A 72,089-nucleotide genomic window follows, 5' to 3' on the forward strand; every position below is an offset into this window, starting at 1 on the left:
GTACAGGAAATAAGAAGCATAAATGGTAGGTACAAAATAGACAGGGGGAGGTTAAGAATAGTATAGGAAGTGGAGAAGCCAAAGAACTTATATGTATAACCCATGGACACAAACAGGGAGGCAGAATGCTGGTGGGAGGGGGGATGCAGGGGCTAGGAGAATAAAAGGGAGAAAAAAAATGGGACAACTGTAATGGCATAATCAATACAATATACTTTAAAAATAATCAAATTAACAGAGACAGATTAACAAGGGAAAATCAAATTTTAATACATGCACATGGGGAATTCAGATAGGCTAAAGATTCCAAAGACAGTGATGCAAAATTGGGTATATAAGACATTTTTGGGCAAGGGAGAAAAGGGAGGCTACAGCGTATTCAATTTCAGAAGTGAGAATGGGCGATTTATAGGCACTTGAGGAAGAGCGGAACATACATAACAGGAAAATTCTTGCTAGACAACTGAGAAATGATGGGACCATGGCAGTATCTAGCTAACAGGCATGTGCCTGAAGCCCTCTTATTTACCATATCTCATTCAAATTAGGCTAAGGTGAACATCCTAAAATCTTTTTTCTGTAGCAGTTTTCTCTGTCTGAATCTCTTGGACAGGAAAGGGGTGAGGGTCAAAGTCTCCCTCTAAATCTCATTTCTTAATAAACACCTTGAAATCAGTATCCCCTAAAGGAAGCTATATAGTGGCAAAACTTTGGTTCCCTTCACTAGAAACACAGATAAGCAGCTTTCTGTCATATCATGCTGCCATGACAAGAGCTCTGGCTCTTAATGTTGAAGTCCTCTGGGGTGACTTCAATGTAGGCTGATCACCATTGGCAACAAAGCAGTGGGTCTCATTTTAGTACAGCAGAGGGCGCGGGGTAGTATCAATGACCTCTAGATAGACCATGAGCATCACAGACAGGTAAGGACTATCTAAAACCTTTATTATGGCATGCCTGTTTTCAAACTCTTGATGGTAGAACAAAGAAAAAACATAGCATATCTCTTTTCTCTTTCTTTCTTCCTCTTTCTCTCTCCTCTCTTTTTCTGTTGCTTACAATGAATATTCATATTTACATTTAAAATTTAAAAATTGGTTTAAATTCTTTTCAGCTTTTTTCCTCAATGGTTATATATTACATAACTTTAGTAAAATATCAATGATAGAAAATTGGGTTCAGTACTTGTGTGTAACCCTCTCTGGTATTTTATCACAGGTTCGTGTAAATCGCCACCATGATTTAAATACAGAACCATTCCATCACCCCAAAGATCTCCCTCATGCTACCCCTCCCTTTTCCCCACCATCCCTAACTCCTGAAAACCACTAACTTGTTTTCCATCACTGTAATTTTGTCATATCAAGAATTTTATATAAATGGACTCATACAATATGTGGTCTTCAGAGACTGGCTCTTTACACTCAGCAGTACATTTTCAAGATCCATCCAAGTTGTTGCATGTATCAAAAGTTTGTTTGTGGCTGAGTAGTATCCCATTGTATGCATATCCCACAGTTTGTTTAACCACCAACCTATTGAAAGACATTTTGGTCCTTTCCAGTTTCAGGAAAATGCAAATAAACTTATAATATATACATTTTTGTATGAATATAACTTCATTTCTCTAGGATAAATGCCCATGAGTGCAAGTACTGAGTCATATGATAAATGTACATTTTGTCTGGTAAGAAACCGTGAACACAAATTTTTAGAGTGGTTATATCATTTCACGCTCCCACCAGCAATGTATGAGAGACCCAGATTCTTTGCATCACCACCATTATTTGTGTTGTCATTATTACTGATTTTAGCTGTTCTTGTAGGTGTGTAGTGATATCTCACTGTGGTCTTAATTTGCATTTTCCTAATAGCTACTGATATGAAACCTCTTTTAATGTGTTCATTTATTTGCCTCCCATATATCTTCCTCGGAGAAATGTATATTCATGTCCATTGTCCATTTTCTAATTGGATTATTTCTTTTTTTACTGTTGAGTTTTGAATTTCCCTTTGTTAAATATGTAATTTGCAAATATATTTCCTAGTTGAGACCTTATACTTTCATCCTCTTTATTTCCCCCCTTTATTCCCCTTTACCTTGCACCACCCCTCCCACCCACATCCTGCCCCTTAGTTCATGTCCACAGGTCTTATATGTAAGTTCTTTGGCTTCTCCATTTCCTATACTATTCTTAACCTCCCCCTGTCTATTTTGTACCTACCATTTATGCTTCTTATTTCCTGTACCTTTTCCCCCATTCTCACCCCACCCCCTCCCTGCTGATAACCCTCCATATGATCTCCATTTCTGTGGTTCTGTTACTGTTCTACTTGTTTGCTTAGTTAGTTAGTTTTTAGGTTCAGTTGTTGATAGTTGTGAGTTTGTTGTCATTTTGCTGTTCATGGTTTTGATCTTCTTTTCCTTAGATAAGTCCCTTTAATATTTCATACAATAAGGGCTTGGTGATGATGAACTCCTTGAACTTGACCTTGTCTGGGAGCACTTTATCTGCCCTTCCATTCTAAATGATAGTTTTGCTGGATAGAGTAATCTTGGGTGTAGGTCCTTGCCTTTCATGACTTGAATACTTCTTTCCAGCCCCTCCTTGCCTGTAAGGTTTCCTTTGAGAAATCAGCTGATCGTCTTGTGGGAACTCCTTTGTAGGTAACTGTCTCCTTTTCTCTTGCTACTCTTAAGATTCTCTCCTTATCTTTAATCTTGGGTAATGTAATTATGACGTTTCTTGGTGTGCTTCTCTTTGGGTCCAACCTTTTTTGGGACTTTCAGAGCTTCCTGGGCTTTCTGGAAGTCTATTTCCTTTGCCAAATTGGGGAAGTTCTCCTTCATTATGTTTTTAGATAAGTTTTCCATTTCTTGCTCTTCCTCTTCTCTTTCTGGCACCCCCATGATTCAGATGTTGGAACATTTAAAGTGGTCCCAGAGGTTTCTACTCCTCTCCTCACTTTTTTGAACTCTTGTTTTTTCATTCTGTTCTGGTTGAATGTTTATTTCTTCTTTCTTCTGCAAATCATTTATTTGAGTCCCGATTTCCTTCCCTTCACTGTTGAGTCCTGATTTCCTTCCCTTCACTGTTGGTTCCCCATACATTTTCCTTTATTTCATCTTGCATAGCCTTTATTTCTTCCTTCATTTTGCAACCAAATTCAATCAATTCTGTGAGCATCCTGATTACCAGTGTTTTGAACTGTGCATCTGGTAGGTTGGCTTTCTCTTCATTGCTTCATTCTAGTTTTGGAGCTTTTATCTGTTCTTTCATTTGAGCCATACTTCTTTGTCTCAGAGCACCTGTTACACTGTAAGGGGCCGAGCCTTAGGTATTCACCAGGGTTGGGTGACCCACATCGCTGCCTTGTGGCTCTATATGTTGTTGAGGGGTCAGAGAGGGAACAATGCTGCTTGCTTGGCTCTTGGCCAGCTTTCAGTCACTTTCCCCACTACCCACAAGCAAATTGGGCCCTTCTGGTGCTGATTCCCATATAGGTGGGCTTGTGTGCATTCTAGGACCCTGTTGGTCTCTCTAATGAACTCTCCTGTGAGGCTGTGAGGCTGTGAGGCTGTGAGGCTGTGAGGCCTTGAGTCTGTGAGGCTGTGAGTTTCTCCTGCTGCCACAACCCCCACAGATTTTTACATCTAGAGGTTTTGAGGCTTCATTTCCCTGCACTGGAACCTTGGGTTGCGCCATCTGTCTCCATCCCCAGTTGTCCCTTCTGGTTTATCCACATGCAAGTGTGGGACCACCAGCTGCCACCTCATCCTCCCAGTCCTCCAGCCGCTGCCTTGCCACAGGTCCTCTCTGTATTGGCTGCCCATCTCCACCCTGCCTACCAGTCTAGATGAATGTTTCTTCTTTAACTCCTTGGTTGTCAAACTTCTATACTGTAGGGTATTTGAGGCAAACTGGCTTCCTCACCCACGTGTCTGGGCAACTTAAGGAAGCAGTTTCCCATAACCTTGAGAATGGGCCTGAGAAGTAGTGTTCTCATATCCTTGAGACTGGATCTGAGAAATTGCTTCTATAGCCTTGAGTGGGCTGGCATGCATAGTATGAAGCTCTGTTGCATAATATCTGTTGGCTTTCTTCGGACTTTGTTTGTCTTTGGTATTTAAGTGTGTAAGAAAGAGCTGCCTGCTGGATGACATGCAGGGGGACATGCAGCTTGCAGTGTGCGTGGATTGCCCACCCTTGAATAAAGGCATGTTAGACATCCCCATGGCTCCATGAATATACTTCTGTCTGCCCAAATCTCACAAAACCATCAGAACTTGAATGGTTGCAATACACATACAGTTTAAGTTTCTGGCAGTTCTGTTTTTTTTATTTTTATTTTTAATTTGTTTTCCTTTTTTGGTTGTGCAAGGAGGCAAATTGTATCTACCTACACCTCCATCTTGGCCAGAAGTTGTGTTAATTTGATTATTAACCCAGCTAGAAGACTTAGAAGGTGGGAGGAAAGCATTAATTCTTTTATTTATTTATTTATTTTAAATGATTTTATTTATTTATTTTCAGAGAGAGGAGAAGGGAGGGAGAAAGAGAGGGAGAGAAACAGATTGGTTGCCTCTTGTTTGCCCCTAAATAGGGAGGGACTAGACTGGAAACCCAGGCATGTGGCCTGACAGGGGATTGAACCAGTGACCTTTCAGTTCACAGGCCAGCACTTAATCTACTGAGCCATACCATCCTGGGCTAGTGTTTATTCTTTTAGACCCTACACTACAAAACTGAGAAAAGGACTTCCAAAACAAAGCAAAACATTGCAAGAAGATAATGTCTGAACATAAGGTAGTATTCCCCAGCTGTTGTGCAAGTATGTTATTGAATAGCACACAGATTTCACAAACATGAATGTTAAATGTTTCATCTAGACTTAATAGTAGGTATCAATAACAAAAATGTCAGAAATCTGTGAATAAGACGCTACAGCCGAGCTGCTGTTAATGGATACTTCCCAAGAAAGTTTAGACTAAGAAGTGAAAAAGTTAAAATGGATACCTGAGAATAAGTAATAAACAATGTTATTTTGTAAGTAGACCTCTCTCACAATAACCAAACTGTATTCTAGAAACTATCCTGAACCAGAATATAGTCATCACTTTTATAATAGTGCATTGTAATTAGGGTGCTTGCACATCGAGTTTTGATGAGGCAATCCTGGTTCATGTGTTCTATCCTGTTATATTTATTAGCAATGGCCCATTTCAATCTCTTAAGTGTGCTTCTCTAAATTTTTAAAAATTTATTGATGAAAGAGGGGGGGAGAGAGAGAGAGAGAGAGAGAGAGAGAGAGAGAGAGAGAGATTGATTTGTTGTTCCACTTATTTTTGCATTCATTGGTTGATTCTTATATGTGCCCTGACAAGGGATCAAAACTGCAACCTTGGCATATCAGGATGATGCTCTAACCAACTGAACTACCTGCCAGGGGTAAAGTGTGTTGCTTTTATCACAATTATATCATTACTGTACTAGTTATCAATTTATTACCACTCAGCTCCAAATCTACCTGTACATTATCTACTTTGTGATAATGGACTGGATTCTTTAAGCTAGAATGATGCTGAGTTTGTCAGTAGAGGGACATTGCTGTAGGGAGACTACAAATAGAAGAAATTTCTCCTCCTGGTGTTGGTAGTTTCATTTTGTTTTCTTCTTGATTCTATTGCATGACTTCCAGAGGTTCTTTCCCAGTTGTGCCAGAGTACAGAGTCCTTTGGCAAGCTTTCCGATTCTGCTGCAGCACAGTGACCACATCACTGTGGCCCACTTAGACTTTACCTGATGAGTGGGCTACTGATGCAACAACTTTCTCTGTGTGCCCACCCACCATTCTCAGAATGCCAGATGGGTATTTTCTGCTTGTCTGGCAACTATAGATGAGCTCTGACCCAAGACATCTTGTGGCATGTATCTTATAGCATTATCTAACCATTAATATAGTTGGAAAACTTTTCCCTATGTCTTTTATGCAAAACTATATCTTTATTTCTTAACATTAGCAAAGAAAACTCAATATAATTTCATCTAACAGGAATTTATGCCTACTGTTTTCCATACAACAGTGAACAAGAACATTTCCTACTTTCATGCTAGCCAGATCTCCTTCTTTCCACCTAGCAACATTTGTCTCAAGTTCCCCTACACCCCAAACTTTTTTTTACTTATCTTGATTATGCAAACTTGATCCCAAGTGTGTTTCTTAAAGTACAGGTATAACTTAATCTATGTAAAACATACATTTTTGCATGCCTGGAAGAGAAGTCAGGTAGCTAGTTTGAGTGATCTGGCCTTTATTCTTACATCTTCAGAAAAATTATTTCTCAACACATTATGACAGATTTCATCTTTCAGGAGTGAACTTATATTGACAAAGCTCATGAGACTGACACATTTACCAGAATGCCATCTTAGGTGATATATAAAATGGGAGTGAATGCTCCAAGTGTTGGGACACCTACTCCTGTCACTGTGCAGACGCAAGTTACACAGGCAGGACCTTTTCAAAAGACTCATGCATTTGCTTGCTCTTGTGCTCAAACTCTGTCTTCCCTTCTGTTAGACTATATGTGTTGTGTGTATATGAAAGACACTGTGTTGTAAAGCAATAATAGCAGAACTTGTTTGTTTCTTCATTAGAGTTTTCTATCAATTCAAAATGTCACCCTGTCCCTTTTCCATTTAAAATTATTCTGAAGATTAAGGAAGGCCATCATCTGTAGATGTTAATTAGATACTTTGTATACAAGTGCAAACCATTTCATTGTACAAATGAAAGCAGTGGTTATTGTCAAGTGATGGTCATTGGCGCCAATTCAACACCAACAAGAATCCCCAATTTGGGATGGTGAAGATAAAAACTTCATTCAGTGCAAAACAGCTCAGTTATGGTACAGCACAGCTGTAGAACAGTTCTGGGGCAGCCCCCTCTCCAGCTAGACAGCTTGCTCTGCTCTAGTGAGACATCTTCCAGCCAGGGAGTCCAAGTCTCCATTCTTCTATGGAAAGGGAAAGCGTGGTCTCCAGTCAGAGGGGAGCTGGTTTGTATGGACAGATGTCCTCACCTGTGGTTCGCTGAGGCAGATAAGCACCCCGAATCCTCTTAGTTTGATTGGCCCAAAGGAACTGTCTAATTGGTCAGAGATGGAAAGCTCTGATTGAGTGGGGAAAGCCTCAATCCTACTGGTTGACATAAAGTTCAGAAAACCTTTACAAAGGCTGGCTTAAGTGGCAGAAATACAGCAGTCCGGCAGTTTAGTGCAGAGGCAGGCGGTTCAGCACAGTCTTCTCTGTGAAGTGCAGTTTGCGCGAGAGGACCCTGTGCAGAAATGGCTACTAGGCTCTGTTTTTAAACAAATTTGAGCCCAGTTAGCCACCATAAACCCCTCTTTTAAAAAGACACCAAAAGTGGAGAACCAAGATGGTGGTGTAGGTAGACACACTGCACCTCCTCGCACAACCAGAACTGACAGAGAATCGAACAGCATGGGGGTCCGACACCAAGGAAATAAAAAATAAACATTCATCCAGACCGGTAGGAGGGGCGGAGACGGGCACGGGGTGGAGAGGACTCGGGTGGCTGTGGCGGGACCTAGACTGGTGGAGTGTGGGACAAACGGCGCAGGCAGTCCGAGCGCTAGCAGCCCCTGCGGCCCCACATTCGCGCAGATAAACCAAGAGGGCGGGACTCAGAGTGGCGGAGAGCAGAGCAGGCAGAGTGGAGGGTAGCATCCCACAGCCCCACATTCGCGCATAGATAAACCGGACGAACAGCAGGTAGCGAAGCAGACCACACAACCCAGGGTTCCAGCTCCGGGAAATAAAGCCTCAAACCTCTGATTGAGGATGCCCGTGGGGGTTGGGGCAGCAGCAGGAGAGACTCCCAGCCTCACAGGAGAGGTCTTTGTAGAGACTCACAGGGGCCTAGAGTGTGCACAGGCCCACCCACTCGGGAACCAGCACCAGAGGGGCCCAGTTTGATTGTGGGTAGTGGAGTGAAATATTGAAATCTGGTGGAGAGTGGTGTGGTCCCTGTTGCTCCCTCTCAGCCCCTCCCCCACGTACTGCATCACAGGCAGTGACCAGCGTTACCCCGCCCCAGGGAACAGCTAAGGCTCCGCCCCTTAAAGTAACAGATGCACCAAGACAAAAAAAAAAAAAAATGGCCCAAATGACAGAACACTTCAAAGCTCCAGAAAAAAATACAACTAAGCGAGGAAGAGATAGCCAATCTATCGGATGCACAGTTCAAAACACTGGTTATCAAGATGCTCACAGAATTGGTTGAATCTGTTCGAAAACCAGATGAAAAAATGAAGCCTATGCTAAGAGAAACAAAGAAAAATGTATGGGGAACCAATAGTGATGAGAAGGAAACTGGGACTCAAATCAATGGTGTGCACCAGAAGGAAGAAAGAAACATCCAACCAGAAAAGAATGAAGAAACAAGAACTCGGAAAAATGAGGAGAGGCTTAGGGACCTCCAGGACATCTTTAAACGTTCCAACATCCGAATTATAGGGGTGCCAGAAGGACAAGAGGAAGAACAAAAAATTGAAAACTTATTTGAACAAATAATGAAGGAGAACTTCCCTAATCTGGCAAAGGAAATAGAACTCCGGGAAGTCCAGGAAGCTCAGAGAGTCCCAAAGAAGCTGGACCCAAGGAGGAACACAACAAGGCACATCATAATTACATTACTCAAGATTAAACGCAAGGACCTACATCCAAGATTACTGTATCCAGCAAAGCTATCATTTAGAATGGAAGGGAAGATAAAGTGCTTCTCAGATAAGGTCAAGTTAAAGAAGTTCATCATCACCAAGCCCTTATTATATGAAATGTTAAAGGGAATTACCTAAGAAAAAGAAGATCAAAAGTAGGAACAGTAAAAATGACAGCAAACTCACAGTTATTAACGACCACATCTAAAACAAAAACAAGAGCAAACTAGGCAAACAACTAGAACAGGAACATAACCATAGAGATGGAGATCACATGGAGGGTTGTCAATAGGGGAGTGGGAGGGGGAGGGGGGGAAAGGTACAGAGAATAAGTAGCATAGATGATAGGTGGAAAATAGACAGGGGGAGGGTAAAAATAGTGTAGGAAATGTAGAAGCCAAAGAACTTATAAGTATGACCCATGGACATGAACTATAGGGGGGCAATGTGGGAGGGAGGGGGTGGGCAGGATGGAGTTGAGTGAAGGGGCGGAAATGGGACAACTGTAATAGCATAATCAATAAATATATTAAAAATAAATAAATAATAAAATAATTTTAAAAAATGACACCAAAAGTGGTGTCTTTTTAATCTTTTTCCTCACAGTTCACAGTATGAATCAGAACAAATTAAAATGATATAAGAACATAATTTTTATAAATATTTATTTTCTTGCTTTGAATTTATTTTTTATTCTTATTTGCAGAGCATTTAAGGGTTTAAAAATTCAACTTTAAAATTTTCTTACTTAAGAATAGTTGTTGGTTTATTAAATCACTCATTGTTTTGAATGTGCTTTTATGTTAATTATTTCAAGTCAGCAAAGGGTTAATTTCTGTAAAATTTACAAATGTTGTACAGCATAATTATTAGATAATAACATCATTTAGGGAGGTTAAATTAGTATATTTCAAATAGTTAGTTTTTTGGAGCCAATACTGAAAAAAGAGTTTCTAATTTAATTTTTTAATATATTTTTAAAATTATATTTATTTATTTTTAGAGAGAGGGGAAGGGAGGAAGAAAGAGAGGGAGAAAAACATCAATGTGTGGTTGCCTCTCACATGGCCCCCACTGGGGACCTGGCCTGAAACCCAGGCATTTGCCCTGACTGGGAATCGAACTGGCAACCCTTTGATTCACAGCCCATGCTCAATCCACTGAGCTACACCAGCCAGGGCCTAATTTAATTTTATATTTTCATTCTGAAGCTCAGTTGTTTTGGTTTTAAAGAAAATTATATATTTCTGCAGCGAGTAGAATTCAGATCTCATTTCCTTGTTTTACTCCTTGAGATCATTTACTCTGTACTTCAGAATGCTCTTGCCTCTGATATAAATATTTACCTAAAGAAAATATAATACAAAGTACTACAAAATTAATGTCATTGGGTAAAGGAATCTTGTAACAATGCCTTCACATTTAAACACTGCAATGCTGCCTTTTCCCTCATAATATTAAAGGGAGCCACATTTGATTTGACTAGGTAATTTCATTTTCCTTTAGATAAAAATAAAATCTCATAAAAATATGTTATTTTTCCTCTAGACAATGAAATCTAAGTTCATGCAGATTAATAAAAATTAAGTTTTATGTTTTAAGTTATGTTCAGGAATTCTCTTAGTAGGTAATATGTATCATTACTAGTAATTCAGAATTTAGATATTTTACCACTAGTTGAAAATATTGATGAATTTATTCTATTTTCCCCCTTTCTGATGGATGATGTTCTTCTATAGGTCCCTATTAGCAATCTTCAGAAGCCCAGATGCACAGAGGGAATTTTTCAGTGCTTTACTTATATCCATGTAGGTGGAAGTGACCATGAAACCATTTTCTGTATATTACAGTATGACAGCTATGTTAATAACTTTTTAAAAAGATTTTGTTTACTTATTTTTAGAGACATGGGAAGGGAAGGAGAAAGAGAGGGAGAGAAACATCAATGTGAGAGAGAAACATCAATAGGTTGCCTCTTGTACGTTCCTGGACTGTGGACTGAATCCTCAACCCAGACATGTGCCCTGACAAGGAATTAAACTGGTGACATTTTGCCCTGTGGGATGACACCAAACCAACTGAGCCACACTGGTCAGGGCAAGTTTTTGTGCCTATATATATGCTCTTTATATACATGATCATAATAAAGTAAGAGAAATTTACATAATTGAAGATGTGCATTGTGATTTTAAAACTGATAATTCAAAATTATGCCATTATTTACTGTTGTATTGTATTTGTGGAGTAGCTAATAGAAGCTTTAACTAATCTTCTGAAACAAAAAGGAAACTTAAAATTCTCTGATCAGTTCAATAAATGTGACAGTCTTAGACTAATATTTAATTTTAAGTGCATAAAAACATGCATTTTTGGAAACCTTTAATTACATACATTTACATGAAGAATAAAAATATGTTTAATGAATATGTACCCTTATTTGTGAAATAAATATGCTGTTGCACAGTAGTGAATTTTTGGTAAGTCAAATCATTTCATTTTTCTTGGAAAATTGGTACTTGATATTTAAAATAATTGTAGAGAGATTGAGCCAAAAGGAAAAAGGACTCATGGACATGGAAAACAGTGTGATGATTGAGGGGGAAAGGAGGGTATAGTGGGACTAAATGGCAATGGAAAAAATACAATAAAAATTAAAAATAAAATAAAAATAGTTGTGTAGACACACATATATTTGGAAACAAAATGTAGATACTATACTGTGGAGAAATTACTTTAACATTCCTGCTTTTTCAAATATGGAAGGCTTAATAAGATTGGTGTATCTTATTTATGTCTGTTAGTCTATATCTGTATTTATAGTTTTGATAAAAACTCATAATTGTATGTATGTCTATATATCACTATACTATCTTATGTGCATCTTCCATGCTGAGATAATATTCTAACAACCACAAAGAGTAACTTTTCTTCTATGAAGCTGCTTCTGTGTTGTACAAGTAGAGTAAAAATCATGCACTATTTCATTGTTCTTTCATTGTTCATACTGTCACTTATCACAAACTTCTTACTCATAATATTCTTGTTGTGACAAATTGTTACACAAGTGACTGTTTTTCAAGTCTTCCCATGATAATCAATTTTAGTTTCTTAGTAAATTATGTCCCTAAGCCATACATTCAATTTACATTGTTTTAGAAAACATTCTACAGAATCCATGTCAGTAGACCATGGTACTATGACTTTTTACTTCATACTTTATAGATTTATTTCTATTTTAACTCTATTTTTCTAGTTTTCCTGTGCCGGCTTATTCAGGAAGTCACATTTTCATTCATTCATTCACTCCACTCAAACGTTACTTTATTCATTTTCAATTATCCACTTACTCATTTTTATTCACATAAGTATTTTATTCTTTACAAAGTGTCAAGTTATGTTGATAAACAGACACCTTACTTTTACACACAAACCTTACAATTTACTTTAACAAGGTTAAATTGTAAGGTTTGACAGAATTACAAGATTCTGACAGAAAAAATAACGCATTATTATGTGGTCACAATGTTATGAGTTTTAAATTTGTTCTTTTAGACAAATAAGTAACCTGATTAGAAATGTATGTACAAAAAAGGAAAGCAAAAAGACTCCAGGCGAAGGAGAGGAAAACACTCCGCTAGCACATTATGTTTAAATGGGTGGTTTGTGACATATCCTTTCATTGCTCAGATATACAGTAGTTCAAAATTAAATTATTCTCTCCTCCCTTTGGAAACATGAGATTGTCAAATATGTGTGGCACCTGCGTATTTATGTTTTGTGGCCATTTCCATTAGGAAACACTTGTTTACAGAAAAATAACATAATTTTGAAAGTTAGAATGTCTTAGGAAAGGCACGTATGACCTGCTCTTCGGTCATTGTCAAACATGATTCCCTCTGTTTGGAAAAAGTTTCTCCTCTGTCTTATGGACATTGCCCTGGCTTAGGTTTTTACAGATTTTAGGAGAAAATAAGGTCTACAGCTTGCATGATTTTGGGTAGGGGATGCATAGTGATGCAAAATTCTTATTGATTTTTCCAAAAAGGAAAATGTATAAATGCTTGAAGCAGGTTTACTGCACTGATCTTTCATAAGCTACATAGAATGTCTTAAGCTCTTTCCAAGATGACATCTTTTTGTCACTAATCAAGGTGAATAGACCTGCCGAAAATAAAAATAGGATTTCAGTAAAAGGTTAGGATAATAGCTGTTCCTGGATATTGGCTGTAAAAATCTAAAAGCCAAGATTAAACTGGCTGGAATAATAGACTGTCAGTCTTTAAATATCACCTCGACCAGTTTCTTCACTGACCAAATATGGAAAATGTAACTCAGAAAATTTAAATAACTTTGCTTCATTTACTGAGACAGGCCAGAACTCCAATCCTTGTTTTTGTTTTATTGTGCTATGTAGCAAGATGAAAGGCAAGGGGAAATAAGTTTTTGTATGTTTATATTTGTAATATTTAGTAACAGGGATAATGCTAAGCACTTTGAATATGTTATCTCAAGAGAATACAATTGATATGCAGTAAGATTTCATCTCTGTTCAATTATAAATTACCACATTTTTGAATAAGCAGGTATACAAAAATATTGTAATATGACATATTAAGTGAAGAGTGTGTGGCTATTTTGGATATTTTATTACAATTCCAATAGGAATAGAAGTATATTGCAAAGGAAAATCATGAAATAATTGCAAAATAGGCACTGTATTTATATTCTGCTGAGAAATGGGAATATTTGATGATTGTTTAAGGCATTTTCTTGAGTTAAAATATTAAAGCAAATACGTAGACACACACCTTACATTTCTTACAAATATTAACTCAAAATGAATCACAAAAAACTTAGAAATAAAATGCAAAAGTATAAAACTTCTCAAAAATAACATAGAAGAAAACCTGGGTGACCTCGAATTTGGCACTGAGTTTTTAGATAACATAAAAAGTGTAATTCATGAATGAACAAATTGATCAATTTGATTTTAGTAAAAATAAAAACTTTTGCTCTGTGCAAGAAAGAGGAGGGGGAGAGGGCTAATCGGGCATAACAGGGGGAGGGCCATCAAGGAATATGTATAAAGGAAACATGGATGAAGCCAAAGGGGGTAGGTTCAAGGGTGGGAGGTTGGGATGGGTGGGCAGGGGGGCATGATGGGGTAAAAATGGCGACAACTGTACTTGAACAACAATAAAAAATGCTAAAAAAAAGAATGTGAAGAGAATGAAAAGACAATCACCTACTGAGAGAAACTATTTGCAGAGGACATCTCTGGTAAAGGAATTTTATCCAAAATATGCAAAAAACTCTTAAAACCCAACAATAAGAAATTGAAGAACCCAATAAAAATGGGTGAAAGAGTCAAACAGAAGAATACCTCACAAAAGTAGATATACAACTGCTAATGGCAAGTAGGCATATGAAAAGAAGCCCAGCATGAGATGTTACTACAGAATTGCAAACTATGAGATACCAGTACACCCCTTTTAGAATAGCCAAAATCCAAAACACTGGCAATACTTACTGTGGTGAAGATATGGAGCAAGAGAACCTTGTTTCATTGTGGTGAGACGGTAAAACAATACATCCACTTTTGGAAGACAGAGTTTCTTATAAAGGGAAACCTAATCTCCACTATACAATCCAGCAATTGCACTTTTTGGTATTGACTCTATTGATTTGAAAACTTATGTTCACACAAAACCCTGCATGAAATATAGCCATTTTATTCTTAGTTTTAAACACTCGGAAGCAACCAAGATGTCCTTTAATAGATGACTGAATAAACAAACTGTGTACATCCATACATTGGAATATTATTCATTGATAAAAAAATGAGCTGTCAAGCCAAGAAAATATATGGAGAAAATTTAAATTCATATTCAAGTGAAAGAAGCCAGTCTACAAAAGTCACTTAGTATATGATTCTAACTGTATGACATTCTGGAAAAGGTAAAATTATTGAGACTGTAAGATGAGTGGCTACCAACAGCATAGGAAAATTTTAGGGCAGCGAAACTCTTCTGTATGATAATGTAGTGCTGAATATTACACCAGATGACATTACGTATTTTGTACAACCCATAAAACTGTACAACCCAAAAAGTGATTACTAATGTAAACTATGGAGTTTAGTTAGTAATAATTCATTAATTGTACAAAAATATACCGCACTAATGTAAGATGTTAGTGATAGGAGAAAATGTTTTGGGGATAACAAGAGGGGGTAGATGGAAACTCTGTGCTTTCTGCTAATTACTCTGTAAACCTAAAACTGCTCTAAAAAATCTACTAGAAAGAAAAATTGTGTTATTGTGTCCATATGTGGGCACACATTAAGTTTCAATTTAGGTTTACTTATGGAAATGAAAAATTGATACAATAATCATTTTCTTAGTTGGGGGTTGTATGAAGTTTGTCCAGAAGGTATCCAGCCATGTAATATGAAAAATAGACACATTTATTGAAGAAGATATAAGATACAAGAAACATTGTACATAAGACAATGAAGCCTCAGTCTTCTTCAAAGTAGGCACCTTGGGACCTCACACAGTTCTCCCAATCGCCATCAGCTGCCCTGTATTATTTTCTTGAATCTCATCCATGGTCTGAAGTCTCTTCCCTTTCAAAGGTGATTTTAGTTTTGGGAAAAGTCAGAAGTTGCAAGGCACCAAATCTGGGCTGTAGGATGTCTGAGTCACCTAGGTGATTTGATGTTTTGCCAAAAAACTCTGCAAGAGATGCGATTCACATGTAGGCACTTGTGATGAAGGGGCCAATCACCAGTTGCCCACACCTGTGGCCTCCTAAATCATCCCAATAATTTCTGAGGAGGAATGCTCAAGCTTAATGCAAAATTTCATGCAAATTTGTTGCTCTACTCCCTCGTTTTGAATGCAATGGCGACTCAGTACACAAACTCACTCAATGGCATCTACCACCCCCAGTGACTAGTACAGTGAAATCATAATTGTTCAAGCATGTGCATTCCAGTCCACTCCCCATGGCTTCCAGGTTCCATCGATGTTGTGCAAACTGTCCTTGCTATATTAACAATGGTAGGACTCTGCCGGGACAGACTTTGTATGATTTTCATGTATTTGTACAGCTAGATTATTGCCTCCTCCTTCACCCCAATCCTGCTGGTTACAGATGTTATTACTCTTTTATGTTAATGCTGGCTCAATTTTCTGGTTTTGATCTATTTCAAAACTGTGAAAGAAATTCTTATGTGTACCTTTACTTCTCTTGGCAGCTTGATTAGTACCTCTTGGCAGTAAACACCCTAATCTGCCCCCACCCACCCCTCCCATGCACCCCCCTCCCCAGTCTGTTACTGTGTTAAAATAAATTCAAACATTCTGAATAGCAGGAATAGTAAAATGAGTATCATATACACATACTATATAGATTTAATGATTCTTAACCTTTTGCCATATTTGCTTTCTAATTGTTTTTCTTAATTTTTAAAAAGTAAATTATAAATACATTACTTTATAATTCTAAATATATTAGTATGTATCTTTTAAGAAATAATTTCTTACATCATCCAAATACAAGGGTGAGCAAAAATAGGTTTATAGTTGTTAGTAGGGGAAACACAGAGTTTATTCTCCTATTGCTACTTATTATTGTATTTGTTATTATTAACCTGCTTTTGCCCACTCCGTATAATCACACTAACCAAGGTAATAGTAATTTTCCTTAATACTTCTAACATCTAGCTCATATTCGTGTTTCCCCAATTGTCTCTTGCACCTACTGTCTTTCCGAACCGGATCAGATCAAAGCACCACGCTTCGCAATTTGCTATCAGTACCTAACTCTAACCCCAAAATACTGTGAATTCCGGAAGTTTCCAGGGGTCAGGTCCAATTGGGTAATGAAGCGGAAACGCTTGAAAAATTACTTTCTTCTGTCTCAAGGTTTCATGGGAAATGTAGTCTTAAATGTGTAGACCTACTGCTCAGCCTCCGAGAACGGGATCACTCTGCGCATGTGCACATCAGTCCTGCTTGACTGTCCCCTCTGGGGCACAAGAGGGACTTGCTGTCCCCATCGCTGGGTCTGTGAGGAAGCAGAGGCTGCGCACCCAGGGTGAGAGCACTGGGTCCTTGCAGGTCAGGTAGGCGCGTGCTGGGGAAAGGGAGCGGGCGCGGGCAGTCCTCTACCCTGGCCGCTGGTGCGTGAGGTTCTTCCCGTCGGCTCCCGTGGCTCAGGTGAGGCTGAGTCCTCTTTTGGAGAACGTTCTCTGTGGGGCCCGGTGTGGGGACTGCGGCGACTAGACAGGAATGCACCTTCGTGACGCTCACGGTGAACCTGAGGCTACTAATAGTACGTACAGTTATTCTGAGGATTAAATAAGGCGTCATCTGCAAAAGATTTTGTCAGATGCTTGTATCAATCACTGTGTAAGCTACTATCAAAAGACACTTTGTTCCCTTTGTTTATTTCATTTAACCAACAAGCCTACTTGTCGGTATAAACAGGCCATTTTAAAAAGTGAAAGGACTTTCATGGGGGCGGACTGATACATCCGGGCGGACTGATACATTTCAGCGCACAAGCTGGTCTTTGATGAGAGGGCTGGGGCTCAAATATAGATTTTACTCCCCATCTCTTGCTCTTCCTAATAATTCTCCCTGCCCCAAACCCAGGGTTGCAACCTTTGTAGCACTTAGCAAAGTGAGCTGTCCCCAAATTCCCAGAGTTATGATAGTGAAGTGAATGAGAACAGAATCTCACCATTTGGCAAGTATATCTGGGACTTGTAGGTTTTCTCCAGAGCCCCTGGGTCAGACTGAGGCTCTTGTGCCTTCCTGTACTATCCAGGCTGTCTTCATGCTCAAAGGCCCAGTCTGATAATCTAATGCAGTGCTGGCCGATAGAAAGATAATGCAAATAGAATATAACAATAAAATTTTAAAAATTTCAGTAGTAACAGTAAAAAGAAAAGGAGGTGAAGTTAATTTTAATAATGCATTTAATTTAATACAGTAGCCACACTTTAGGTGCAGTAGTTGCATGCAAAAGGGTCAGGTTTAGAATGTTAGATGAAGGTTTCAAATAAAGTGAACTTGTTTCTCAGGCTCAGGTCCCAGTCCCTCTGGAGCAAAGTAACTCTTTGAAGTCAGGAAAGAGGGAACTCAGGAACAATTGCCACTGGGAAGAACCACCTTTCTGACAGACCCCTCGCCAGAGCTTCACTGCAGAGGCAGAAGTTTCTAGAAAGGAACAGATCAGATTTGCCCCACTAAAAGCAGTTCTTGATCCCTGTATGGCATGAGTCAGACTTGGTGATGTTGCCACATCCAGAGGCCATCACAGATTGTGTGACAGTAGAAACTTGAAGAAGGTTGGAACCTGGAGTTAGAGGATGGGTTAGTCAGGCTATGCAGGAAAAGGCACTTCAGTGGATGGCTGGTGAGAACGAATGTCCATGGAAGGTGTAACCAGCCAGAGCTGACAAAATCCTAAACAACGTGTTGTTTTTTTTATTCTGCTCTCCAGATTCTGAGCTGCTCTAACACCTGTCCATCACCACATGTGGTATCTAGAGTTATGCCGATGCCCCCTCTTTCCTGAACATAGGGATACCAAAACGATAGTAGAAGGGTTTTCTATATTGGACATCTTTGGAAGCCTAAAAATGTTGGGCCCGAAATGAATGATTTTTGTAGAGTCACCCAGGGCAGAACCAAATAGCAGCAGCTCCGTACTGCTCACTCACACAGGTAAGTTCTATAAACATCTTACCAAAAGATCTTTTTTAGAAACTGCAACCAATTAAGAACAAAAATTCAAACAAATATGTTTCTTACATAAAGTGTTCCATCTTTATTGCAGAGTTTTCTGTGGAAACTAACTCAAGATGTAAATACGACAAGAACTTGATTAACAATTCAGCCCGAGTAGTTTTTTGACATTAATTTTAATGAAGGTAGAGGGTTTCACCTCTGGTGTACCTGAATTTATTTAACAAATCCTCTGTTTTATTTACTTATTAAAAATTTCTTTTGTTTTAATTTGTCAGAAGGGAGCATAAATCGTTAATTCATTGACAAAGCAATTTACCTTAGCGGAAATGCAAGGTTAAGCCCCCATGATCATATTAGAGATGCACGTGTTCAGGTGGTGCTACCTCTGTGTGGTTCTTCTCGTTCCTTCTCAAAAATGGCAAAGGGCCATTCTTCCATATGGAAGCCTTTTCTCCACCTGGTGTTTTGAAGTTTTAGGCAGATGAATATAGGATGTGTAAGGCAGACAGGGTTTCTCATGACCCAATTTCTCTTTCCCCCTTCCCAGCTGGACCTTCACTTTTTTTTTTTTCCTTTTTGCAGGAGCAGCAGAAAATGAACATAGCTCAGGTGAGTTTAGTTTTTAATAAACTGTTTACTTTACAATGGATTTTATAAGGGCTTAAGTGTGTCTCTGTTAACATGGAGAAATAGAAATAGAAATGGATCAGATACATTCAGAGAAGATCTAGAAATACAAACGAATCTCAGAGTTGACATGTGGATATATGCAGATTCTGTGGTACTATAAATTTACCGAATTTATTTCTGAGGTTTCCAATATCTATGTCACAGTGTCAGACAATGCTTCTTTAAAGGCTGACATTGGTGAGAAGATAAAGCAAACTAATTCATCAGAGAATGTAAAGACAATTGAAGACAAAAAATAACCTTTGTTGTTTCCAAGTAGGTGATTTAGTTAACAATTTTCCAGTAATAACCCTAAAGTAATATAGAGTGTTGCCTCTACTCATTCTTCAATAAAAGTAGGAGACTTAATGCTATATGTAAATTCAGTCAATACTGTTTTTCAGAAACTCAAACACGGAGGTTGAGTTAAGACATTTTGCTTATGAATCAACTGAATATCCTTAAAATCACTCTGCATTAATACATATTTCGAGCACCTATGCATGTATGTGGCCTTTTAGGTTCTCAGGAATATATCGAAGCTTTTCAGAATCTTTGACATTCCCCAGCATTTCCTTTTAAGCTTCTTTATTGACCATTGTTTGCCCCAGCTATTATCCATCACCTCAGGTAGCCACCAAGTAAAACCAATGCTTTTAAATGTTTTGACAAATGCCTCTGAGTATAGGCTATTCACACTATGTAAGCTCCAAGTCAACCGTAGCTCAAATAAAGACATACTTGTAAGTGGGGTCTCTCAGAGAACCTCCAAATGGGCCAAATGATGACAGTTTCCTGGGAATGAGGTGTTTGTTTTTTTTTTAAATCCTAACCTGAGGACATACTTAGCGATTTTAGAGAGAGGGGAAGGGAGGAAGAGAAACATCACTGTTAGAGAGAAACATTTATTGCTTGCCTCTCCTATGTGCCCTGACCAGGGACTGAATCCACAACCCAGGCATGTGCCCCGAGCAGATACCGAACCTGCGACATTTCAGTTTATGGCACAATGTACCAACCAAGTGAGCCACACTGGCCACGGTATGGGAACGAAGTTTTTATGGGACTCCAACTCTCTTGTAGTTGCCAGGCTGCTGGTTGCAGACTGCTGGTTGTCAAACTACCACAGAGCTGGAGAGACAGGGATAGGAATAGGGTAAGTTATATAGACACAATATGACTGTTTTTCTTGTATATTTCCACAGGTGGCATTTGTTAACTTGTATAATTTTTGCCAGTTTTTTCTTTGCTTTTGTGGAGGAGAGAATTTTCTGGGATCTGTGTTTCAACATTTTCACCTACATCACTTGTTAGCTTAATTTAAAAAAAAAATCTAGCTGATTTTTATTAAACCAGATATTAAAGAGATTGGCAAAAAATGAAAAAAAAAAGCCACTTTTCTCAGTAATGTTTTAGTTTTGGAAAATATAGTTAAATTTTATAATTTTTAGGTTAAAATAAATTTAATGAGAGGTGTTCCTGTTCTTTTATTTATTTGTTTTAGTTCCCAGGTACTAGTAAGGAGCTTCACACAGAGGTGGTATTTGCTCAGTAATGCTGAGGACATGAATGAACATATAATTGGATACATAATAGTGGGAAAAGGCTTGTTTCTGTCCTCTTACCTCTTAATCTACTTCATATTCTATTTTTTAATTCTGATAAGAACACAACGTGAGATCTACTCTGTTAACCAGTTTTTGTGTGTACATTCAGTGTTGTTAACTAGAGGCACAATATTGTACAGTAGATCTCTAGAGCTTAATATTTCTCACAAGTGAAACTTTATACTCCTTGAATAGCAACTCTGCACTTCTCCTTCCCAGCCCCTTTGAAGTCTTTTGTTGTGGAAACTTTCCTGTTTTTCATTTTCCAAGACTCTGCTCTTCATGGTCCTATTCTTACTTTTTAAAAAAGTTCCCTGACTTTGTGGCCTGTACTTTTATTGCCGTCCTCTTTAGTATTCACAGTTCCTCAAATGCTGTTTTTAGTACTTTGCTCAATTTCTACGTGCTCAAGTTGCCGTCTCACTGCCTCTGAAACTTCAGTTAACCACCTAAATTGTTAGTAATTCCTTAATGCTTGTCTTCATCCTTGAGCTCCTTTTTGTGTTTTAAAGCTATGTGTGTATTAGTTCAAGGGACTGTTCCAGCTTTACATTCCATAGACCTTTCAGTAGCAATATGAACAGATCTGTAACACTAGAAATTCTAATATACTTTTTTGTCCCAAATATCAGTATATTTGGCACCAGCATTCAAGAAGCAGCCCAATATCGCTAGACTGGATAGCAATGTAATAAAGTAGTTATCGAACTGGTTGCTGCTTCTGCTTTGTGATTATATCCCCATCATTGTAGCCATTGTTGTTGCTTTAGTGTAGATAGTATTCTCTTATACTGGTCTCTCTGATTGCAACTCCTTGGTAAGTTGTTCTTTGCATGAGTTCCACATTTATATATCTTATACATTTATTTATATGTAAGTTCACAGCTTACATGTATTCTTCCTTGCTACCATTATTTATGGTAATAATGTCCAAGGAGAGATTGAACATCCTAGAATTCTAGAATAATCAGGATAATTCCTTGGGATATAGAAGAAGAGTTGTAGGAAGTCTCTTTACACTGAATTCTTTTGTCTTAAAAAACTATAATTCATAAACATAAATGAATTATGGCACATTAAAAACCTTTTTAAGTAATTGAGTAACTCCAAAGTTAAAGATAAATTAGGTCAAAATATGACATCCTTTATATTTGTTTTAAAGCCTTAGGAATATATAGAAAAAGTGTTGTTCTTAAAGATATTTTATTTGTCACATAATTCTGAACTTTTGAACAAAGTATGTTATTACAGAGACCAGTGTCATTCAAGGATGTGACTGTGGAGGTCACCCAGGAGGAGTGGCAACGGATGGACTCTGCCCAGAGGACCCTGTACAGAGAAGTGATGCTGGAGAACTACAGCCACCTCATCTCCGTGGGTGAGCAGACCTTACCCTGTGAGACCTTATCCTGTGGCTCCCTCTGGAATACATTTCTTTTTTTGAAAAATTATGAGAACACCTAGGTCCTTTATAGAGATTAAATGTTTAGGCTTTTGATTAAGAGTCCTTTGTAATTGAAACCTTTAGAGAAATAGAAATAATGCTTGTGTCATTACTTTCCCATTAAAAACTGCAAACGGATACTTTTTGCTCTTGCTGTTGTATCTTTCTCTACATTCAGAAACTAAAAAGCCCATGAATCTGGCCTATATGTACCCTCAATTGTTATGTCCACAGGGTATTGCATTACCAAACCCCAGGTGATCTTCAAGTTGGAGCAAGGTGAAGAGCCCTGGCCCTTAGAGGAAGAATTCCTAAACCAGAGGAGCCCAGGTGAGTGAGCTCAGACAGAAGGAAGCTCCTGGGGTAGTTAGCCCATAGAGGTAAGTACTTTGAAATTTGTTTTTCCTTTTAAGCAGCTTTATTGAGATATAATTCACATATCATACATTTCACCCATTTAAAGTGTACAATTCAGTGGCTCTTATTATATTCATATATATATATATGTAAATACCACAGTCAGTTTTCTTCAACTTAGAGAGAAACCCCATACTATTTAGCTATTATTACATCCCTATCTTCTGGCCCATCCATTCCCAGCAACCATTAATTTACTTTCTGTCTCTGCAGATTGGGCCATTCTGGACACTTCGTATAAATGGAATCACACATTATATGTTTTTTTTGTGACTACAAGATTAATATTGTAGTATATATTAGTATTTCATCCTTTTTATGGACAAAATAATATTTCATTGTCTGGATATACCACATTTGTTCATTCATCATTCATTGGACATATGGGATTCTACGTTTTGGCTGTTACTGAGTAATGCTGATATAATCACTCATTTACAAGCTTTTTTTTTTAGGATTTTATTTTTTATTTTTAGGGAGAGGGAAAGGGAGGGAGAGAGGGAGAGAAACATGGGTATGTGAGAGAAACATTGATCAGCTGCCTCTCGTGTGCTCCCACCTGGGGACCTGGCCCGCACAAGTTAAGGCATGTGCCCTGACTGGGAATGGAACTGATGGTCTTTGGGTTCACAGGCTGGTGCTCAGTCCACTGAGCCTTATAAGCCAGGGCCATTTACAAGTTTTTGTAGGGATATATGCTTTTACTTCTCTTGAGCTTAGAGATAGGAGTGGAATTGCTAGGTTTTATGGTAGATCTGTGGAATTGCCAGACTGTTTTCCAAAGTGGCTGTACCATATTACATTCCTAATGATAATACTTGAGAACTCTTGATTCCTCCACATCTTCACCAGCACTTAATATCTGACTTTTTGATTGCAGCCATCCTAGTGAATCTGAAGTGCTTAATCATTGAGGTTTTGATACGCATTTCTGTATTGGCTAAGCTGGCATAGCAAAATACCATAGCTTAGGTGGCTTCAGTAATAGAAATTTATTTTTTACTGTTCTTTTTTTTTAAATCCTTACCTGAGGATATGTTTTTTGATATTAGAGCAAGAGGAAGGGGGAATGAGAGAGAGAGAAACATTGATGTGAGAGAGAAACATCCATTGGTTGCCTTCCTGTATGTGCCCCAACTGGTGATCAGACCTGCAACCTAGGTATGTGCCCAGACCAGGGATCAAGCCTGCAACTTTTTGGTGCATGGGACAGTACTCCCAACCAACTAAGCTACCTGGCCAGGCTACTTCTCACAGTCCTGGAGGCTGAAAGTTCAAGATCAGGGTGCCAGCAGGGTTGATTTCTAGCTATGCCCCTCTTCCTGGCTTGTATGTGAGCACCTTCTCATATGACCTTTCTTCAGTGCTCCCATGGAGAGATAAAGAGCTATGATGTCTCTTCCTATTTTTATAAGGACACTAGTTCTGTAGAATTAGGGCCCCACCTTTATGACCTCATTTAATCTTGATTACCTCCTTAAAGGACTTATCTCTAAATACTGTTACATTGGGGGTTAAGGCTTCAAAATACAAATTTTGGGGGGGATGCAATTTAGTCCCTGAAGAGTTTCTCTGATCATTAATAATGCCAACCATTTTTTTCATGTGCTTATTGGCCTTTGTCTAAATTAATAAACAATTCCAGGAATTTCAGAAGTCATAGTTTCAGTATAATTCCTCAAGCAAAAAAGTAAAATCATCTTAAGTGTTTTCACTGAAATTTTTTGTTGTGAATTCATTTAAACAGGTAGTTTAACATAAAGGTTGACACAATTTAGATCAAACATATTTCCCAATCACTAAATGTAAACACTTTGATCATACTGATTGGTTAAAACAGATATCCCTAAATAAGTATCATAGAAAGATTATAATAAAAGAATGGTAAAGTTATTAATGCAATAAAAATAAAATAATTTAGGGTTTAATCTTCTATTATTCAGGTTTGAATATAGACATTAAATTCATTAACTTAAAAGAAGGCCTTCTTGTGCAAGAGCACAGGTTAATGTGAACCTTTAAGCATTTGAATGACTGCACCAAACAATGATATCAGTGATCATAAAACTCAAAATTGATGTCTGAGAACTTAAAATTCACTTGGGTTAGGAGATCATACTATACAGTAAGTCTTTATTTACATTGTTGATAGGTTTTTGGAAACTGACTTTAAGCATAATGACCTAAAATGAAACCACCTTTATTATAGGCTAATTGATATAAGCAAGAGTTAAATTCCTACAGAAAAAACATTACCAAACTTGTAAATAAAGATCTAAATACTTTCTATAGGGAACATTGATATGTGAGCTGTACATATATTCAAGAAAAATTAATGATTGTTTTTCAGCCTGCTTATTTTAGTTCACTGTTGCAGGTGGCTGAAGATTATCCAGGCAGCTTAAGGTGAGATGCCATCACAGGGTGTACTGACACACCACACAGACTGGGGGCAGCGTAGACCCTTCAGTTCACCTAATATGCACATCTTAGGATGAGAAAGTAAATCAGAATACCCTGAGAAAACCACACAGACAGAGGAGAACATACCAACTGCACAGAGACAGTGGCCCTGGCCCAGAATCGATTTTTTTCCTCATCAGTGTTATAATGAAATGACACTTAATGAAAGGAAGTTATTTGAGGACCTTCTGTACCTCATCTGATAAAATAATAAACACTGTGGACACTAAATAACTAAGCCTGTATTGGATATAAATGATATATGTATTAAAGTGAACCATATATTTGTGTATATGTATGCTGAAATCAAAGGACAAGCCTTTCAGGTTCCCATGAAATAATCATAAGGTAGTATAAATCTAGTTTTAGTCTAAAAAGAAAGCATCAACAAATTCACCAAGTTAGAATCACCACAAATAATATTCTCTCAACAGTTTGTTTGATAAATGTAGAAGTTAGAGGTAAAATGAGTAAACAAAAACATTGATATGGAAATTTTAAAAAGTGCCTCTTTTAAGTAATGTATAAAAAGAAATGAAATCCAAAATTGCATGACACTTATAAAATACTAAAAATAAACGCACATGTTAGAAACCTTAGGATACAGGTAAGTTAGTGAACAGAGGTAATATATTAATTAATTACATAAGAACAATAATAAGAAAGTACTGATGAAAGTAGTAATAAACTGGAAAACTGAGAAATAAAACAGTAAAGTGGATAAAACTTTAGCTAACCCTAACAAAGACAAAGATAGTGAAATTTTATATAAAAGTTCAAGTGGAAATTTTTTATAAACATTTAATATCAAACCAAAATCCCACTCATAAAGAGTGATGTGGGAGCACTTGCTCTACCAGATATCAAAGGTATTGTAAAGCTCAGAGTAGTTAAGTAATATTCAGTGGGAGGGGGTGGGAGAGGGCTTTAAGATAGTTTAATAAATTAGTGAAAGAAAGCTCAAGAAAAAACATACTTTATAGACAATTGGTTTTTGGTAGATGGCACTATCCCCACAGAACAGTGGGGAAAGAATCCTGAAGTAACCATACTGATCAAAACAAAAAATAGGATTTAGGTGGCTTAAACCTGATTTTCAAAGCAAAAGGAGAAATACTGTAAATGATGATAAGGAAAATATGTTCATGACTGTCCTTAGGGAAGGAGTCAATAAGATATAAAAAGCATTAACCAGAGGAATGATGTAGTAAATATGTTCCATCCTACTTACTCAGTAAATACAGATGGAGAGAATGAAGATGAACTCGGTACACTGGCACCTGATAAAATACAGGGTGGTTAGTATTACAGAAGGCTGATGGGACCCTGATCTCTCACCCCTGGCCAGTATTAATGTGGCAACTTTCTCTTTCAACTTCCAGGGATGTCAACAGAGGTTTAGTGAGGTACCTGGACTTCTTTTCCTACTTGACAGTGGTGAAGCTGTACCCCACTTCTTCTGTTGGCATGGTTTTAGAAAAGACTGGCTAAACTGAACATTAACTTCCATAACTTTCTTTTTTCTTTTTTTTTTAGGTGTTACGTTGGTTATTTTGTTTTATTTTTAAGTAAATGTTTATTTTATTCTATGTTATATTTTATTTTAATTTAATTTAATTTTATTTTATTTTTTAAGGACCATGCTTTTGTTGTCCTGTCTAGAAACATTGGAACTCAAAGTAATACAAATTTATTCCTGTGATTTTTTTTTCCCCTAGAAATTTTAAAACTTCACATTTTGCACTTTGTAATCCATTTGGTGTTAATTTTTATAGAAAGTGTGAGGTATATGTCAAGTTCAAGTTTTTGGAAAAGGTGTTCGGTTATTTTAGATCCATATGTTCAAAAGATCATTTCTCTGTTGAATACTTTTGCATAATCTCAGAAAACAAATGAGTGTATATGTCTAAGATCATATTTTTCTGTGACATCTTTAACTTTTATTTATCTACTAATTTTATTACAGTAGCTTATTCTTGAATTTAGGTATTGTGGGTTCATCAACTTTCTACTGTATGAATGTTAAAATGAGCTTGATATTTTTAAATATATTTCATTAATTATGCTATTACAGTTGTCCCATTTTCCCCCCTTTATTCCCCTCTGCCCTATACACCCTCTCCCACCTGCATTCCCCTCCCCCTCTTTAGTTTATGTCCACCGGTTGTACATATAAGTTCCTTGGCTTCTACATTTCCTATACTATTCTAACCTCCCATTTTTTTGCTACTTACCATTTATGCTACTTATTCCCTGTACCTTTTACCCCTTTCTCCCCCTCCATCTCTCCCGCTGATAACCTTCCATATGATCTCCATTTCTGTGGTTCTGTTCCTGTTCTAGTTGTTTGCTTAGTTTGTTTTTGTTTTTGTTTTAGGTGTGGTTGTTAATAACTGTGACTTTGCTGTCATTTTACTGTTCATATTTTTTATCTTCTTTCTCTTAGATAAATCCCTTTAACATTTCATAGAATAAGGGCTTGGTCACGATGAACTCCTTTAACTTGACCTTATCTGAGAAGCACTTTATCTGCCCTTCCATTCTAAATGATAGCTTTGCTGGATACAGTAATCTTGGATGTAGGTCCTTGCCTTTCATGACTTGGAGTACTTCTTGCCAGCCCCTTCTTGCCTGTAAGGTCTCTTTTGATAAATCAGCTGACAGTCTTATGGGAACTCCTTTGTAGGTAACTGTCTCCTTTTCTTTTGCTGCTTTTAAGATTCTCTCCTTAGCTTTAATCTTGGGTGATGTAATTATGATGTGCCTTAGTGTGTGCTTCCTTGGGTCCAACTTCTTTGGGACTCTCTGAGCTTCCTGGACTTCCTGGAAGTCTATTTCCTTTGCCAGATTGGGGAAGTTCTCCTTCATTATTTGTTCAAATAAGTTTTCAATTTCTTGCTCTTCCTGTCCTCCTGGCATCCCTATGGTTTGGACATTGAAACATTTAAAATTGTTGCAGAGGTTCCTAAGCCTCTCCTCATTTTTTTGAATTCTTGTTTCTTCATTCTTTTATGGTTGGATGTTTCTTCTTTCTGGTCCACACTGTTGATTTGAGTCCCAGTTTCCTTCGCCTCACTATTGGTTCCCTGTACATTTTCCTTTGTTTCTCTTAGCATAGCCTTCATTCATCTAATTTGCGACCAAATTCACCCAATTCTGTGAGCTTCCTGATTACCAGTGTTTTGAACTGTGCATCTGATAGGTTGGCTATCTCTTCGTTGCTCAGTTGCATTTTTTCTGGAGCTTTGATCTGTTCTTTCATTTGGGCCATTTTTTTGGTCTGGGTGCACCCGTTACGTAAAGGGACAGAGCCTTAGGTGTTCACTGGGGTGGGGTAACGCTGGTTGCTGAGCTGTGGCACTGTATGTGGGGGAGGGGCCGAGAGGGAGCAATGGCGCTTGCTCCACTCTCTGCTGGATTTCAGTCACTCCCTCTGCTACCCACAATCAAATTGGGCTTCTCTGCTGCTGATTCCCGAGGGGGTGGGTTTGTGCATGCTCTAGGCCCCTGTGGGTCTCTCCAATGAACTCTCCTGTGAGGCTGGGAGTCTCCTGCTGCCGTCTCAACCCCCACGGGTGTTTTCAATCAGAGGTTTGAGGCTTTATTTTTCCACGCTGGAGCCTTGGGTTGCGTGGTCTGCCTCACTTCCCTGCCGTTCCTCCCGGTTTATCTATGTGCGAATGTGGGGCCACAGGGTCTGCCAGCCACCACCTTGTGGGGTCTGCTACCTGCAGCCTGGCCTGCCCCGTTCCACAATCTGCCTCCTTGCTGGGTCCGCCAGCTGCCGCCTTGCCAGGAGTCCTCTCTGCCCCAGCTGCCCATCTCCACCCCTCTTACTGATCTGGATGAAAGTTTCTTCTTTATGTCCTTGGTTGTAAGACTTCTATACAGTTTGATTTTCTGTCAGTTCTGGTTGTTTTTTGTTTTTAAATTGTTGTTGTCCTTCTTTTGGTTGTGCGAGGAGGCACAGTGTGTCTATCTATGCCTCCATCTTGGCCTGAAGCCCTGGATCTTGAATTTAATGAAATATTTTACCTTAATTAATGTGGCTGTGTGGTATTAATTATTTAGACAATATGATTTTTGAATATCGCAACAGTGTGTGTTCTTGGGAGAAATCCCACTTGATCTTGATTTATTATTTTTGTATATTGCTGTGTTTCTTTAGCTACTATTTTTCAGTGTTTGTACATTTATGCCATGAGGGATATTGGTCTATAGGTTTCTTTTCTTGAATTGTCTTTGCTTGGTTTTGCTATGAGGATGACACAGACCTCATAAAATGATTTAGGAAGTATTTCCACATCTTGTGTTTTCTCAGAGAGATTATGTAAACTTGTATTATTTCTTTAAATATTTGGTAGAATTCAGTAGTTAACACCATCTGTTCCTGGAGCTGTTTTTTTGAACTACATATTTTTGACCACATATTAGAGTTCTTAAATAGATGTATTTAGTTTTTGGTTTTTTTTTTTTTATTTCTTCATGGTGAGTTTGGTAGTTTTTCGTTTTCAAGAAATTGGTCCATTTTGCCCTGGCTGGTGTGGCTCAGTGGATTGAGTGCCGGCCTATGAACTGAAAGGTCACCGGTTTGACTCCCGGTCAGGGCAAATGCCTAGGTTGTGTAGCAGGTTCCTGGTTGAGGGTGTGCGAGAGGCAACAGATCCATGTATCTCATACACTGCTATTTCTCTCCCTTTCTTTCTCCCTCCTGTCTCCTCTCTCTAAAAGTAACTGAATAAGATCTTCTTTTAAAAAAGGAAGAAATTGGTCCATTTTATGTAAATTGTCAAATTTATGGGCATAGAATTTCAGTATTTTTGTATTATCTCTTTAATGTCTGTTGTATCTGTAGTTATATTTTCTCTTGTATTTATTTTTGATATCAATAATGTGTCTTCTTTTCCTCAGTTGGTTTTTATCATTAAAAATCTTTTCAAAGAATTAAGCTTTGGCTTGATTAATTTTTCTGTTATTTTCAATTTCATTGTATTCTGTAACTTTTATTATTTTATTCTGCTTTGTTTAGATTTACTTTTGTGTAGTTTCTTAAAGTGGAAGCTTAGATAACTGATTGGTGGGTTTTTAAAATTTTATTGCTAATATAAAAATTTTAAGTTATGAATTTATCTCAGTACTGCTATAACTATATCCCACAAGTTTCTATGTTTTGAATAGTTTTCATTTTCATTCACTTCAGAATACCTTAATTATCTGTGAGATGTCCTCTTTGACCCATGGTCTAAATATAAGCATATTAATTTACAAATATACTTATTTTTCAAAATAATATTGTATTACTAATTTATAGTACATTTTTTCTATGGCTTGAGATGATACTTTATATGATTTCTTTTATATTTATAAAGATTTGTTTTATAGCCCATAATGAGGTCTGTCTTAATGAGTGCATGTGTGCATTTGAGAGTAAGGTGAATTAAGCTTCTTTTTAGTTTTTTATGTATGGGTTTTGAGGGTATGCTTTTTACACTCAGAAAGCATACTTCATCTTTTATAGTATGCTTTTGAAGTAGTGCTGCTTCATCTCTCATAGGTGTAATATTGGGCTACGGTATATTCTTGCCCCCTGCTCCTTTTTTCTGTGCTTGTTTTCGTTTTTTTAATCCTGCTTGTTATGAGTTGGCCACCAATACCTTGAGCCAACACATTTGTTGCTCTTGTCCACCTAGATTTTATAGAATAGGTAGGAATATGGTTCTAGGTGGAACTTTGGCAGTGGCTGCTGCTTCTGTCTCCCAGAATATCTTATGAATGGAAATTTCTCAGAATACTTTTCTGATCTTTCCTATAATGTACAAATGCTTTATATCTGCAGTTGGACTATAAGGAAGTATTTTTTTTTCTTTTTTCAGGGGGTGGGGGTGGCTTGAGTGTGATGGATATTGTCAGAAAGCTTGTCTGTTAGATCACCTTTTCCTCAGCTCTTAGGTACAGGTTGTTCTTGGCACTCTTTTGTCTTTGCCTATTACTCACTTTTGACTGCAGGTTTCTCCAGCAATCCAACACCTCATATAAGATACATGGGAAGCAGAAAGAAAATCTGGGAATTATCTAACATAACAATTTTTAAGGGTCAAAGTCTAGCTTCTTTTTATTTTGCAGCATCTTTGTTATTTTTTTTTTCAGGGATTTTTAATTGCCAGAGGGGGAAGACCTGGAAGAATGGGGCTGCTCCATCTTGGTTAGCACTGGAAATAATATCTGTTTTGAGGGTTTTTTTTTTAACCAACTTGGATGAGCAGAAAGAGAGTATGTGTCTGTCTGTATGCATGGGTTATTAATCTTTGGAAATATGACCAGAAACAATACAATGCATAACATTGAACTCCTCTCAATAAGAAATGTAAGAGTCATAAACTGTTTTCAATTTTTCTCATTTTAGGATATTGCAAAGTTGATCTTCACATAGAAAAGAACCAGGAACAACAAGAGAAACCTCTGTGGCAAGTAATATTCATTGATAACAAAATACAAGAAGGACAGAAAATTTTAGGAAAACCAATTAATCTGGATATAACTCCAGATTTTTCAGGAAAAATGCCCTATAAATGTGACTCATGTAGAATGAATTTGCCACTTGTTTCTGACTTAATTATTAGGGATAGGAACTATTCAAGAAAGAAGACTGATAATATAAATGTATGTGAAAAGTTGCAGCTTGATGTTAAGCATGAGAAAACCCATACTGGAGAGAGGTCTTACAAATATAACAAAAATGTGAAAGCTCCCAGTCATAAGAAAGGTCATCAGAAATTTCAAACTCTGGAGCAAACTTTTGAATATAATGAATTTGGAAAAGTTTTACATGATAACATTGCTGTCTGTGTTACTGCCAAGAGTTCTCTAACAGGACCGGAATCCTGTAAGGATGATGAATTTATGAAAAACTGTGATAAGGTAACTCTATTTAACCACAGAAGAACTGGCACAAGGGAGAAATACTTAGATCTTAATGAATGTGGCAAAACCACCATTGTGGAATACAATAAAGTTCATACAGCTCTGATACACTATGAATTTAATGAAAGTGGAAATAACTTCAACAGGATTTCACCCCGTGTTCAGCCTCAGGGAACTGATATAGGACAGGGTTCTTTTGAAAGCAGTAAATGTGACGAAAACTTAAGGCAAAGCTCAGCCCATCTAGTATATTGGAAGATACAAACTGGTGATAAACCCTGTGTATTTAGTGGATGTACAAGTTCCTCCTACCAGAACTTAGACCTTACAATACATCAGAGAACTCATACAGAAGAGAAATTCCACCAATGTTGTAAACATGGGAAATCTTTACACCAAAACTCACTCCCCAGTGTACATCAGGGAAGTGACACAGGAAAGAAGTCACTTGAAAGTAATGAATGCCGTAAATTCTTTTACCAGAAAGCACATCTCATTTACCATCAGAGAACCCACTCAGAGGAGAAAATCTATGAGTGTGAGGAATGCAGGAAATCCTTTTGTTCAAATACACACATTATTTGTTATCCTGGAACTCAAATGGGGCTGAGTCTCTATGAATGTAATGAATGTGGGAAAACTTCCTGTCAGATGTCAAACCTAAGTGAACATCTGACAATTCACCAAAAGGAAAAATTTTATGAGAACAGTGGGTTTGGGAAATCTTACAAGAAGTCTGCGCTCTTAGTATGCCAGAGAACACAAACACAGATTAAACTCTATCAAAGTAATGAATATGGAAGCTCATTCTCCAGGACAGCACAACTCAAAGAACATCAGAGAAGTCCCACAGAGGATAAACCATATGAATGCATTGAATGTGGGAAAACTTTCTCCAAGATACCACATCTCAGAGCACATCAGAGAATTCACACAGGTAAAAAACCCTATGAATCTATTACATGTGGGAAAATTTTCTCTAATAAGACACACTTTGGTACACATCAGAGAATTCATACAGGGGAGAAACCCTATGAGTGTAATGAATGTGGGAAAACTTTTGCTGATAATTCAGCCCTCAGGACACATCAGAGAATCCACACAGGGGAGAAACCCTATGAGTGTAATGAATGTGGGAGGTCTTTTGCCCAAATATCTGGTCTCAGATCACATCAGAGAATTCACACACGAGAGAAACCTTATGAATGTAGTGATTGCGGGAGATCTTTTGCCCCAAATTCAGCCCTCAGAGCACATCAAAGAATTCACACAGGAGAGAAACCCTATGAATGTAATGGCTGTGAAAAAACTTTCACACATAATTCAGCCCTCAGAGTACATCAGAGAATTCACACTGGGGAGAAGCTGTATGAATGTAATGAATGCAGGAAAACTTTTCCCCAGAAGTCATACCTCAGTGGACATGAGAGAGTTCACAAAGGGGAAAAACCTTATGAATGTAAAGAATGTGGGAAAACCTTTGTTTATAAAGCAGCCCTCATAGTCCATCAAAGAATTCACACAGGAGAGAAACCCTATGAGTGTAATGAATGTGGGAAAAGTTTTTCCCAGAAGACACACCTCAGTACACACCAGAGAATTCACACAGGGGAGAAACCTTATGAATGTAATGAATGTGGGAAAACTTTTTCCCAGAAGTCGTACCTCAGTGGGCATGAGAGAATTCACAAAGGGGAAAAGCCTTATGAATGTAAAGAATGTGGGAAAACCTTTGTTTATAAAGCAGCCCTCATAGTCCATCAAAGAATTCACACAGGAGAGAAACCCTATGAGTGTAATGAATGTGGGAAGACTTTTTCCCAGAAGACACACCTCTGTGCACATCAGAGAATTCACACAGGTGAGAAACCGTATGAATGTAATGAATGTGGAAAAACTTTTGCAGATAATTCAGCCTTCAGGGCACATCAGAGAATTCACACAGGGGAGAAGCCTTATGAATGTAATGAATGTGGGAAAACTTTCTCCAAGACCTCACACCTCAGAGCACATCTGAGGACTCGTGCAGGGGAGAAACCCTATGAATGTAATGAATGTGGAAAAACTTTTTCCCAGAAGTCATACGTTAGTGCACATCAGAGAATTCATACAGGGGAGAAACCCTATAAATGCAATATATGTGGGAAACTTTTTGCCCATAATTCGACCCTCAGAGTACATCAGAGAATTCATACAGGTGTAAAATCCTATGAGTGTAAAGAATGTGAGAAAACTTTCTTCCAGAAGTCACACCTTATTGCACACCAGAGAATTCATACAGGGGAGAAACCTTATGAGTGTAATGAATGTGGGAAAGCTTTTGCCCAAAATTCAACTCTCAGAATACACCAGAGAATTCACACAGGGGAGAAACCATATGAATGTGATGAATGTGGGAAAACTTTTGTCCGTAAGGCAGCTCTTCAAGTACATCACAACAGAATGCACACCACAGATAAAACCCTTCCATGTCATGAATTTGGGAAGTCCTGAAGAAACTCATACCTTATTAGGTAACACAGTGAAGTTCATGTCACATAGACTGGCAAATTTTGTCTTTTAAAAAAGAAAACTTCCTTTTCTAGTAGGCACAAGCTTGTCTGAATTCTTGTTCTGTCCTTCATCTGGGTGGGGCTGGTCATGAAATGACACTATTACATTTCATCTAAGTTTGGCTTTAAAGAGTCACTTTACATTCTTCCTATTCTGTGTTACACTGGAGTGGAGAAATTTCCATGGCAGACTCAGGCGCTATGTGTTGAACATGGAGGACAAGGTGAAAGAAGTTAGAATCTGAATAATAGTGAAACAATTCTCCACTACCAGGTCTTTCCCAGTTTTTTTTTTTTTTTTTTTTTTTTTTAAACAGGAATTAAATTTGTACTGTGTTGAGTTCTTACAGATTTTGGTCTACTGGTTAAATGCATACATTTTAGCAAACTATTAGAGTGGGGTGAAACCTGTCAACCCAGGGTTATTGGTGTCAATTTAGTGCCAACAGCAATCCTCAATTTGGGGTGTGGTGAAGAAGGAAACTTTTTTCAGTGCAAGCGGTGATACAACGTGGCTTTGAAGACAACACTGCTGTGGAACAGCTCAGTTGTGCTGCAGCACAGCTGTGAAAACAGGCTGGCTATGAGGCTGCGATGAGGCTAGACACTTCTTTGGCTAGGCAGCTCCAGTCTGCCCCACAATGGTCTGCTGGTCTGCTCTGCTCCACTCGATGCCAGCCTGCTCCACTCTGCTCCAGGAAGACATCTTTGATGTTTCAGCATTAGCCAGGAAATGCAGTCTTCATTCTTTGGTGGAAAATGAACTCTCTAAGCCAGAGGGGAGCTGGCTTATATGGACACAAATCCCTGCCCCTGGTCCCTGGTTGGTCCTCATGCAAATGAGGAATCCAAATCCTCACAGTTTGGTCCAAAGGCACTGCCCTATTGGTCAGTATAGAGCTGCTCTGATTGGATAGGGAAAGCCTCGGTCCTATTGGTTGAAATAGGATGCCAGGAAACCTTTGTAAGGGTTTGCTCAGATGGCAGAAATAGCGCGGGCAGGCAGTTCAATGCAGAGGCTTCTCCATGTAGTGTAGTTTGTGTGAGAGACTACTGGGCAGAAATGGCTGCTAGACTCTGCTGTTTATTTTTATTCTATTTTTTTATTTGAGCCTAGTTGTTCTTTTGCCCTTCCTGGGTTCACCAACCATATAAATATAATAAATATCAGAAGACCTATTGGAATTGAACCACTAAATCAGAGACATCATTCACAGGAAGAAGGCAACTTCTGTCAATGTCCTCAATAATCAGATGACCTTAAAAATGAGAGAAATCTCAGGGAAACTACAAAAGCCTTTACTTCCAAGTGAACTTCATCAAACATCAAATAATAGACTAAAATGTATTTTGATAAATGACATTTTAACACATTGAATTTGTGTCAGATAATTATTTTCTAAGGAAATGTATCAGTTTCAGAATTGTAGGTAAAATCTTCAACCAGAACTGATGTACTAAAACTTGTTTATAAGTTTATAGAAAGTATATAAGAGTATCTATGCACAAACTCATTGTAGAAATTTTAAAGATGGAAGAATGACTTGAATTCTGTATACAACACCAATAAATGTGACTAGTTTCTGAGCTATGTGGTACATATGTGAGTCTATGTAACAGTAGAAGGCAGTTGCCAAACCTGCTGTGACCTGTTCATTTTTCTTTTTTAAGTAACCGTCAACATGCTGCTTCTGTTGGCTTCTCTCAGCTTGATGATGTTAAATTTTGGCCTGTCTGGTATGCCTGAATATTGGTCTGGCCCTGTTTTTCTAGGATCATAAGATTTCTCAAGGATTCTTTGTGTGTGTGTGTGTGTGTGTGTGTGTGGTGAATGTTGATGCTTTTGTGCTCTTTTGGACTTCATTTTATGCCATTTTAGTGGTTCATTTTGCACTAATTATAAAGCAAGTCTTAGCTCTCTTGTATGCATGTACGCTGAGCATCCCGTATAGGATCTTTCCCAACCCCATGATACTGCAGCATTGCAAACTAGTTAATTTCTCTCCTGCTTAGAAAGCAGATTTTAGAGTTGGAATGAAATCAGGGCTACTTTCCTATCAGGAGAACCACATTGGTATTGGAAAAAGAAAAATTCTCTTGGGGAAGCAGTCTTAACCAAGAGAATATTTGGGAAATCTGCATTAATTTCAAGCTACATGATTTGGTCAGCACAGAGAAGGAAGTAAGTGAAATTTTTATTTTTAAAACTTAGAACACTAAAAATTTCAACCCTGGGCATGTTGCTTTCTGAAAGTGCAATCTGATAGATTGAGTATGTGGACAATACATTAGTTGATTACCTGAGTAAATCCTCTGTTCCCTATCCTATATTGATACTGTATGAAGGAACATAATGGTATGTTTTCAGCATTGCTTGGAAAACAGATATTTCTTTGACACTGGCTTATCACTTACCTTAGTGGCATTACTGCCACAGAAAAGGGCCAGGAGTAAAAACCATTGGATAAGGCTATATGACAGTACTACTAGGGCTATCATACCAGAGACTTGATCAGCACTCCTGGTGGCAGGAGAGTTGGAAAAGCTAAAAGAATGTGTTTGTCCACCCCAGTCTGACACTTTGATGAAATGTGAACTTAATTGCATGGTGCCAAAAGGGAAATGAGTCAAAAGACATCTCTTTTCTGCATGCCTGATTTATAAAAAAAAAAAAACCCAAAGTATTGATTTATAGAAAACGAATGGAAATTATCTAACCTGGAGAACTTTATATATATATTTTAATGTATTTATTATGCTATTACAGTTGTCCCATTCCCCCCCTTCACTCCACTCCATCCTGTCCACCCCCTCCCTCCCAAATTCCCCCCCTATAGTTCGTGTCCATGGGTCATACATATAAGTTCTGTGGCTTCTACATTTCCTATACTATTCTTACCCTCCCCCTGTCTATTTTCTATCTACCATTTATGCTACTTATTCTCTGTACTTTCCCCCCCTCTCTCCCCCTCCCACTCCCCTGTTGATAACCCTCCATGTGAGCTCCATTTCTGTGATTCTTTCCTGTTCTAGTTGTTTGCTTAGTTTGTTTTTGTTTTTGTTTTAGGTGTGGTTGTTAATAACTGTGACTTTGCTGTCATTTTACTGTTCATATTTTTTATCTTCTTTCTCTTAGATAAATCCCTTTAACATTTCATAGAATAAGGGCTTGGTCACGATGAACTCCTTTAACTTGACCTTATCTGAGAAGCACTTTATCTGCCCTTCCATTCTAAATGATAGCTTTGCTGGATACAGTAATCTTGGATGTAGGTCCTTGCCTTTCATGACTTGGAGTACTTCTTGCCAGCCCCTTCTTGCCTGTAAGGTCTCTTTTGATAAATCAGCTGACAGTCTTATGGGAACTCCTTTGTAGGTAACTGTCTCCTTTTCTTTTGCTGCTTTTAAGATTCTCTCCTTAGCTTTAATCTTGGGTGATGTAATTATGATGTGCCTTAGTGTGTGCTTCCTTGGGTCCAACTTCTTTGGGACTCTCTGAGCTTCCTGGACTTCCTGGAAGTCTATTTCCTTTGCCAGATTGGGGAAGTTCTCCTTCATTATTTGTTCAAATAAGTTTTCAATTTCTTGCTCTTCCTGTCCTCCTGGCATCCCTATGGTTTGGACATTGAAACATTTAAAATTGTTGCAGAGGTTCCTAAGCCTCTCCTCATTTTTTTGAATTCTTGTTTCTTCATTCTTTTATGGTTGGATGTTTCTTCTTTCTGGTCCACACTGTTGATTTGAGTCCCAGTTTCCTTCGCCTCACTATTGGTTCCCTGTACATTTTCCTTTGTTTCTCTTAGCATAGCCTTCATTCATCTAATTTGCGACCAAATTCACCCAATTCTGTGAGCTTCCTGATTACCAGTGTTTTGAACTGTGCATCTGATAGGTTGGCTATCTCTTCGTTGCTCAGTTGCATTTTTTCTGGAGCTTTGATCTGTTCTTTCATTTGGGCCATTTTTTTGGTCTGGGTGCACCCGTTACGTAAAGGGACAGAGCCTTAGGTGTTCACTGGGGTGGGGTAACGCTGGTTGCTGAGCTGTGGCACTGTATGTGGGGGAGGGGCCGAGAGGGAGCAATGGCGCTTGCTCCACTCTCTGCTGGATTTCAGTCACTCCCTCTGCTACCCACAATCAAATTGGGCTTCTCTGCTGCTGATTCCCGAGGGGGTGGGTTTGTGCATGCTCTAGGCCCCTGTGGGTCTCTCCAATGAACTCTCCTGTGAGGCTGGGAGTCTCCTGCTGCCGTCTCAACCCCCACGGGTGTTTTCAATCAGAGGTTTGAGGCTTTATTTTTCCACGCTGGAGCCTTGGGTTGCGTGGTCTGCCTCACTTCCCTGCCGTTCCTCCCGGTTTATCTATGTGCGAATGTGGGGCCACAGGGTCTGCCAGCCACCACCTTGTGGGGTCTGCTACCTGCAGCCTGGCCTGCCCCGTTCCACAATCTGCCTCCTTGCTGGGTCCGCCAGCTGCCGCCTTGCCAGGAGTCCTCTCTGCCCCAGCTGCCCATCTCCACCCCTCTTACTGATCTGGATGAAAGTTTCTTCTTTATGTCCTTGGTTGTAAGACTTCTATACAGTTTGATTTTCTGTCAGTTCTGGTTGTTTTTTGTTTTTAAATTGTTGTTGTCCTTCTTTTGGTTGTGCGAGGAGGCACAGTGTGTCTATCTACGCCTCTATCTTGGTCAGACGCTGAGAACTTTATATTTTTAGAAAGTTCAGTCTAAAATAGTTGTAGATTTAAAAGGAAAGCTAAAACAATAATTCCTATATATTCCTCACACAGTTCCCCTTGGTAATATGTTTTGTTACTCTGGTACATTTTTCATAAATTGATGCGGACTCTGTTCAGAGGGGTCCATATCTTGTGGATGCAATGAACAAATTCAGAAGTCCTTTGGAGAAAAAGGGACGGCATGGCCACTTTGAGAGAGCGAGCGCCTCGACCCTTGCCTGGATAGGCTTTTATTGCTTTCTAATAGCATCCACACATCAAAGAAGGTTTTCATTCACTATGCTCATGTTTGCTTTAGGTGATTACTTTTTAGAGATAACAAAGGAAAGGATGTTACTGATTACTTCTTACAGATTATCAAGGAACAAATGTTGCAAATGCAAGGGAATGGTAAGAGTGATTGGTCTGGTTACACTCCATCCTTGGGAGAATTAGCACAGACTTCAGGAAGTTACTTTAAAGATACGCGGTAAACGTTTGCTGCTTCAACTCAGGGTGAGGGAGTTTTAACAAGAGGAAGCCTCAAAGCAACCTAGGTATAATGCAGGCCTGATTTCCCACGAGAAAGCCGATCTGTGGATTCGGCTCCTGTGTGCCGACTCACACCTCTTAGTTTTCTGGTAGGGCTGTGCTACATTTGCCATTGCCAGGTGGACCGGTTCCCTATGATAAATAAGTGACGTTGATGCATTGTTAACAAAATACATTATTTTTCAGATTTCACCAGTTTTTCTCTAGTGTTGTTTATTCCAAAATTTCATCCAGGATACCACATTACATTTAATTTTCATGCCTCCTTAGCTTCTTCTGTTGTGTGACAATTTCCCATACCTTACATGTTTTTGATTAACTTAACAGTTTTGAGGAGTACTTGTCAAGTATTTTGCAGACTATCTCAGTATTGGCATGTGATATCTTTTTATGTTTACTCTGGTATTACAGACTTGTTTATTTTACAGGAAGATTACAGAGGTAAAAAAAGAATACCATTCTCATCATATTAGTAACAAATACTGTCAGCCTGAATGATCACTAAGAATGCTAAGCTTGATCATCTGGGTGAGGTAGAGTCCCCCAATTTAACAGCATGTATGTAAGTCCATGCTTGCTACTTGGTAAAAATTTCTTTAATAAATTATTAGTTTATCAAATTGTACATAAAATAAGTTCAGAATCCTTTTTATATGTTTCTGATTTTCATGTTGAAAACAATATAAATAGGTTTAAAATCTAAAACATCCAGAATTTAAAAATAGCTTCAAGCTCATCCAGTTTATAGTCCCATGTTTTGGTTTTTAGTGTTTATTGGAATATGAATGAATCATTGCCCTTTTATATGTTCTCCAGGATTTAACTTCAGGATTTTATTTATCCTTAAATCTCATGGAAGTGGTACCAACCTCTTCTATACCTCTTAGTCCTTGGAATTTGAATTTTGAGTGATGAAAGGACTGCAAGTTTGCATTTTATGAGCCAATCAACCCAGATGCTATTACATTAATCCAGAAAACGACAGTAGATACAAAGAATGACCAGCCATGATAACTAAGAAATTTATGATGATAGGACAAATAAGTCAGGCTCGAGAGTAAGATGGGGTATCAAAAGCCAAATGCCTGCATAGGGTCTTTTATTTTTTTTTAAACATTCATAAATTCTATGGTACTAGAATGCATAATTTAAAAGTAATGGGTGTGTTATTATTGGAAAGTTAAGTTTGGGCCTATAGGCTGTGAGCAGAAGACATAATGAGATAGATATATAAAAGATTAGGAGCAGATGGTCATTCCCAGATAATAGCTTAATAGATAAACCAGGGAAGGATTATAGAGCTGCAAAAATTACTGTTGAAGCAAGAACACATGGGCATATGTTATTGCACACATATAATGCATACCACCAGATATAAGTGTGGATGAAAATCTAATATGAACTCCTGTAAAAGCAACACCTCTGAGAACTATATTGATTGGAGTATATGTGGAAAACAGTTCTATTGATAATATACTCTCAAAACAGGCATGCACCTCTGATAGATGAATGTAGTCATGCCCTATTGTGATAAACAGGAGTGAGATTTCATTGTTAGACTGCTCAGGGAACCAAAGAACATTGTTAGTGGCCAGAGTGCACTATGAATCCAAGTGAAGTGGAAACCAATAAGCACCCTGAAAAAACATAGGAAATAAGGGAAGGAACAAAAGAGACCACTGAATAAACAACACACAAAATAGTACTAGATTATACATGCCTTATGGATAGATACTCATGACAGAGAGAAAGATTATACATTGAGAAGTGGCCACAAGTCCTAAAACTGTAGAACTGCCACATTCCAAGAAATGTGGTACACTACCAGTGACAGTTAAGTGGAGTTAAGTTGGTAAAGAAGACTCACGTCCCAAAATGGCAACACTTACAAATTTACAATTAAGAAAGAAGGGTTCATTGCATCCTAGCCAACAGCTGCCACACAGCAAAGGGTTTGAGTAAGGGCCACTCATAAGCTCCCATTTTTTTCCATTGTACAGACATGATTTTACTGTCAGGTAAGAACCAAATATATGCACAGGACTCCCCAGAAGCCACAAATTGGCTTACTGCTGACGTTTCTTCTATTGTGCTAGAATATGGAAGGCATATAAAATATAGAAGGCATATTCTAGGCATATAGAATATGCCTTCTATAGGCATATTCTTGCTAGGTAACCAGCCACAATAGCAGAGGACTCTAAAGGTCTTAATGAGAATGGGTGTAAATTATCAATTGCACTGTTATCAATAAACACTGCTGATAAGCTGTTAAAACCTGTCCCAGAATTTCTTCAATCCATGGTTACAAAGAAACACTAGTATTTCATTCCTTGGTAATGAATGGTGATGTACAGGTATTTTAGCTCAGGCCTGTTCCAGGAATGCTGGATTTAATCCCCCTGAATTTTGGTTAAAACCTTTTACAAAAAACCCCACCACTCTTGTTTGACAGCAGTCATTTGCCTTTCAACAATATGTAATCTAATAGACAATCAAAATACATATATACATTGCAGAGAGTTGTAGTAACCAGTGAAGGCTTGTATAATTTAAATTGTCTTATAATGCTGGCACAAATTGTCTCACGTTTTGTGTTTTTACATTTTCCTTTATGAGGGGCCTCCCTGATCTATAGCTATCTAACTTTATGGTATACATCTACTGAATAGTTAAGAATTCTAATCAATCTGTCATTTAAGTCTAAATCTTCTTTAAGCGTATTTTGTTCCATAGACATAATGTTTTGTGAAATAAGACTCAAAAGAAAGCCATGATGAGGTCACTGGCCTGCAGTGTCTGTGGCGTTGTGGCTGAGACGAGACAAATTCACACAGACTACCGAGTCTTGTGGAGGAAAAGGGACGGCATGGCCACTCTCTCAAGGGGAGAGTGCCTTGGAGAGTGCCCAGACCCTTGCCTCGACAGGCTTTTATTGCTTTTCCAGGCACATTACATTGAGGATGATCCTCATTAAATATGCACAGTTTTGCTTTAGGTGGTTACCTTTTACAGAAAACAAAGGAGAGGATGTTGCTACTTACATCAAAAAGGAAGGATATTTGCAAATGTAAAGGGAAAAGTGGTTGAACTGGTTACACTCATCCTTGGAAGCTTTAGCATAGATTTTAGGAAGTTACTTTAAAGATATGCAGTAAACGTTTGCTGCCTCAATTCAGGGTGAGGGAGTTTTAGCAAAAAGCAAGTCTCAAAGCGGCCTAGGTACAATGCAGGCCTGATTCTCCACAGGAGAACCTGTTCATGGGTGTGGGTCCCATGTGCCGGACCTCGCTTTCCACTGGCCTTTCCAAGTGGGAGCTGGGCCCATGCCACACAGTATGGTCTCCCATAAAGCCACATTGGTATTCTTCCACATAGTTATCACCTGAGCTCTGATCTGTTTTATGGTTGGGAAGGAGGCCATAGATCAATCCTGACAGTATGTTTATTAGATTGGCCATTGTATTGCTCATTCTTCATTTAAATAAAAGTGGAGGAAATTTTTGCACTATTTGTCCTAGGAGGCACTAAGAGTATATTTTTCACTTGTTCTAAGTCTGTCTTAAGGCACCAAATGCTATCTTAGATTATTTGCTTTTATGACATCCATTTATTGGCTCCCCTCTAATGTGAGATTAAACAATCTCACATTGCTTACATTTACCATTAATGTAAAAATCAACCTTTCCTCTTGAAGTCACTGATAGTGATGGTAGCAAAATGAAATGATCAGGGCTTCCTCTTTGGGCCATTCCCAGCCATAGAGGGTTGGGCTGAATAAGTACAGAGAAATATGGCTCTCTGACCTGCTAAGTAACAAAACATTTGTACAGTCAGGTCCAACTTGGTGAAATACAAGAGACTGTTCATCTGATCAATCCCTTTGCAATTCTTGCCATTAGTCAAAGTAATAGACACAGTTTCTGTTTTTGGAATGTTTCAAACTCTTGGGCCTTAATTTTAGCCCCATTATAGAGACTCCCAGATCTGCTATTGAAAAAGAAAATTGTTGGAAGTAGGAATGATTTGTATGTGAGCTCCTTTTTCATCCCCTATCCTATAGACTGAATGTTTGTATTTCCCCAATATCTACATTTTGAAGCCCTAGTCCCCAATGTAATGGTATTTGAAATGTGGGACCTTTGAATATTTATAATAATGAGCACTCATTAAACACATACATAACAGACATTATACCAGGTATTGGGAGTATGTCTTGCCCATGTAGAGCTTATAATCTACTTGGAAAAACAGAATCAATGTATGTGTTGTTTGTCACAGTGGAAGGGATACTTCTCTCAAATTTAATCAGATTTGTTATATTTCAGTGCAACAACAATGGAGTTAAATTAGAAACCAATAGCAGAAAGATCTCCAAAATTTTTCACAAACTTGAAAACTAAGTAACACACTTATAAAAAACTCATGAGTTGAAATAGAGCCAAACAATTAAGAAGTATTTTGAGCTGAATGAAAACAAAATGTATGCATTTTAAGATTAGTGGGATCTCAGCAGTGGAATTGCTGGGTCAAAAGGCAGTTCCATTTTTAGTTTTATAAGGAAATTCCATACTATTTTCTTTTTTTTTTTTTAATTGTTATTCAATTACAGTTGTATGCCTTTTCTCCCCATCCCTCCACCCCACCCCAGGCGAACCCACCTCCCTCCCCAACCTCCACCCTCCCCCTTGATTTTGTCCATGTGTCCTTTATAGTAGTTCCTGTAATCCCCTCTTCCCACTGTCCCCCCCCCACCCCGGCTATTGTTAGATTGTTTTTAACTTCAATGTCTCTGGTTATATTTTGTTTGTTTTTTTCTTCTATTGATTATGTTCCAGTTAAAGGTGAGATCATATGGTATTTGTCCCTCACCTCCTGGCTTATTTCACTTAGCATAATGCTCTCCAGTTTCATCCATGCTGTTGCAAAGGGTATAAGCTCCTTCTTTCTCTCTGCTGTGTAGAATTCCATTGTGTAAATATACCATAGTTTTGGGATCCACTCGTTTGCTGATGGGCACTTCGGTTGCTTCCAGTCCTTGGCTATTGTAAATTGTGCTGCTATGAACATTGGGGTGCACAGGTTCTTTTGGATTGGTGTTTCAGGGTTCTTAGGGTATAATCCCAGCAGCGGAATTGCTGGGTCAAAGGGCAGTTCCATTTTTAGTTTTCTGAGGAAATTCCATATTGTTTTCCACAGTGGCCTCACCAGTCTGCATTCCCACCAACAGTGCACTAGGGTTCCCTTTTCTCCGCATCCTCTCCAACATTTGTGGATTTGTTTATGTTGGCCACTCTGACTGGTGTGAGATGATAACTCATTGTGGTTTTGATTTGCATCTCTCTGATGGCTAGTGATGCTAAGCATCTTTTCATATGTCTCTGGGCCCTCTGTATGTCTTCCTTGGAGAAGTGTCTGTTCAAGTCCTTTGCCCATTTTTTAATTGGGTTGTTTGTCTTCCTGGAGTGGAGTTGTGTGAGTTCTTTATATATTTTGGAGATCAGGCCCTTGTCTGAGGTATCATTGGCAAATATGTTTTCCCATACTGTTGGTTCTCTTTGTAACTTGGTGCTGTTTTCTTTAGCCATGCAGAAGCTTTTTATTTTGATGAGGTCCCATTTGTTTATTCTTTCCTTTATGTCCCTTGCTTTAGGGGATGTGTCTGTGAGGATGTTGCTTCGTGGAATGTCTGAGATTTTCCTGCTGATGTTTTCCTCAAGGACTTTTATGGTGTTACGACTTATATTTAAGTCTTTTATCCATCTTGAGTTTATTTTCGTGTATGGCATAAGTTGGTGATCGAGTTTCATTTTTTTGCACGTAGCTGTCCAGATCTCCCAACACCATCTCTTGAAGAGGCTATTTTTGCTCCATTTTATGCTCCTGCCTCCTTTGTCAAATATTAATTGACTGTATAGACTTGAGTTTATTTCTGGGCTCTCTGTTCTGTTCCATTGGTCTATGTGCCTGTTTTTATGCCAGTACCAGGCTGTTTTGATGACAGTGGCCTTGTAATACAGTTTGATATCAGGTATTGTGATCCCTCCTGCTTTGTTCTTCTTTCTCAAAATTGCTGCAGCTATTCGGGGTCGTTTATGGTTCCATATGAATTTCTGAAATGTTTGTTCTATATCTGTGAAATATGTCATGGGTACTCTAATAGGGATTGCATTGAATCTATAAATTGCTTTGAGTAGTATGGCCATTTTGATGATGTTAATTCATCCAATCCATGAACATGGTACATGCTTCCATTCGTTTGTATCTTCCTTAATTTCTTTCTTCAGTGTTGTGTAGTTTTCTGAGTACAGGTCTTTTACCTCCTTGGTTAGGTTTATTCCTAGGTACTTTATTTTTCTTGTTGCTATATCGAATGGGATTTTTTTCCTGATTTCTGTTTCTGCAGTTTCGTTGCTGGTGTACAGGAATGCCTTTGATTTCTGTGTATTGACTTTGTATCCAGCTGTTTTGCCAAATTCATTTATTAGGTCGAGTAGTTTTTTGGTGGAGTCTATAGGGTTTTCCATGTACACTATCATGTCATCTGTAAACAGTGACAGTTTCATTTCCTCCTTTTCAATTTGGATGCCTTTTATTGCTTTTTCTTGTCTGATTGCTGTGGCTAGGACTTCCAATACTATGTTGAATAGGAGTGGTGAGAGAGGGCATCCTTGTCTTGTTCCTGATCTTAGTGGGAAACCTCTAAGTTTTTGTCCATTGAGTGTGATGTTGGCTGTAGGTCTCTCATATATGGCCTTTATTATGCTGAGGACTGCTCCCTTTATTCCCACTTTGCTGAGTGTTTTTATCAGAAATGGGTGCTGTATCGTATCGAATGCTTTTTCCGCATCTATTGATATGATCATGTGATTTTTGTCTTTGCTGTTGTTGATGTAATGTATTATGTTTATTGATTTGCGAATATTGTACCATCCTTGCATCCCTGGGATGAATCCCACTTGGTCATGGTGGATGATCTTTTTAATATATTGCTGGATGCGGTTTGCTAATATTTTGTTGAGAATTTTAGCGTCTATGTTCATCAGCGATATTGGCCTGAAGTTTTCTTTCTTCGTTGTGTCTTTATCTGGTTTTGGGATTAGGATGATGTTGGCTTCATAAAAAGAGTTTGGGAGTCTTCCATCAGTTTGGATTTTTTCGAATAGTCTGTGAAGGATAGGGTTTAGTTCTTCCTTAAATGCTTTGTAGAAATCTCCTCTGAAACCATCTGGTCCAGGGCTTTTGTGTGATGGGAGTTTTTTGATGACTGCTTCAATTTCATCTGCTGTTATTGGTCTGTTCAGGTTTTCTGCTTCTTCTTCATTCAGTTTTGGAAGATTATATTTTTCTAGAAATGTGTCCATTTCATCTAGGTTTTCAAATTTCTTAGCATACAGTTCTTCATAGTAATTTCTTACAATCCTTTGTATTTCTGTAGTATCAGTTGTAATCTCTCCTCTTTCATTTTTAATTGTGTTTATTTGGATCCTCTCTCTTTTCTTCTTGATGAGCCTACTTAAAGGCTTGTCAATTTTGTTTTTCTTTTCAAAGAACCAGCTCCTGGATTCATTGATCCTTAGAATTGTGCTTTTAGTCTCTATGTCATTTAGTTCTGCTCTGATCTTGGTTATTTCCTTCCTTCTGCTTGCTTTGGGCTGTCTTTGTTGTTGTTCCTCCAGTTCTTGTAGGCATAGGGTTAGGTTGTTTGTTTGAACTGTTTCTAACTTCTTAAGGTAGGCCTGTATTGCTATGAACTTCCCTCTCAGGACTGCCTTTGCTGTGTCCCATAGGTTTTGGGTTGTTGTGAGTTCGTTTTCATTTGTTTCCAGGAAGTTTTTGATTTCTTCCCTAATCTCGTTCTTGACCCATTCATTGTTTAATAGCATGGTATTCAGTCTCCATGATTTTGAGTGTTTTGGGTTTTTTCCTTTGGGGTTGGTTTCTAGTTTCAGCCCCTTGTGGTCAGAGAAAATGCTTGATATGATTTCAATTTTCTTGAATTTGTCGAGGCTTGCTTTGTGTCCTATCATGTGGTCTATGTTTGAAAAAGTTCCATGGACACTTGAAAAGAATGTGTATTTTGCTTCTTTGGGATGAAAAGCTCTATATATATCAGTTAAGTCCATTTCCTCTAGGGTATTGTTAAGTGACACAATATCTTTGTTGATATTTTGTTTGGAAGACCTGTCCATTTTTGATAGTGGGGTGTTAAAGTCCCCTACTATAATTGTGTTGCTGTCAATATCTTTCTTGAAGTCCTCCAAGATTTTCTTAATGTATTTGGGTTCTCCTATCTTGGGTGCATATATATTTACAATGTTCATGTCTTCTTGGTGGATTCTTCCTTTGAGTATTATGAAATGACCTTCTGGGTCTCTCTTTATGGCCCTTCTTTGGAAGTCTATTTTGTCTGATATGAGTATTGCTACCCCTGCTTTTTTTTTCCTGTCCGTTTGCTTGGAAAATTTGTTTTCAGCCCTTCACTTTCAGTCTGTGTAAGTCTTTTGTCCTGAGATGGTTCTCTTGGAGGCAGCATATGTGTGGGTCATGTTTTCTTATCCATTCAGCTATTCTATGTCTTTTGATTGGAGCATTTAATCCATTTACGTTTAAGGTTATTATCGATAGGTAGTTATTCATTGCCATTATTTCCTACCTGTGTTCCTCTGTCTTTCTCTTTTCCTTCCTTTCCTTAAAGCAGTCCCTTTAGCATCTCTTGCAGAGCTGGTTTGGTGGAGCTGTATTCTTTTAGACTTCTTTTGTCTGGGAAGCTCTTTATTTGGCCTTCTATCTTGATTGAGAGCCTTGCTGGGTAAAGTAGTCTTGGTTGCAGGCCTCTGGTTCTCATTACTTGGAATATTTTTTGCCATTCTCTTCTGGCTTGGAGCGTTTCCATTGAGATGTCAGTTGCTAACCTTATTGGGGCTCCCTTGTATGTTACTTCCTTTTTCTCCCTTGCTGCCTTTAAGATCCTCTCTTTGTCTTGGAAATTTGCCATTTTAATTATGATGTGTCTTGCTGTGGGTCTCTTTGGGTTCCTCTTGCTTGGGACTCTCTGTGATTCCTGGATTTGGGTGACTTTTTCTCTCCTCAGATTAGGGAAATTTTCCATCATTACTTTTTCAAACAGGTTTTCTATCCCTTGCTGTTCTTCTTCTCCTTCTGGTATTCCTATTATACGGATATTGTTACATTTCATGTTGTCCTGCATTTCCCTTATTGCCTCTTCATTCTTTCTGAGCCTCTTTTCCTTTTCTTGCTCTTTCTGGGTGTTTTTTTCTACTTTGTCCTCCAGCTCGCTGATCCAATCCTCTGCTTCATCAAGTCTGCTTTTTATTCCTTCTACTGTGTTCTTCAATTCAGAAATTGTATTCTTCATTTCCTCTTGGCTCTTGTTGATAGTTTCTATTTCCTTTTTCATGTTGATATAGTTTGCAATGAGTTCATTGTAGTTTCCTTGTAGTTTCTGGTAGTTCTCTTTGAGCTCAGAGAGCTCAGTGAGCTTCCTGATGACCATTGCTTTGAACCCAGTATCTGATAGTTGACTTGCCTCTTTTTCAGTTAGCATTCTTTCTGAGACTTCCTCCTTTCCTTTCATTTGGGAATTGTTTCTTTCTCTTCCCATTGTTTGTGAGACTCTTCTTGTTGGCCTCTGCTTCTTAAATTGCTCTATTCTGACTCCCTGGGTTTATGGTATGAACTTCTATGGTAGAATGCCAATGGGACTCGGTGGTGCTGTCTCCTTAATCTCCTGTGCTCACTGGTCTTGAGCTGACATTTATGGGTTTAACACGGTGTGACTCTAGTCTTTTCAGCACTCCAGGTTTTGTTGTCTCACCTGTGGGAAAAAGAGAAAGGGGGGAAGAAAGAGAAAAAAAAAAGATGGGAAGGAGGGAAAAAGGAAATAGAAAAGGAGGAGAGGAAGGAAGGAGGGAAGAAGGAATAAAGAAAGATCGGAGGCAAGATAAGAAGGAATTTTAACAAAAATTAAAACACAGAAATAGATAAAAGAAGGCAGGAAGAAGACATAAAAATGGTAAAGGATGGGAGGAAGAAGGAATGAGAAAAAAAGAAAGGAAGAAGGAATTCAGGGGGAAAGGAAAGAAAAAAAAAATCTTCTGCTGGCTTTAAACTGGTCAGGTTAGTTCTGCTGGTGTCCTGTCTGTGCAATGGGAGGGGGTGGTTGGAAGGATTGGTTTCACTTTTCTCCCTTCCTGGGCCACACTCTTTGCTGTTGTTCAGCCTGCAGTCTCCCCTAGCCCTGCAGCTCCCCTCTGCTGGGTGTTCTGCCTTTGTCCTAGAGAGCTAGTAGGCCCTGCAGGGCTCTGTGCGCAGGTGTTAGGTAGGCGTTGTAGGTGTGGTCCCTGGCAGTCAATCAGGCCATTGATTAGCCAATCCAGCAGCTTTGTTCTTGGGACGCGCAAGCGGTGGCTCCAGCTGCTTTGGCTTGGGACGCCTGCGCGCGCAGCAGGGGGATCCAGCCGCTTTGGGTTTGGGAAGCTCTCAAGCAGCTTTGTGCTGGCTTTGTGCTTGGAGCGCACAGTGGGCCGATCCAGCTGCCCTGGGCTTGTGTCTCTCCGGCAGTCGGGGTGCCCTGGGACTGAATCACGTGGCACTCGGGTCCGAGGTTTTGGGCCTGTGGGTGTAGCAGCTAACCTCTACTCCAGATCTTCTTGGAGGTTTCAGGTGTGGCCGCCCCTCCGGGGTTTCATGTGTGTGCCCCCAGTTTGCTAATCTGCGTGGGCACAACCGGGCCTCAGGTGAGCGCCAGGGCTGCTTATCTGGCGCTCGCAGTCCAGGGGCGGAGGGGGGAGGGGCGCCAGGGGCCCGCGGCTGCTGCCGAGAGTTCTCTCACTAGCCTCTGAGTGTCTCTATTTTCTTTTTCTTTTTGAGAAATTCTTCCTATTCAAGCCCCCCTGGTCCAATCAAGCACCTGGCTGCTCACAACTCAGCCTTGCCCTCTCCCAAGACTCCTGCAGCAGCCCCTGCACCTGGGCTGGCGCTTCTGCCGCCCTTGTACTGCGCGGTCCCAGGTCCCGGGGACCTTATTGTCCTTGAGCACTCTTCTTACCGTCAGATCTTTCAATGTCCTCTATCTTTGGTCTCTGATCTTCATATATGCTGGAATACTGTTGGCTGTTCGCTCTGCTCCTCAGATCAGCTAGGTATTTCCCTGGCGTTGAGGGGAAGTGGACTCCGCTCCCACCTATGTTGCCGCCATCTTCCCATACTGTTTTCCACAGTAGCTGCACCAGTCTGCATCCCCACCAACAGTGCACTATGGTTCCTTTTCTCTATATCCTCTCCAACAAAGAACCCTGAAACACCAATCCAAAAGAACCTATGCACCCCAATGTTCATAGCAGCACAATTTACAATAGCCAAGTACTGGAAGCAACCTAAGTGCCCATCAGCAAATGAGTGGATCCAAAAACTATAGTACATTTACACAATGGAATTCTACGCAGCAGAGAGAAAGAAGGAGCTTATACCCTTTGCAACAGCATGGATGGAACTGGAGAGCATTATGCTAAGTGAAATAAGCCAGGAGGTGAGGGACAAATACCATATGATCTCACCTTTAACTGGAACATAATGAACAAAAGACAAAAGCAAACAAAATATAATCAGAGACCTTGAAATTAGGAACAATCTGACAGTAACCAGAGGAGAGGTGCGGGGGAAAATGGGGGGGAGGGTTTTCAGGAACTACTATAAAGGACACATAGACAAAGCTGGAGGGGGAGCCTGGAAGCAAGGGAGGGAGGTGTATTTGGCTGGAATGGGGGGGTAGTGATGGAGGGTAAATGCAGACAACTGTAATTGAACAGTAAAATAATTTTAAAAAGATTAATGGGATCTCCCTCATTGAGTACTTAGAGGGAAATGTATAGTACAGTAGAAAATTTTGAGTCAATGACCTTAGCTTCTGCCTTAAAAACCAAAAAAGAACAGCAAATATAACCAAAAGGATGCACAATGAAGGAAGTGAAAAAATAAGTTTGTCTCACATATGAGTGAAATCATGTGGTTCTTGACTTCTGACTTATTTTGCTTAGCATGATATTCTCTACATCCATCTATGTTGTTACAAATTGCTAAAAGCAAATGAACAAATAAAAATAAACAAAAACTCATAAACACAGACAACAGTATAGTGGTTACCAGAGGGAAGGGGTGGGGGGTAGTAAAGGGTAAAGGGGGTCAAATATATGGTGATGGAAGATTTGACTTTGGGTGGTAGGCACATAGTGCAGTATACTGATGATGTAATTGATGATTTCATTGATTATTGCTTATTCCATATAATTGTACACTTGAAACCTATATAATTTTATTAACCAATACCATCTTGATACATTTAATGAAAAATAAAACTAAGGTAGGGTCATATTGACAAAGAAAATATCAGTGTGGAAATCAATCAAATAGAAAAGCAAAAACAAAATGTGACTAAATCTTTCTTTGAGAAATTCCATATTGTTTATAAACATCTCAGGCTGATCAGAAAAGATGATGTAAAAATTAGCATATCTGTAATAACTAACAGATTCTACAAGTATTAAACATAAGATAATTATAAACACATTATGCCTACAGATTTGATAACTAAGATGGGCAAATTCCTCAAAAGACAATACTGCCCCATTTCATTCAATAAGAAATATCCAGGCTAACCCTGTATCTATTAAAGAAATTGAATGTGTAGTTTAAAACCTTCCCACAGAGAAAATTCTAGGTCGAGATGGCTTCACTGGAGAATTCTACCAAATATTTAGGAAGAAATAGTGCTAATTACACAAAATTAAAGGGAAAGTTGGAAGAGATGTGACTATTCTCAATTTATGGGTCCAGCATTACCCAGACTCTAAAACAAAAAAACTTTAAAAGAAAAGAAAGCTGCAGACCAATACCACTCATGAATACAGGGGTGTACAAGAATAGGCTTACAGTTTATTCTTGCATTATGTATTTATTAATTATTTTATCATTCTCATGTTTGCATTATTTGTCTTTCCATACAAACAACTGTAAACCTGCATTTGCCCATCCTTGTATAAATGGAAAAATTGTTTACACAATTTTAGCAAATCAAATCCAACAATATGTAACTAAAAAGCCTAGTACATATACAAGTGGTTTTTATACTAGGGATGCCAGGTTGGTTTGATCTTAAAAAATCACTGAAATTAGACTTAGAAATAGATTAAGAATAAAAAGACCAATCTGAATAAATACACAAAAATTATTTGACAAAACTCCATATCTATTTCCAAAAAAAACCTTTAGCAAATTATAAAATAGTGCGAACAATGTCCATATTACTAGGGCTGATATTTAGTTAGCATAGAGAAGTGAGGCTGTACCAGCTGTAAAGGTGTACAAAATTACAACACCTTTGTACTGGTTGGTAAAGAGCTTCCTCAGCCTTAAGTGCTTCCTGCCACTCTGTTACTCTGTTCTCTCACCTGATTCTATCTATCACCTTCCACTCTCTAGGTAGCTAAATTTCTCTAGCATTCTACTCCAGCCTCACATCACTGTCTTTTTCATTGATTATTGCTTATTCCATATTGAGGGTTAAATATTTCGAGTATCATCTCTTTATGTCTATATCCACCATGACATTAAATTTTGAAACAGTTTAGAACTAATCACTACTTTATCAGAGAAAGCTTTAGAATAATAAAACCATGCCTAATGTTATTGGGACCACAGAGTTACATCATGACCCCGTACTCTCAGGGCTTCTAACTCAAAAAGGCAGAGGAGGAAGACAGTATCCATCCTCTCTCTGCTTATACCTGGGCTCTTATAAAAGGGTAAGGATGTCCCTGACTGGTGTCGCTTGTTTGAGTGTTGTTTCGCAAACCAAAAGGCCACCAATTTGATTCCCGGTCGTGGCACATATCTGGGTTGTAGGTTTGGCCCCCAGATGGGGTAGTCTGTCTTCCTCCTCTCCCTTTTTGAGTACAGGAGGCAACAGATTGATACTTCTCTCTTACATTGATGTTTCTCTCCTTCTCTTTCTCCCTCCCTCCTATTCCCGCTAAAGATAAATAAATAAAATATTTATGAAAAGGATGGGGATGGAGGTGTTGATTGTGTATCTAGGGAAAGTCATGGACCTAAATGACTCTTATGGTTTTTAGAAGCAGGGATGATTTATGGAGAAGAACTGGGTAGACTGAAGCACAGAAAGGCTGTGGGTTGGGACAACTCCAAGGGTAAACTACTGTCTTGGACCCTAAATGGTTGGATGTTTAATGAATATAATTGGTTTCATGTACAAAGTTGGAAGCCTATATATATATATATATATATATATATATATATGTAGAATATAAACCATGCATGAGCCCTGGCTAGTGTGGCTCAGTGGATTGAGTGCCAGCCTGAGAACCAAAGGGTTGCCAGTTCATTCTCAGTTAGGGCGCATGCCTAGGCTGTGGATCAGGTCCCCAGAAGGGGACATGCAAGAAGCAACCACACACTGATGTTTCTCTCCCTCTCTTTCTCCCTCCCTCCCCCTCTCTCTAAAGATAAAATCTTTAAAAAATGCATGATGTTAAAATTTATAACCAAGAGAAAATTGTTCTCTTGTAATAATTCCAAAGTAACTGAAAATGCAATATTAATTTTACTTATCTACATGAACCAGTTTCATGTTTATGGCACTATGTAAGTTGTCCAGTAACAGTAATCCTAAAAGATTGGATATAAAATATTTAAATAAACATTCACTATCCCACTCTCCAAATTAGCCACTATCAGTACATCACAACCACAATAATCATCTAAAAAAGACTTTATGCCTTGGCTTGGCAACACACCCACACTATTTAATAAAATGTGTCATTCTTTTTTTGTTTTATTATTTGGTGAAATATGAGAAAAATTATAAATGCTAATGCTACTAATATTTATCTCTCAAGACATTGCAAAAGAAGTTTATAAAAATAAAAATGCAAGTAATCTTACTTTAAAAATAGAACAAGATTAAAAAATGTTGAGGGGGCTTTACCGCAGAGCCCTTCATCTGCCATGGATGAGAATAAATCTACCAAGACATGATCTGCTTGGGGAGGAGAGGTGGCCGATCTCTCAAAGGAGAAGGGCCCAGAGCCTTTTCCTCCATGGGCTTTTATTAGGTTCATTTTGCACAGGAATACAGATAAAGCTCATCAATCATTGTTAGGCAGCAAGGGTCAAACAATAGATAACATATAGAGAACTTTGAGGGCATATTCTGAGTTATGGTCAGTTAGTTAAAGGGCTATAAAACCTTGGGAAACAAACTCATTTCCAGCCTGGACCCTTATCATATAAGCTGAGGGTATAAATAAAGCAGGTTTCACAGGATTGTATGCATTCTTTCTTAGGCCTGATTCCCCAGGGAATCTGCCCTTTCCAGCACAGGACTGCACTGCCCTCTGTCATTGTTTCAGGCTTAAGTCAGGCAAGGGAAGTAAGGCAGCCAAGAGATTAGGAGACTTCTTGCAGACAGAATGAGGACTCAGGCTATTTCAAAGCCGAGGGGCGAGGGTCCATCACCCCCTTTTTCTATAGCCCCCCAAGTCCTTTCCTGTGGGCCTTTTTTGTGACCATGACTGTCTTAGGTTGTTCCTCCCTTGAGGAATCTTACCCATCATTGGCTAACTGGTCAAGCTCTGGGCCAAGCAGGGTGAAGTGGGCAGAGATGGCACCCCTGCCAGGGAGATAAGCTTTGTCTCCTTAATGGCTTATGGTCCCAAGGTCTCTGACTCAGCCTTAACCATGGGGGTTTACAGCTTCTGAAACCAGGCAGGGCAGTTCCCAACAAAAAAATACCTTGGGATATTGTACATCTTTAGACTTGAGAATGGTCACTTGATCAATCACACACTGTTGTAGGTGAATAAGAAGAAATATATGGTGATAATTTGCTATGTCATACCACCTGTGAACTGACCAGGGTGGTGAAAGTATGGAAAATTCTTCCTTTAGGCTGGAGAAATATGTACGACTTAAAAAAAAAGATGTTGTATTCTTGTATCTTACCTGTAAAGATAACATTTTTATATTCCCCAAGTCAATTATGTTTGTGATAATATTTTCAATCTAGACAAATTTATTGATTAAAAAAAAAGAAAAATGCTTCAAGGGATTCTGTTGTTTGAAACATTGGTACAATTTTCTCTATTAGAAAATGTAATCAATATATTTTGAAACACCAGCCAAGAGTTGCATCAACTGAATACTTCGTGACCTTTATTGGAGACAAATTGTAAGTAAAAGTTAACATTCACAACTACTTAAGATAGCAGCTAAATAGGTGGATGCTGAGTCCACTTGCTCCTGACCCCAACCCAGACTTTCAGCTGATCTTTGGATAATCAACCTGAACAATCAATGGAATTTTAGCTGATATGAAGTTTTGAAGCCAAGGAGTACAGAAGAGGCTTCATACCATCTAGTAAGTGGATTTTATTTTATTTTAAATTTTTATTTATTGATTTGAGAGAGAGAGCGGGGGGGAAGGAGAGAGAAACACTGATGTGTTGTTCCCCTTATTCATGTATTCATTGGTTGTTTCTTGTATGTGCTCTGACCGGGGATCAAACCCACAATCTTGTCATGTTGGGATGATGCTCTAACCAACTGCGCTATCTGACCTAGGCCTCAGTACATAGATTTTGTAAGTTGAAGGGGAAATACCCTGTGATTGGCTCTGGTAGCAACTGAAAGACCAGACAGAAATTGTAGCTTTGGGGCTCTTTCTCTTACCAGAGCAGGGTTCCTTAGTCCTGGCAGAGATCCCCAACCCTAACCAGGGGTGAATTGGAGGATTTTGCTGAGTCTGTGACGTCCAAGGAACACAGTGCACAGCACTTCCATAGCTGAAGCACCAACCTGGAGAGCTCCAGACTGCTAAAGTGACCAGGTGCCACACCTGCAGGCTGCAGACAACTGTGACTTTGCGAGACATTTTGCTTTTTTGGGGAGGATGCATGTGCAGAGATCCAGACAATGACCCAGTACTGCTGTGGAGGTACCACAAAGAGACTTTTTAAAAGACTGAATTCTGGCTGGGCAAGGACCCCTGCTTAGTGGCTCTGCCAGCAAAGAGACCAGATTGAAATCACAGCTATAGAGTGCCCTCACCTTTGTACTGTGGGACTGTAAAAATACAGCAATAGAGAGGGAAGGAGAGACTAGGGGCCTCTGGTGACTGGATGAAGTGAGATTCCTCCACACCTGTGAAAATCAGAGATCTTAATTCAGCATGAAGTGCTTCTATGATTTGGGCACCAGGCTGAAGAGCTCTGTATACAGTGCACTGTATAAGCTCAGACTAAGAAAGATCCTCACTGATGCAACAGGGCTTCTGAAAGGGTCAGAGAGCAGCTGCATAAAGGGAATCACTGACAGCAAGGGAAGCACAGGGGCAAAAGAAAAAAAGAGAACTTGCTGAGTGGATTGGGAAAAAATACATATTTTTCCACTCATAAGCCGGAATATGGTGCCCTACCCCCCATTGTGAAGAGTGCGTGCTGCTGCTTTGGTTTCAGGGAAGGAACCTAGGAGAATGCAAGAATCATTTATTGACCCATTCTGAATTTGTCTCACCCATGCCAAGCCATGCATGGGAAAGGATGAGACAAGCCATGCAGTGGGTCCTTTCCCACTGAGACCAGAAAAGCAGAGTTTGGAAATCTGTGCAATACAGGGGCAAGACCAAAACAGAAAACTTGCTGAGTGTACAGGGAAAGAAAAACCAGCTTTTCCACCCTTAAGTCTGTGAACAGAGTCTACCCACTCCCCGCTCCCTCCTCCCCCCACACACAGCATGAGCTTCTCCTGCTGTTGGACTAGAGCTGCAGAGGGGAACCTAGTAGAATGGGAAAATTGTGTTTTGGCCCTTTCTGAACTTTTTTCAGCCATGCCAAGACATGCTGGATCTGAGGGTCCTTTCCTACTGAGAACATCTGTGCAGAGAGATCAGAAATTTGTGCAACAAGGGGCTTTATGGGCCCTGCCCAGCTCAGCTGGAAGGCAAACTAGGGGCTATGTGGAACAGAGTTCTTATCCGTGTTGCTTGTAAAGGATGTAGGCTGGCAGCTAAGCAGATGAGAGTTGAGCAGCTGGGAAACTTTGCAGGGAGGCAACCCCCCTCACAGTCAACAAATCCCTGGGAAGGAAATGGAGTGCCCGCCCCACTCCTGCAGGGTTACAGGCACCACTTCTAATGGGAAACTGCAGAATAGTCCTGCCAGGTCCAAGATTCCCCTGCTGGATGCATTTCTGCAGGATGAAAGAAAAACTCCAAATGGAGACTTTCAAAGTGTGAAAATTTTGGAGGATAGAGCCAGGGTGTAGGACAGAGAATCTAGCCTCCTACTGAGGCCTGGAAAAGAGAAAGAGAGTTTAGCCTCCAACTGCATTCTGGACTTGCCCCAAACATCAGTGGGAGGCTCCCTTGATCTATCCCCTGAAGTCCACAGCTGCTGAGCTCATTCCCGCAACTGGGTAAGTTGAATATACCCATTCTGAATCAGCAGTGAGTTCCTCTGAGGAAGCAAGTGCCCAAATCTCTGGCAAAGACTGAAGGGGTTGGTTCCAAGTAGGGGCTACTGTCTTCTCACTGAGTGCAGTATAGACTGCAGAACTGACAAAGAGGAAACCTGCTAGAATTATCTCAACAGACCTGGTCTCAATTTATAGATCCTCATTAAAAAGCTCTAGAGGGAAACCAGGCAGCCTCAGGAAAGGGCAGAGAAACTGAAAGGAGTAGGCTAACCCCAGGGAGCCTTAGCTCCTATACAGAGCTGTCATCAGCTCCATGCAGGAAAGAGCTGACCATTTTATATAGATTGGCCTCTCATGTGAAAAGGACAGCTAACTCTTTAGAAACTATTCACTACTGGAAATTGGTGTCAGACCAAGACATGTGGCACAGAGACAGGAGAACACACACACCATCTTCCCTGGAGATCCAGGGATCCCATCCTCCCAAGAGCACCAGAAGCCCTCTCAGAAACAGATGGGTCAGCAGCGAGGCTAAAACTAATGGCAGGATCACAGACAGAGGCAGGTGGAGTTGGTACCTCTGCTGGTTTGGTCATTAATTAATCCAACACTGGGCCTTGGGATGATAAAAAGCCAGCCATGCAGAACAGTGAGGACTATCCTGAATGTAGCCAAGCCTGAAGGAGACAGCCGCAGATTGGAGATCATTTGTAACTTCAAACAAGCTGCCTAGAGCTAGAGGGGGACAGCATTTGACCTTGGCTTACACCAGCTTCAGAAAACACCGATATCATTCCTGGAAGGAGAACCCAGGAGGCAAACACTAAACTCTGCTGAGACAAATTTCACTTTGTTCTTTTACATTATTTACATTGTCGTTTCTTTTGCATACCTTTTTAACATTTTTAATTTTTCTTCAATTTTATTTTACTTTCTTCCTTCCTTTTCTTATTTTCATTTTAAATTTTATTTTTCTGCCCTGGCTGGTGTGGCTTGGATTGAGGGCTGGCCTACAAACCAAAGGGTAGTGGGTTCAATTTCTAGTCAGGGCACATGCCTGAGTTGTGGGCCAGGTCAGGCCCCCAGTAGGGGGCATGTGAGAGGCAACCGCACACTGGTGTTTCTCTTCCTCTCTTTCTCCTTCCCTTCCCCTTTCTCTAAAAATATAAAAATAAAATATTTTTAAAAATTTTATTTTTCCCTTTCTTTGACCTTTTGTGGTGATTCCTTGTTCCTTGTCATTACTCTTATTTCTCCTCCCTCAATCCTCTGACAATCATCTTTCTTTCCTTTAGTCATCTTATATTCTTTTTTCTTATAATATTCTCACTTTATTTCCACCTTTAATAATATATTTTCATTTGTCATTGATATTGCTGTTGTTGTTGGGAGTATTTTTTGCTGTGTGGGTTTTGTTTTCTGTGTTGTTTTGTTTTGTCATCACCTATACCTGACAGAATACAAGATGTGACGAGGGTTGAGACTTTCAGTCAGCCAGCTAGAGGGGAGCACACACGAACAAGTGGGCCAATAACAATCAAAACCCAAATACATCAGGAGAGCCCACATAAACTGCATAAACTGCATAAACCATTCCTCAAGCACCAAGCCAAGGACATCAAGGAGAATGCATCACTGAATCCCACAGGACTCCTCCCACAGAAGGCCACCCCATGAAGACAGGGAGACAAAGCAGATCAGTGTAATACATAGAAACAACAAAAAGAATCACCTAAACTGAGGAAACAAAGAAACAATCTCTGATTTAAAAAAAGGGGAGGGGAATCACAAGAAAAAGAGCTAAATGAAATTGAGGCAAGCAATTTGTCAGACATAGAGTTCAAATTAATGGCTACAGAATGATCAAAGGACTTAGTGAGAACTATAAGGAACTTAGTGGGAAATACGTAAGCATGAGAAAGGACATATAAACTTTGAATAAGAAACGGGTAGTAATGAAGAATACAATATCTGAAATGAAGAACACACTAGAAGGAATTAAAAGCAGAACAGATAAAGCAGAAGATCAAATCAGTGAGTTGGAAGACAGAGAGGAAAAAAACACCCAGTCAGAGCAACAAAATGAAAAGACTGAAAAAGAATCATGATAGTTTAAAGGAGTTTGGGAAAACATGAAATGCAACAATATTTGCATCACAGGGATACCAGAAGGAGAAGAAAGGGAGCAAGATATAGATAATCTGCTTGAAAAAATGACAGCAAACTTTCCTAACTTAGTGAAGAAAAAAGTCATGCAAGTGCAGGGATCACAGAGGGTGCCAATGAAGATGAACCCAAAGAAGCACACTCCAAGACACATCACAATTAAAATGGCAAAATATGAAACAAAGAGAGAATCTTAAAGGCAGCAAGGGAGAAACAGTAACATGCAAGGAAGTTCTGACAAGGCTATCAGCTGATTTCTCAACAGAAACCCTACAACCCAGAAGGGACAGGCACGAAATATTCCAAGTAATGAAAAGCAATGAGCTACAACCAAGACTACTCTCTCCAGCAAGGCTCTCAATTAAAATGAATGGCAAAATAGAACTTCCCAGATAAAAGAAAAGGTTAAAGGAGTACATTTCCACCAACTAGCATTGCAAGAGATGCGGAAGGGACTGCTTTAAGAAGAAGAAATATATTGAGAGAAACACAGGTACAAAGGGAGAAATAGCAATGAATAAGTACCTATCAATAATAACCTTAAATGTTAATGGATTAAATGCTCTAATCAAAAGACATAGGGAAGCTGAATGGATAAGAAAAGATGGCCAACATATATACTATCTACAAGAGACCCACTTCAGAATGAAAGATTTACACAGGCTGAAAGTGAAGAGATGGAAAAAAAATTCTATGTAAATGAACACAAAACAACCTGGGAACTGGGGTAGCAATACTTATATCAGACTAAATAGATTTCAAAACAAAGACCATAACAAGACCAAAGATGCTCACTACATAATACTTAATGGAGTAGTCCCACCAGAGGATATAAACCTTTGTGTTTACATATGCACCCAATATAGGAGTACGTAAATATATGAAGAATATCTTGGAGAACTTTAAGAAAGATATCAATAGGAATACATCCACCATAGGGGATTTTAACACCCTCACCATCAACAGTGAACAGATCTTCCAGACAAAGAATCAATAAGTTTATAGAGGTACTAAATGACACTCTAGGTCAAATAGACTTAATTGATATTTACAGAACATTTTACCCCAAAGATGCAAATATACATTCTTCTCAAATGCACAGGGGTCATTATTAAAGATAGACTACATGGTAAGGACACAAATAAACCTTAACACATTCAAGAAAATTGAAATTACATCCAACAGTTTCTTGGATCACAATGGCTTGAAACTAGAAACCAACCTCAAGGAAAAAACTAAAAAATATTCAAATGCATGGAGGCTGAACAACATGTTATTAAATAATGAATGGGTTGACAATGAGATCAAGGAAGAAATCAAAAAGTATCTGGCAACAAATGAAAATGAACACATAACAACCCAAAACCTGTGGAACACAGCAAAAGCAGTCCCAAGAGGGAAGTTCATAGCATTACAGGTCTACCCAAAGAAGATAGAAAAAAATCTCAAATAAACTGTCTAATCTGACATATAAAAGAACTGCAGAAACAACAGCAAACAAAGCCCAGAGTGAGTAAAGGGAAGGAAAAAATCAAGAACAGAGAAGAATTAAATGAAATAGAGACTAAAAAACAATAAAAAGGATCAATGAATCCAAGAGCTGATTCTTTGAAAAGACAAACAAAATCATCAAACCTTTAATCAGACTCATCAAGAAAAACAAAGAGGCCCCAAATAAATAAAATCAGAAATGAAAAAGGAGAAGTACCAACTGATACCACAGAAATACAAAGGATTGTAAGAAATTACTATAAACAACTACATGCCAAGAAATTTGACAATCTGGGTAAAATGGATAAATTTATAAAAATGTACAATTTCCCAAAAGAATCAAGAAGTAGAACACCTGAATAGACTAATAACAACTAGTGAAATTGAAGCAGCATTCAAAAACCTACTGGCCCACAAAAGCCCTGAAGCAGATGGCTTCACAGGAGACTTTTACCAAACGCTCACAGAAAAACTAACACCTATCCTTCTCAAACTATTCTAAATAATTCAGGAGGAGGGAAGACTCCCAAACTCTTTTTACAAGGGCAGTATTATCCTAATCCAAAAACCAGGTAAAGACACAACCAAGAAAGAAAACTATAGGCCAATATCTTTGATGAACATAGATGATAATATTCTCAACAAAATTTTAACCAGATACAGCAATACATTAAAAAGTTGATCAAGTTGGATTTACTCCAGGGATGCAAGGATGGTACAATATTTGCAAATCAATAAATGTGATACATCACATAAATAAAATGAAAGTCAAAAATCAAATGATTATTTCAATAGATGAAGAAAAACCATTTGATAAACTCCCACACCCATTTGTGAAAGAACATTCAGTAAAGTGGGAACAGAGGGATTATACCTCAGCATAATAAAGGTCGTATATGGAAAACTTACTGCCAACATCATACTTGATAGGCAAAAACTAAACTTTAAGATCAGGAATAAGACAAGTGTATCTGCTTTCACCACTCTTATTCAACATAGTACTGGAAGTCCTAGCCACAACGATCAGACAGGAAGAAGAAATAAAAGGCATCCAAATTGGAAAGAAGGAATTATAACTGTTATTATGCACAGACGACATAATAGTGTACACAGAAAACCTTTAGGTTCCACCAAAAACTATTCAACCTAATAAGTGAATTTGGCAAAATAGCGAAATACAAGTACAATATTTACAAATTGATGACATTTTTGTACACCAACAATGAACTATCAGAAAAAGAAACTAAAAAAATCCTATTTGGTATAGCAATAAAAAAAAGTACCTAGGAATATATTTACTGAAAGAGGTAAAAGACTAGTACTCAGAAGACTATAGAACACTGAAGAAAAAAATTAAGGAAGATACAACTAAATGGAATACAACTACATGTTCATGGATTGGAAGAATTAACGTCATTAAAATGTCCATTCTACCCAAAGCAATCTATGGTTTCAGCACAATTCCTATTAAAATATCAATGGCATATTTCACTGATCTAGAACAAATACTCTAAAAAATCATGGAACCAAAAAGACTCCAAATAGCCTTAGCAATCTTGATAAAGAAGAACAAAGTTGGAGGGATCATAATACTGATATCAAAATATACTACAAGACCACTGTAATTAAAATAGTCTGGTACTGGCATAAGAACAGACACATGGACCAATGGAACAGAAGAAAGAACCCAAAAATAAACCCAAGTCTTTATGGTCAATTACTATTTGAAAAAGGGGGCAATAGCATAGAATAGAGTAAAGATAGTCTCTTTAATAAATGGTGTTGGGAGCACTTGACTGGTACATGGAAAAACAAATGGAAGTAAACCACTAACTTCCACCATACACCAGAATAAACTGAAAATGGATAAAAGACTTAAATATATCATGATACCATAAAAATCCTATAGGAAAAAATAGGCAGTAAAATTTCAGCTATCTCACATAGCAATATTTTCCCCAGTGTATCTCCTAGGGCAAGGGAAATAAAGGGAAAAAAAATAAACAAATGGGACTACATCAAGCTTCTGTACAGCTAAAGAAACCATGATCAAAATGAAAAGAGAACTAACTGTATCAGAGAACATATTTGCTAATGATAAATTGGACAAGGACTTAATCTCCAAAATATATAAAGAGCTCATTTGACTCAACACCAGGAAGACAGACAATACAATTAAAAAATGGGAAAAGGACCTGAATAGAAACTTCTCTAGAGGACGACACACAGATGGCCCCAAAACATGAAAAATTGCTTGACATCACTAGCCATCAGAGAGATGCAAATTTTTTCAATTTTTCTTCTTGAAGAAGTAGAAATCATGATAGTTTTTTAAAGACCTCACTTGAAAAAAAAATAAAGAGACAAGAGAAAAGTATGAACTTAATATCGGTGCACTAAGTGTTGTTTGTTTACTGGCCCCACAAATACAAACATCGAGGTCATTCCTCCAAGGCAGAGGTCTCCAATGAGGGACAGGAATTACACAAGAAAGTCAATTTGGGGGTGAGAAGAAAGTATCAGAATCTACCTCTCTGTACACTTTAAATAAAAGAGAATTACTGTTTTTCTATCTTTAATTGGCAGAAAAGCAGTGGTACCCTCTGAAGGTTCCTGTCAGATGGTCCCCATCACATGGGGTTCATGAGTCCTCCTGAGGGAAGAGGGCATTGGAAAAGCCCATCTGCCATGAGCCCTGAGCATGCCTGCCCATTCTGGCTGGATATGACTAGAATACAAAGCCTAGATTGTACTTTACATAGGTATTTCTCAGAGTTGTATGTGCAGCAACAGGTAGGTCATATGTGTCTCTCAGCTGAATGATAAATTGATCCTAGAGCCCATGGAGAACAGTGTGGCCAGAAACAGAACCACATATTTGTGGGCATGTCCTTAGGTCCAAACTGCCCTCCCCAACAAGGGATAAAGCTGTGCCAAGACCCGAGGTGTCCAATGTCTAGCTCCAAGACTCAGGCTGGAGCAGGTCTAGGGGTCTGCAGGGGAAAGCCCAGTCCAGGCTAGTTCTGGGCACGGACCCGCCTAGATGTGCAGGTCCTAGCCTGAGGGCCACCAAGACCTTGTGCTTTTTAGTTGTGTAATCACTACCACAATCAAGATATAAAAGATTTCTATAACTCAGAAAGGTCCCTCAGGACCATTTGTGATCAAAGCCCCACCTCACTACAAAAGCAAACCAATGATTTTTTCCCAGTAACTATAATTTTCCTGTTCTCAAATTTTATGTAAATAGAATCTTACAGTGTATACTCAGTGCCCATTTTTCTTTTATTCACCATGTTTTGAGATTCAACTATGTTGTTGTGTTTATTAACATTTCATTCCCTTTTATGTAATAAGGATATACTAAAATGTATTTATTCATTTACCTGTTGACAGATTTGAGTTGTTTCCAGTTTGGGACAATTATGAATAAAGTCATTACTACGAACATTCATATACAAACTTGGCATAAACAGAGGTCTTTATTTCTCTTGCATAACTTCCTAGGAGTGAGATTTTTGGGTTGTATGGTAAATTACTGCCAGAATTATTTTCCAAAGTAGTACATCATTTTACATTTTCATCAGCAGTCGATGAGAGTTCTAGTGGTTTCACATCCTTAACATTTGGTGTGATCAATTTTTTAAATTTTAGTAATTCTAGTGGCTGTGATGTTATCTTCATTGTGGTTTTAATTTTTCTTTTATGACCAATGATGCTGAGCTGTTTTTCATGTGCTCATTGACGATTCATGTATCTTCTTTGGTGAAGTATCTTACTAAATTTTTTGCCCAATATAATTGAACTGTTTGTCTATTAAATTATAAGAGTTCTTTATGTACCTGTAAATGTTTGAGTAAGAGCCAAGAGGAAAAGCAAATTTGGCTGTGCTACCCTAGACAGAGAGCCCTGGGGAGTCTCTCCCTTTGGCCAAGATAGAGCAGGGGGATGTTTTTAACACCGAGCCTGCCAAAAGCTAGAAAGAGGAATTGACAGAGCCCCAGTGCACCAGAAGCTAGTAAGATAATTGGATCAAAAAAGGTCTCCCCACCTAAACCTATAGGAACCAGGGCTTGAGCAGGAAAGAGGTGGCTGGTCTTTGAAATGGGAGTCCACCATTCTTCCAGGTTGCAGGACCTGAGTAAAAATCTCTTTCTTTTTGTAATAGCACCTGTCTCAAAAGTTTGGCTTTTGTTAGAGCAGGCAGCTGAACCTGTATTTTCATTTACAATTGAATTGCATCAAGGGGTAAAAATAGTGAGGCAAGCGACACATGGAGAAGGGAGGACTTCAAGGCATGGGTAAGACTATGGATTTATTATATTAGGTGGAATGCTAGTGTATGATTTTGAGTAGGAAATTTCAAACAGGCTTGCATTTAAGGGATCATTTTGGCAGCTCTGTGAATGAGCCAGGGGAACTGGAATGAACACTGGATTGACTAGGAGGTTTATTGCAGCAGCCAGAGAGGGGGATGGGGAGGAGAGATATTGGTTACTTGCAGTTCTGAATGGTCTCTATTTTTGTTCCTGACATTCCAAACTGCATAATTTCAGATGTGGGAGACTGAGTGATTTCCTTGATATTCTCAACAGAACATTACTCCCTTGAGTCCTTTACCTGGAACACAGTTCACTGAAGTTTGAGAGAGGGCTGACAATGGTGGCTTGCTTAGCTTAACCCAGTGGTTATGGTTGTTAGTTGTAGTTGCAATATTATGGTTGTTTATATGGTTTTCTTTTTTTTCAATTTTTAAATTATTTTATTTTTGTTCAATTACAGTTGTCTGCGTTTTCTCCCCACCTCCCCAACCCACTCCAGCCAAACCCACCTCCCTCCCCTGCTTCCACCCTCCCCCTTGGTTTTGTCCATGTGTCCTTTCTTTTAAATTAAATTAAATTAAATTATTTAAAGTGTTATTCAATTACAGTGGTCTGCATTTTCTCCCCATCCCTCCACCCCACCCCAGCACGTGTCCTTTATAGTAGTTCCTGAAAACCCTTCTCCCCACTATCCCTTCCTTCCTCCCCTCTGGCTATTGTTAGATTGTTCTTAACTTCAATGTCTCTGGTTATATTTTGTTTCTTTTTTTTTTTCTGTTGATTATGTTTCAGTTAAAAGTGAGATCATATGGTATCTGTCCCTCACTGCCTGGCTTATTTCACTTAGCATAATGCTCTCCAGTTCCATCCATGCTATTGTGAAGCCTAGGAGCTCCTTTTTTCTCTCTGCTGAATAGAATTCCATTGTGTAAATGTAACATGGTTTTTTGATCCACTCATTTACTGATGGGCACTTAGGTTGCTTCCAGCTCTTGGCTATTGTAAATTGTGCTGCTATGAACATTTGGGTGCATAGGTTCTTTTGGATTGGTGTTTCAGGGTTCTTAGGGTATAATTCCAGCAGTGGAATTGCTGGGTCAAAGGGCAGTTCCATTTTTAGTTTTCTGAGGAAATTCCATACTGTTTTCCACAGTGGCTGCACCAGTCTGCATTCCCACCAACAGTGCTCTAGGGTTCCCTTTCCTCTGCATCCTCTCCAACACTTGTTTGTTGATTTGTTTGTGATGGCTATTCTAACCAGTGTGAGGTGTATCTCATTGTGGTTTTAATTTGCATCTCTCTGATGGTTAGTGATGCTGAGCATCCTTTCATATGTCTCTGGGACCTCTGTATGTCCTCCTTGGAGAAGTGTCTGTTCAGGTCTTTTGCCCATTTTTTAATTGGGTTGTTTGTATTCCTGGAGTGGAGTTGTGTGAGTTCTTTATGTATTTTGGAGATCAAACCCTTGTCTGAGGTATCATTTGCAAATGTATTTTCCCATATAGTTGGTTCCATTTTCATTTTGCTAATGTTTTCTTTAGCCATGCAGTAGCTTTTGATTCTGATGAAGTCCCATCTGTTTATTCTTCCCTTTATCTACCTTCCTTTAGGGTACATAGTGGTGAAAATATTGCTGCATATAATATCTGAGATTTTCCTGCTTATGTTGTCCTCTAGGACTTTTGTGGTGCTGTGACTTATATTTAAGTCTTTTATCTATGTTGAGTTTATTTTATGTATGGTGTAAGTTGGTGATCAAGTTTCATTTTTCTGCGTGTGGCTGTCCAGATCTCCCAACCCCATTTGTTGAAGAGACTATTTTTACTCCATTTTATGCTTCTGCCTCTTTGTCAAATATTAATTGACCATAGAGACTTGGGTTCATTTTTGGGGTCTCTATTCTATTTCATTGATCTATGTGCCTGTTTTTATGCTAGTACCAAGCTGTCTTGATTACAGTGGCCTTGCAATACAGTTTGATATCAGGTAGTATGATCCCTCCTACTTTGTTCTTCTTTCTCAAAATTGCTGTGGCTATTCAGGGTCATTTATAGTTCCATTTAAGTTTTTGAAGTGTTTGTTCTATATCTCATTGAAATGTCATTGATATTTTAATAGGGATGGCATTGAATCTATAAATTGCTTTGGGTAGTATAATAAGCCAGGTGGTGAAAAACAAATACCATATGATCTTAGCTAGAAGTGGAACCTAATAAATAAAACAAACACAGAAGCAAAATGTCACCAGAGACATTGAAATAAAGAACAAACTGGCAGTAACCAGAGGGGAGGGGAGAAGGGGATAATAGGAAATAAAGGGTAAGTGTCATCAAGGAACATGTATAAAGGACACATGGACAAATCCAATGGTGGTTAAGATAGAGGGTGGGAAGTGGTGATGGGTAGGGTGGAGTGGAGTGGTGGTGGGGGAAATGGAGACAATCGTACTTGAACAGCTATAAAAAATATAATATAAAAAATAAATATTTGTGTCTTCCTTACTTTCATTCTTCAGTGTTGTGTACTTTTCTGAGTATAGGTCTTTTACCTCCTTGGTTAGGTTTATTCCTAGGTACTTTATTTTTCTTGTTGCTATAGCAAATGGGATTTTTTTTTCTTGATTTCTGTTTCTGACATTTAATTATTGGCATACAAAAATACCTTCAATTTCTGAATATTGATTTAGTATCCCACTGTTTTGCCAATTCACTTATTAGATTAAGGAGTTTTTTTGTGGAGTCTATAGGGTTTTCTATGTATATTATCATATCATCTGCAAACAGTGACTGTACAAGGGCTGAGACTAGAAACCAACCTCAAGGAAAAAACTCAAAAACATTCAAATTCATGGAGATTGAATAGCATGCTATTAAACAATGGGTTAAGAGTTAGATCAAGGAAGAAATAAAAAAGTTTATGGAAACAAATGAAAATGGACACACAACTGTCAAAACTTTTCTGAGAAAGAAGTTCATAGTGATACAGGCCTACCTAAAAAAGAAACATTTCAAATAAACAGCCTAACCCTACATCTACAAGAACTGGAGGAACATCAACAAACAAGTCCAGAGAACATAGAAGGAAGGAAATAACCAAGATCAGAGAAGAATTAAATGACACAGATACCAAAAGAACAATGCAAAGGATCAATAAATCCAGGATCTGGTTCTTTGAAAAGATGAACAAAATCGACAAGCCCTTAAGCAGGCTCATCAAGAAAAAAAGAGAGAGGACCCAAATGAACACAATCAGAAATGAAAGAGGAGAGATTAACTGATACCACAGAAACACAAAGGATTGTAAGAAATTGCTATGAACAACTATATGCCAAGAAATTTGAAAACCTGGGTGGAATGGACATATTTATAGAAAAATATAATCTTCCAAAACTGAACCAAGAAGAAGCAGAAAGCCTGAATAGACAAATAACAGCTGACGAAATCGAAGCAGGAATCAAAAAATTCCTGGTACACAAAAGCCCTGGACTGGACTGTCTCACAACAGAATTTTACAAAGCACTTAAGGAAGAGCTAACCCTTATCCTTCTCATGCTATTCCAAAAAACCCAAGGAGAGTGAAGACTCCCAAACTCTTTTCATGAGGCCAGCATCAACCTAATCCCAAAACCAGATAAAGACACAACAATGAAAGAAAACTACAGGCCGATATTGCTGATGAACATAGATGCTAAAATCTCAACAAAATATTGGCAAACCACATCCAACAATGCACTGAAAAGATCATACACTGATGTGTACACTGGCCCGCAGTGTCCATGGAGTTATGGATGAAACAAGACAAATTCACACAGACTACAGAAATCCAGTGGAGGAAAAGGGATGACATGGCCACTCTCTCAGTGAAAGAGAGGGCCAAACCTGTCCCTTGCCTGAACAGGCTTTTATTGGGTTTAATTTGCATAGGAATACAGGGCGTATACAGAAAGCTCATCAATCATTGTTAGGCAGAAATGATCAAACAATAGATAACACTCAAAGAACTATGAGGGCTTATTTAGAGTCAAGGTCAGATAGCTAAAGGGCCATAAAACTTTGGGGAAACAAACTAATTTCATGCTTGGACCCTTATCATTTAAATTGAGGGTATTAGGAAAGTAGGTTTCATAGGATTTTATGTATTCTTTCTTAGCCCTGATCACACTAGGGAACCTGCCCTTTCCAGCACAGGGCCACACCCACCTCCGGCATTGTTTCAGGCTTAAGGTATTGTTTCACACTTAAGTCAGGGAGGGGAAGTAAGGCAGCCAAGAGATTAGGAGACTCCTTACAGACAGAATGAGGACTCAGGCTATGTCAAAGCCGAGGGGCAAAGGTCCATCACCCTCTTTTTCTATACCCCCTCATTCCTTCCCTGAGGGCCCCTTCACAACCGTGACTGTCTTAGGTTGTCCCTCCTTTGAGGAATCTTACCTGTCATTAGCTAACAAGTCATCTGCACAGAGCCAAGCAGGGCGAGGAGAAAGGGGGTAGAGGCTGTGCCTGTACAAGGAAGATAAGCTTTGTCTCCTAAGTGACTTCTGGTCCCAAGGTCTTTTTACTCAACCTTAGCCATGAGAGGTTACAGTTTCTGAAACCAGTCAGGACAGTTCCCAACAATACACCATGATCAAATGGGGTTCATCCCAGGGATGTAAGAATGGTACAATACTTGCAAATCAGTAAATGTAGTACATTACATAAACAAAAGGAAAGACAAAAATCCATGATCATATCAATAGATGAGGAAAAAGCATTTGATAAGGTACAGCACCCATCTATGATAAAAACACTCAGCAAAGTGGGAATAGAGGGAGTATACCTCAACATAATAATGGCCATATATAAGAAATCTACAGCCAACATCATATTCAATGGGCAAAAACTAAAAGATTTTCCACTAAGATAAGGAACAAGACAAGGGTCACCACTTTTACCACATCGATTCAACATAGTATTGAAGTTCTAGTCAAAGTGATTGGACAAGAAAAAGAAAAAAAAGCATCCAAGTTGGAAAGGAGGAAGTAAAACTATCATTGTTTGCAGAACACATGCTATTATTTTTTCAAACAAGTTTTCTATGCCTTGATCCTTTTCTTCTCCTTCTGATGTAGCTATGATGTTAATAGTTTTACATTTCATGTTGTCCTGAAGCTCTTCTAAACTATTATCATTCTTTTTGAGTGCATTTGTCTTATGATTAGTGATGTTGAACATTTTTTTGTATGTCTATTGGGAATGTGTATGTCCTTAGAAGAAATGTCTATTCAGGCCCTCTGCCCACTTAAAAAATTTTTTTTAAATTAGATTAGCTTCTTTTTTTTTGGTTTTGAGTTGTGTGTGTCCTTTATAAATTTTGGATACTATCCTCTATCAACTATCATTGGCAAATATCTTCCCCATTCATTAGGTTGTCTTTTCATTTTGCTGATGGTTTCTTTTACTGTGCAGAAAAGTTTTAGTTTTATATAGTCCCATTTTTATTTTTTCTTTTGTTTCCCTTGCCTGAGGAGATACAGCAGAAAAAAATATTGTTAACAGAAATGTCTGATATTTTACTGCCTATGTTTTCTTCTAGGATTTTATGGTTTCAAGTTTTACTTTTAAGTGTTTAATCCACTTTGCATTTATTCTTGTATGTGGTGTATAAAAGTAGTCTGGTTTCATTGTTTTTGCACATATGTCCAATCTTCCTAACACTATATTTAACGGACTGTCTGTCTTCATCCCATTGTATCTTCTAGTCTCCCTTGTCAT

General features: G+C 38.7%; 1 protein-coding gene across 8 annotated transcripts; it reads left to right on the forward strand.

The window, feature by feature from the left end:
* The first annotated feature begins 16,747 nt into the window (after window positions 1-16,747).
* Window positions 16,748-36,156, forward strand: ZNF658 (zinc finger protein 658). 8 transcript variants are annotated; one of them, XM_053925322.1, is made up of 8 exons: window positions 16,749-16,874; window positions 18,260-18,483; window positions 19,090-19,116; window positions 20,260-20,332; window positions 22,022-22,161; window positions 22,462-22,557; window positions 31,255-31,377; window positions 31,511-36,156. In XM_053925322.1, the coding sequence occupies exons 2-8, from the start codon at window positions 18,417-18,419 to the stop codon at window positions 34,519-34,521; spliced, it is 3,537 nt and encodes a 1,178-aa protein (XP_053781297.1). In that variant the 5' UTR covers window positions 16,749-16,874; window positions 18,260-18,416; the 3' UTR covers window positions 34,522-36,156. The 8 variants fall into 8 exon arrangements, with proteins under 8 accessions (XP_053781303.1, XP_053781297.1, XP_071077766.1 ...); XM_071221665.1 differs by lacking the exon at window positions 20,260-20,332 and having other exon boundaries at window positions 22,035-22,161; XM_053925340.1 differs by lacking the exon at window positions 16,749-16,874 and having other exon boundaries at window positions 18,464-18,483; window positions 22,035-22,161.
* Window positions 36,157-72,089: the final 35,933 nt, after the last annotated feature.

Source organism: Desmodus rotundus, chromosome 1 (assembly GCF_022682495.2).
Source record: "Desmodus rotundus isolate HL8 chromosome 1, HLdesRot8A.1, whole genome shotgun sequence".
Classification (NCBI taxonomy): Eukaryota; Metazoa; Chordata; class Mammalia; order Chiroptera; family Phyllostomidae; genus Desmodus; species Desmodus rotundus.

Excerpts from the sequence above, each read along its gene's own strand:
- ZNF658 (XM_053925322.1), top strand. The coding sequence starts at position 18,417 with ATGATTTTTGTAGAGTCACCCAGGGCAGAACCAAATAGCAGCAGCTCC. Across the intron at positions 18,484-19,089 it reads CGTACTGCTCACTCACACAG|GAGCAGCAGAAAATGAACAT; the intron begins GTAAGTTCTATA and ends TCCTTTTTGCAG. Across the intron at positions 22,558-31,254 it reads CCTAAACCAGAGGAGCCCAG|GGATTTTTAATTGCCAGAGG; the intron begins GTGAGTGAGCTC and ends TTTTTTTTTCAG.